Here is a 72,089-nt window from a genome sequence, read left to right as displayed (position 1 = left end):
GAAGGGTTGAGATCCGAACTGCAAGGTAATGTTTCGGTCACTTTCCTCAGAAATAAGAGAGGAGTGTCATTTATTATGGAGCCCCTCCCTTCACTTACGTCTCGGGAGAGAGCGGGTCCCCTTTAGGGGGCGATTCGGACGGGGTGTTCTCCGGTGCCGAACCCTCTGGTGAAGATTTCTTCCCCCGTTTTGAGGCCATCACCTCCGGGTCTTCAGAGGCAGTCCTTTTCTTTCCCTGGTCGGGGGAATTCTCGATTCTTCCCTTCCTAACAGCCTCCTTCGCGGAGGCAGTAGCTCCTTGGTTCCCCCCTTCGCCTTCCGCCAAAAGCACGACCTCTAGCATCCTGGTTAGCATGGGATTCGGCGCAGTCTCGGGCAGGGGGGCTAGACACCTGATAAGCTTTGCCTTCACTATCCACTGCTGTTCAAAGGACAACTCTGTTAAGGGTAATTTTATGATGAAAATACGGATGGTGTGTCCAAATACAGGGCTACTTACCTTAGCATCCGGGCGATTGCCGCTCAGACCTGCGTCCTCGGACAAATCCGGACACCTTGCTTGTGATCCGAAGAACAATTTTACATCTACACGGGTGTTGCACCCATGAAATGTTGGAGGACTCGCGGTCCCTCCAGATTAAATTCACACGGGCGGAGAGGTCGACGTTTGCAGGGCAGTGTGCGGCGAATCAACATGACTTGCGCCACTACGGTCAAATTGATATCTCTTTCTAGAAGATCTCGAATGCGGTCGTGCAGCAAGGGCACATCTTCGGGCGGCCCCCAGATAAGTCCTTCATTAACCCATGACGCTAGCCATGGTGGGGGACCCGAGCGAAAAGTAGGTGGCGCCACCCATGTGGTGCCCCTGGGGGCTGTGATGTAAAACCAGTCCCGTTGCCATAAGCCGAGCTCCTCTTGAAAAGAGCCTCCGGGCCATGGAGCGTCGTCCATCTTGCTTATTATAGCTCCTCCGCACTCAGCATGCTGCCCCTCGATCATCTTTGTTTCCACCTTGAAGGTTTTTAGCCACAATCCGAAGTGAGAAGTGATATGGAGGAAGGCCTCACACACGACAATGAATGATGAGATTTGGAGGATGGACTCCGGAGCTAAGTCGTGGAACTCCAGCCCGTAATAAAACATAAGCCCCCTCACGAAGGGATCAATCGGGAAGCCTAGCCCCCGAAGGAAGTGAGATGCGAACAGCATGCTCTCACCGGGCTGGGGATCGGGAATGGCCTGCCCTTGAGGAGGAAGCCTATGCGAGATTTCACCGGTTAGATACCTGGCATATCTCAGCTTTCGCACATCTTCTTCCATAATAGAGGAAGGCATCCACCGGCCTTGAAGGTCGGAGCCGGACATCATCGAAGATCTGAAACGCCTAAAACTAGAGCTTTGGGTGTTGGAACTCAAATCAAGGGGCGGATTCGATTGGATTGAGAAAAAGGGAGCCGAGCCTTGGTCCCTTTAGAAAGGAGTCAAATACCAAGATCCCTCCCCATAACCGTTTGAGACTCGCTTTCAATTAGGGAGTCATACCAAAGGCACGGTTGGGTTACCCATGCCCGTATTGACGAGAATCCCGGAATAAGGGGACATGATCTCTGCTTTGACAGGACATGCCAAGGAAACCGCCTCGCTAAACGCACTGAGGTGGAACTGTAAAACAATTCGAATAAAGGCCTGACCGTGACGTCACGCTACGGAATACGTCAGGAGATTAGATTTGTGCAGATATTATTCTCTCTACGGTGGCATGTGGAACTTATCTTTCAGAGCCGGACACTATCCTTGTGTTCAACATCATCTATGAAGTATTCAGAGAAGGAACCCGTCTTGCAATGCCGAAGACAATTTGCGTGTCGGACTCATCGTCATTGAAGCCTGGTTCAGGGGCTACTGAGGGAGTCCTGGATTAGGGGGTGTCCGGATGGCCGGACTATGACCTTTGGCCGGACTCCTGGACTATGAAGATACAAGATTGAAGACTCCGTCCCGTGTCTGGATGGGACTTTCCTTGGCGTGGAAGGCAAGCTTGGCGATACGATATGAAGATCTCCTCCCATTATAACCGACTCTGTGTAACCCTAGCCCTCTCCGGTGTCTATATAAACCAGAGTGTTTTAGTCCGTAGGACGAAGAACAATCATAACATAGGCTAGCTTCTAGGGTTTAGCCTCTCTGATCTCGTGGTAGATCCACTCTTGTACTACCCATATCATCAATATTAATCAAGAAGGAGTAGGGTTTTACCTCCATCGAGAGGGCCCGAACCTGGGTAAAAACATCGTGTCCCTTGTCTCCTGTTACCATCCGTCTAGACGCACAGTTCGGGACCCCCTACCCGAAATCTGCCGGTTTTGACACCGACAAAAGCCATGCCCCCCTACAAGGGGGAGAAAGAAGAGGATGGCCTCCATACGTCTGGAGGCCGAGGCGTCCAAGTAGGGGAAAGCTTCCCTTCCAGACAGCTCCACCGCGGCCATCGACAGTAGCTCGGTGTGGCAGCCCAGGGACAAGCACGTGGCCGAATCATGAGTACCCAGACATATTTATATATCCAGCCTCTCTACTTAATTGTTTTGACGTGTTGAATCATGTATTTGTAGTTCGGCTCGGTCCAACCTTGAGCGGTCCTTATCTTCAGAGGATTTGCTGGACCCGGACGTGATGGACAGCCGGACCCTTCCTATGGCCTCCTCTCCCAAGGATGTGGATGGCGCCGAGGCGCCGTCCCGAAGGATCCCAGGTCTGGGAGATATTTAGGAGGCCGTCAGGGAGGCGCCAAAGGGTGAAGCCTCGGCTGCCAAGCACATTGGGGAGCAAATCCCCTTGGATACTGATGATGGGGGCCGTATCTAGTTCGGCCCCCAGTCGAATATTGTTCCAGAGACCCATATGGATCCGGAATCAGGCTAGTCGCCTCTTTCGAAAGAAGGATGTGTGCCTATTCCACCGGTGACCTCTGTCCATCCAGAGCCACCGGATAATTTCTTCGAAGCGCTGCGAGGCACTTCCATTGTTGAGGAACACCGTACGCTTATGGGTATTGTGATTGAGAGGATTCAGCCCGCGAAGAGCGGACTGATCTAAGCCTGCACAAGCCTTCTAACAGACTTTGAGGTAAGCAACGCAATTATAAAAAGAATGTCACCGTATAAACAGTAGCCCCTAACACTTTGTCCGGTGTTCGGAAAGAAAAGCCGAACAGAGGATCAAATAATTTTCGCAGGAGACTAACCTTAAAGTCTATGTGAATAAGCAGGCATCGCAGCTAGCTGCGACCTCTCACACTGCTGAAGTCTCCAGGCTGAAGTAGAGTCTGGAGCGGACCGAGGAGGAGCTCGGCCGTGTGAAAAAGCAGTTGGAAGATAGTCAAGGTATGCAATAACCTTGTGTATATTTAGGGAGGATAAGTGATTTTTGCTGACTAGAATGTCATTTAATTTGTTAGGAGCAGAGACGAAGGTGGAGACCCTCAAGAAGGCGCTGGCCGTGGCCGAGGAGAAAGCAGCCAAGGAATAGGCCGCCCGTGAGAAGCACGAGGTCAGGATCAGTGAGGTCCAGCAAGAGCTCCAGGATGCCGCGAAGAAATATGAGTCCTTGGAGCACAAACTTGCGGATCAAGAGTCCGAACTGGACAAAGCTGGCCAAAACGCACACGATGACCGGGTTGAAGCCCAAGGTGCCCTCCAGGAAATCTAGGAGGCCAGGAAAATCACGGTGGGTAAGGCCTTTATTATGCAGAGCAAATATGTGAAGAAAAGGTTCCTCTTACTGACTCGGATTTGGAGTTCTCCAGGGGCATTTGCAGATCTGCCAGCAACATTTCAGATGCTGCAGAATTCTTCCGGGCCGAAGAGGGGAGCTCCACGGAGAAGCTGTTTTGGTCGCAATACCTTCCGCCAGAACATCCGATGCCCTTTAGAGATCAGCTAAAACAACTGGTCGAACTGCACAAGGCGGCCGAACTGGCCACAAGGAATTTAATAATCCGGCTATGGCCTGCCGAAGCCATCCCCAGTATCTACTTCGGGCTCGTGAAGCGGCTGGTTAATGCCTGCCCTTGGCTAGATGCCATCAAGCGGTCCGTCTGCTTCGAAGGTGCGCGAATGGCCTTTGCCCGGGTCAAGATGCATTGGGCGAAGATGGATGCCGCGAAGCTTATGACCGAGGGACCACCCGCGGGCAAGGAGCACCGCACCCATGAGCTGTATTTTGACAATGTCATGGAGGGGTCCGCCTTGTGGCTGAGCAATACGCTAAGGATGTAATCTTTCCATGAATATATTCATGTTGTCCTGTCCTATATTATGAAACAAGGTTGTTATGTAATATAATGTTTGTTATTTAAAATTTTACCTCCTGTGCGGCCATATTGTGAAATCTGAGAGTTGGCTAGTCGTCGGCTTCAGCCCCCACATATGTAGTACAGGGGTGTTTGGGATAAATCTAAACACTCTTTACTCCATAGTTTGGTCCTTAAAGGAGGTGTTTAGCGCAAAACAAGGCAATCGTACTATGTGGCTTTATCACCCTCACTTAGCCATAGGAGTTCGACAATTTAAATTTAGCCGTAGCCCCTAGTGTTCAAAAGTCCAAACTTGGGGTGCTGTAAACACCTGATCGTATAAAAACCGATTCATCGCACAATGCAGAAAAAAAATCGCTAAAGATTTGTTGACCTCTCAAACAGCTGACCGGCTCTCACCGCACCATGATAGTCAGTTTTCGGCTTTCTCTACTGAGGTTCTCATCCGGAAGAACCGGTACACAATCGTAGTAGTTGTCCCTTTACTACCTTAGCCGATATAGCGGAACGTAAGGTAGCAAGCACAGGAGCCGGGCAACACAACTATTGACCAAAGACATGATTCGGAGTCGATGCATATAATGCTATAAGTTCGGGTGAGGGAGTCCTGGATTAGGGGGTCCATGGACAGCAGGACTATATGCTTATGCCAGACTATTGGACTATGAAGATAAAGATTGAAGACTTCATCCCGTGTCCGGGTGGGACTTTCCTTTGCATGGAAGGCAAGCTTAGCAATTCGGATATGTAGATTCCCTTCTCTATAACCGACTCCGTGTAAACCTAACCCCCTTCAGTGTCTATATAAACCGGAGGGTTTAGTCCATAGGACAGGAACAATAATAATCATAGGCTAGATTCTGGGGTTTAGCCTCTACAATCTCCTGGTAGATTAACTCTTGTAATACTCATATCATCAAGATCAATCAAGCAGGAAGTAGGGTATTACCTCCATAGAGAGGGCCTGAACCTGGGTAAACATCGTGTCCCCCGCCTCCTGTTACCATTAGCCTTAGACGCACAGTTCGGGACCCCCTACCCGAGATCCACTGGTCTTGACACTGACATTGGTGCTTTCATTGAGAGTTCCACTGTGTCGTCACCATAAGGCTTGATGGCTCCTCCAATCATCTACAATGATGCGGTCTAGGGCGAGGTTTTCCTCCCCGGACAAATCTTCGTATTCGGCGGCTTCACACTGCGGGCCAACTCGCTTGGCCGTCTGGAGCAGATCGATAGCTACGCCCTTGGCCATCAGGTCAGGTTTGGAAGCATAAACTACGCTGCCGACACCCGCGAAGACTTCATCTTCGACGGATTTGAGCCCATGACAGGTGCACCCTACAGCCACGATGAGCATGACCTAGATCTACCATCGGGCGGTGTTCCGGAGATCTCACCTGTAGCTGCACTGGCTTTAGATCCAGTGCAGATCGTGCCATCCGAGGATGGGAGGATGGACCCCGCCACGGAAGCGGCACACTCAACGGCGATAGAGCCGAACACAGATTTCACATCCAATGAGGTACGTGTCATCGGACCCTCAGACTCGTCTTTGGCCATAGGCTCCAAACCGCATGTATCCGCGCCCATCGGATCTAACTCGGCACCGATCTCGGAGTTTAGCTCCACGGACATCTCTCAGCACTCGCCCTTAGGCAACGTGCTAAACTCATTAAAATCTCTCTCATTGTCGGGAGACTCTTGGCCGAACTATGTCCGGCTTGAGTGGGAAGCGGGCGACGAAGGAATTCGTTACCCACCCACCACCCACTTAATAGCCACTGTCGACAACTTAACCGACATGCTTGATTTCAACTCCTAAGACATCAGCGGTATGGACGACAATGCCGGAGAGGAACAGGAACCACCACCCACGGGGAGCTGGACAGCCACCTCATCATATGACATATATATGGTGGACACACCCAAAGAAAACAATGGCGAGGATCAAAAGGATGCAACGGAGGATAATCCTCCTAAAAACAGCCAAAGCGCCTACGTCGGCGGCGGCGCTCTAAACCACGCCAGGGTAGAAACAGCAATACCAGCACAAGAGACTAGAACTCCGGATGACGCCGACGACAAAAACAATGCCGCCCAGCCAAGCTTCGAACAGGCCGGACGGGAGGACGGGCAAGCTAGCCCCGATGAACAGGCCATGAATTTACCGTGCATGAGGATCCCGTTGAGCAGGAGCGCTTCAAGCGTCGGCTTATAGCCACTGCAAAGAGCCTGAAGAAAAAACAGTAGCAGCTTCAAGATGATCTAGATCTGCCAATTGATAGATGGACTGAGGTCCTGGCGGCCGAGGAATACGGACTCAAGCGCCCAACCAAAAGTTACCCGAGGCGTAGGTTGTTACCTCAATTTGAGGACAAGGCACTAGAGCCTATACTACCAGCGCAGGATGCGGCTGACCGACAACCTCGTGGCCGAGACAAAGCGGCGTATCAGTCCGAACACGAGCCCGCACCCCATCACCGAACAAATAGAAACACGAACGCCCAGGACTACATGCATGACCTGCAAGACGAATTGGAAAACAAAGCAGGACAGTCAAGATCGATCTACGAATCGTGGATGCACGCCCCAACACATGACGATGACCGCCATGCCAGATATACTAAATACAAATCCGTCCAGGCCGAATACAGAAGACCAGATTCATCCGAATTGCGTCGCGATGTAGCCCGGCATAGAGGCTTCGCACACCCCCTATGCTTCACTGATGAAGTAATGGAGCATGAATTCCTAGAAGGGTTTAAACCCATAAACATCGAACCATATGATGGGACAACAGACCCCGTGGTATGGATTGAAGATTTCCTTCTCCACATTCGCATGGCCCGTGGCGACGATCTCGATGCCATCAAGTATCTCTGACTAAAGCCCGTGACTGGCTAAATAGTCTGCCGAAAAACTCCATTGGCAGTTGGGAAAACCTGGAAGACGCATTCCTTAACAACTTTCAGGGCACTTATGTGCGACCACCGGACGCTGATGACTTAAGTCATATAACCCAACAGCCCGGAGAGTCAGCCAGGAAATCCTAGACTCGGTTCTTAACTAAAAAGAACCAAATCGTCAACTGTCCGGATGTCGAAGCCCTAGCGGCCTTTAATCATAACATCCAGGACGAGTGGCTCGCCCGACACCTTGGCCAAGAGAAGCCGAAGTCCATGGCAGCCCTCACGACACTCATGACCCACTTCTGTGCGGGAGAGGACAGCTGGCTAGCTCGTAGCAACAGCGCCTCAAGCAAGCCTGGTACTTCTGCATCCAGAGATAACAACGGCAAGCCCCGGCACAGCAAACACAAGCGTCGAAATAATGGCGACAACGCCGAAGACACCGTCGTCAATGTCGGATTCAGCGGCTCTAAGACTGGTCAAAGGAAGAAACAATTCAAACGAATCAGTCCGGGCACGTCCAGTCTGGACCGTATACTCGACCGTCCATGTCAAATTCACGACACCAAGGAACACCAGCCAATCATACCAACAGAGAATGTTGGGTCTTCAAACAGGCCAGCAAGTCAAGTGCCGAAATCAAGGAGAAGGGGTCACAAAGCGATGACGACGATGAGGAGCCCCGGCCACCGAACACAGGATGGCAAAAGAAGTTTTCCCTGCAAATTAAAACGGTGAATATGATACATGCCACCCATATTCCCAAACGGGAGTGGAGGCGCGCACTCAGGGACGTCTACGCAATGGAGCTAGTCGCCCCAAAATACAACGCATGGTCGTCCGGCTCGATCACCTTTGACCGCAAGGATCATCCGACCAATATCCGTCAGGGCAGTTCAGCCGCACTGGTCCTTGACCCAATAATTTACAGATTCCACCTCACGCGAGTCCTTATGGACGGAGGCAGCAGCTTGATCCTGCTTTATCAAGACACAGCGCGCAAGATGGGTATCGATCCTTCAGAGATCAAACCTACTAAAACCACCTTTAAAGGTGTCCTACCAGGTGTTGAGGCCCGCTGTACAGGCTCCATCACTTTGGAAGTAGTCTTCGGACCTCCGGATAATTCCCGCAACGAGGAGTTAATTTTGATATCGTACCTTTTCGTAGTAGCTATCACGCAATGCTCAAACGAACCGTGTTTGCTCGATTCAACGCGGTTCCACACTACGCTTATCTTAAGGTCAAGATGCCCGGTCCACACGGCGTCATAACAGTTAATGGCAAGGTTGAACGCTCCCTCCGTACCGAAAACCATACCACCACCTTAGTAGTAGAAGCACAGAGAAACCTTTCTCAATCGAACATTCATTCGACAGCCAGGCTCCCGGACACCGTCAAAAGAGTCTGAACTACTCCTCGACAGGATAGCCCAGCTCCTCGAGAGCTCAATTAACCACTTCGGTGATAGGCGGAGGCAAAGCCAGGTTATGCCCCACGAAGCGACTTAACCGCTCCATGGCACACAAACATTTCTTGCATTTTCTTTTCAGGTTCACTTTTCTCTATGCCATCACTGGGAACCTAGCGACCCGACCTATGAAGGGACGTACATACCAAGGAGAGAAATAGCTCAAACACATAAGGGAATCCTTGGATATTCCCCTTGATGATCGTCCAATTATTCCCCAGATCCACACACAGCCCCCTAGTCTCAGCAGGTTCCGAAGTCATATTTCTTTTTATCGCACTACTTGTATTCGTACGCCTTGACGTATTATTCAATTACAACATGCGGCTTTATATGACGCTTACTTGTTGTTCTTTCTTATTGATATTTTTTGTCAAGTGTCAGCCGTACACTACGGTACGCCTTAATATATCAGGGGCCTTGTTGTACCCATAATACGGCAACAAAGTCTGAACACCCTCACGGTCGTTCGACACCCCGAACTTATAGCATTATATGCATCGTCTCCGAATCATGTCTTGGGTCAATAGTTGGGTTGCCCGGCTCCTATGCTTGCTACCCTACGTTCCACTATATTGGCTAAGGTAGTAAAGGGAGAACTACTGCGATTGTGTCCCGGTTCTTCCGGACAAGCACCTCAGTAGAGAAAGCTGAAAACTGACTGTCATGATGCCGCAAGAGCTGGTCAGCTGTTCAAGAGGTTACAAAATCTTTAAGGATTTCTTCCGCATTATGCGATTACTAATGCAGCGTGTGATGGATCGGTTTTTTCGATCAGGTGCTTATTGAGCCCTAGTGCGGACTTCTGGACACCAGGGGCTGCGCCTACCTTTCTTTTGTCAAACTGCTATAGCTAAGTGAGGGTGATAAAGCCTTATAGTCCAGTTGCCTGGTTCGTTGCGCTGAACACCTCCTTCAAGGACCCAAAATTGGGGTAAAGAGTGTTCAAGTTTATCCGGAACACCCCCGTACTTACTACGTGGGGGCAGAAGCCGACGACTAGCCAACTCTCAGGATTAATATATAAAATGGCCGCACAAGAGGTAAAATTTTCCAAATAATAGGCATTACATTATATAAACGACCTTGTTTAACATTACAAAGGATAACATGAATGTATTCATGGGAATCTAATATCCTTGGCACATTGCTACGCTACAAGGCGGGATCCTTTCAGGACACTGTCATAATATAACTCGAGCTTGCGGTGCACCTTCCCCGCAGGCGGTCCTTCGGTCATCAGCTTTACGGCATCCATCTTCGCCCAGTGCACCTTTGCACGGGTGAAGGCCATTCGCGCACCTTCCACACAGACCGACCGCTTGATGACTTCAAGTCGAAGGCAGGTGAGGGAGTCCTGGATTAGGGGGTATCCGGACAGCCGGACTATATACTTTGGCCGGACTGTTGGACTATGAAGAGACAAGATTGAAGACTTCATCCCGTGTCCGGATGGGACTCTCCTTTGCGTGGAAGGCAAGCTTGGCGATTCGGATATGTAGATCTCCTTCTCTATAACCGACTCTGTGTAACCCTAGCCCCCTCCGGTGTCTATATAAATCGGAGGGTTTAGTCTGTAGGACAAGAACAATCATAATCATATGCTAGCTTCTAGGGTTTAGCCTCTACGGTCTCGTGGTAGATCAACTCTTGTAATACTCATACCATCAAGATCAATCAAGTAGGAAGTAGGGTATTACCTCCATCGAGAGGGCCCGAACCTGGGTAAACATCATGTCCCCAGCCTCCTGTTACCATTAGGATTAGACGCACAGTTCAGGACTCCCTACCCGAGATCCGCCAGTTTTGATACCGACAGAAGGCACTTACAAGCCGCTTCACGAGCCCGAAGTAGCTGCTGGGAATCACCTCGGTGGGCCATAGCCGGATAATCAAATCCTTCATTGGTAGTTCGGCCGCCCTATGCAGCTCGATCAGTTGTTTCAGTTGATCGACAAAGGGCACTGGATGCTCTGGCGCCAGATATTGCGACCATAACAGCTTCTCCGTACAGCTCCCTTCTTCGGCTTGGTAGAATAGTGCGGCATCAGATATGCTGCGCGGCAGTTTTGCAAACACCCCTGGAGAAATCCAAATTCGGATTAGTAACAGGAATTTCTTCCTTCAAATATTTGCTTTGCATAGAAAAAGCCTTACCCTTGTGTGCGGCTTGACGAGCCTTGATGAGTTCGGATTATTTCTCCATTAAACTCTTCTCCAAGGTCTCACACTTCTTCACGGCCTCTTGGAGCTCTTGCTGAACTTCAACAACCATGGCCTCGTGCTTTTCACGAAGGGGCTGCTCTTTGGCCGCCTTCTTCTCGGCCTCGGCCACTGCCTTCCTAAGAGCCTCGACTTCGGCCGTCGCTCCTAGAGCACAGCATGAAATTTTTTCGTCATACTCAATTATTCATTCGTAATGAATGCAAACAAGGTTTTTTGCATACCTTGGTTATCCTTCAACTGCTTGTTCACTTGGCCGAGCTCTTCTTCAGCCTGCTCCAGACTCTGCATCAGTCCGGAGACTTCCGCAGTATGAGAGGTGGCAGTCACTACAGACGCCTTCTTAGAAAAACAAAAGAGGGAGAGGTACTACAAGGTAAGTCTCCTGCGAACATATATTTGATCCTCTATCCGGCTTTTCCTTCCGAACACCAAACAGTGTATCAGGGGCTACTATCTATTCTATGACACTCTTTAAAACCTCACAACATACCTCAAAGCCCGTTATAAGGCTGATGCAGGCTTTAGTCAGCCCGCTTTCGGCAGACCGAATCTTCTCAATCATCGCGCCCATAAGGGCACGGTGTTCTTCAACGATGGAAGCGTTCTTCAGCGCTGTTGATAAGGTATCCGGCACCTCTGGTTGGGAAGAGGTTGCCGGTGCAACAAGCGCGGCCCCTTCTATCAAGGGAGGTTGCCCGCCTGATTCCGGAGCCGTGTGGGTCTCCAGAACTGTGTTCTGCTGGGGCTGAATTGAAGATAGCCCCCGTTGTCAGTATCAATGGGGGCCCTTTCCCCCGTGTGTCCGGCCGCCGAGGTTTGACCCTCTGGCGCCGCCTTGACGGTCTCCCCAGCCCCTCCTTGGCGTGGGTCCCTTTGGGACGATACCTCGGTGTCGTCCATGTGTTTTGGGGAGAAGGCCATCAGGGGAGTCCCGCTGTCCATAGCGTCCGAACCCAGGGAATCCTCCGGTGAGGATTGCTCGGCGTGGGACTTGGCTGGACAGCAAAAAAGACGTGACTCAATGCGTTAAATGCTATATGATAGTGAGTCTGGATATACAAACGTGTCCGGGTTTTATATACTCACGATTTAACCAGGGGCTGGACCCTGGGATCCCACTCTGGGATGCAGTCGGTGGCGATGGCGGATTCATCCGGAAAGGGGGGTTTTTCCCTTCTTAGGCAATTCAGCCTCCAAGTGTGCGGAGGTCGTCCTTTTCTTTCTCCCCCTCGCTAGGGGGATCAGCTTTCCTCCTCTTCCTCGCCCTCTTTGGAGGAAGAGCGGGCCTTGGAGTCTTCGGATACCATGTCCAAAGTACCCTGGCGATGAAGGCCGCCCCTGGTCTTCTTCATCGCCTTGTAAGGCGACGAGACCAGCATCTTCGTTAGAAGTGGGCCGACTTGTTCTTCTGGTAGCGAGGCCGGGCAGTAGATCCGCCCTACCTTCTTCATCCAGCCCTAGGAGAGTTGTTGGAAAATACGTTAAGCGTTTCCCTTGGATTATGCAAATAACGCATATGACTTGCCGACATACGAAGACTTACAGAACTCGTGGGTCGGGACAATTGGTACCCGCGGTCCTCGACTGAATCCGGCCACTATTTGCCGGACTTAAAGAACACCTTCCAGATGTCTTCATGCGATGAGTCGAAGAACCCTAGTAGGGTCTGGTGCTTGGCCGGGTCGAATTCCCATAAATTGCAAGCCCTGCATTGACAAGGGAGAGTCCGGCGAACAAACATCACCTGGACTATGTCAACAAGTTTGATATTCTTGTCTTCCATACCCTTGATACGCGCCTAGAGCATCGCCAACTCGTCTGGCGAAGACCAGTTCAGGCCCTTCTTGGGCCAGGACGTAAGTCGCAATGGAGCTCCGGATCGGAATTCGGGAGCCGCGGCCCATTTTGTGCCACGTGGCTCAGTGACATAGAACCACTGTTGTTGCCACCCTTTGATGGAATCATTGAAGGTACCTGATGGCCATGTGACGTTGGGCATCTTGCTCACCATGGTTCCTCTGCACTCGGCGTGCTTGCCGTTCACCACCTTGGGCTTCACAGTAAAAATCTTCAGCCATAATCCGAAGTGTGGAGAGATGCAGAGGAAGGCCTCACACACGACGATGAATGTCGAGATGTTGAGGAAGGAATTGGAGGATAGATCATGAAAATCGATCCCATAGTAATACATAAGGCCGCGAACGAATGGGTGGAGGGGAAACCCTAGCCCGCGGACAAAGTGAGGGAGGAATACAACCCTCTCGTGGTGTTCTGGAGTATGGACAATCCGTCCCGCCGTCGGAAGATGGTGGCCGATCTTCTTGGCCAGATACCCGGCCTCCCGAAGTTTCTTAATATCCTTCTCCTGGACGGTAGAGGCCATCCACTTACCTCCAGCTCCGGTTCCGGACATTTTCGGAATGCCTTTGTGGGCGGGGAAGGCGAATGCTTGGGCGCTGGAGCTCGAGCAAAAGAGAACAGGCGGAAGAAGAAGAAGGCGTGGGGTGAAAAAGGGGAATCCTTGTCTCTTTATAATGGCAGCAGAAATCATGCGCCTCCCCACTTGCCCTAGAAACTCGCTTATTCCCCAAGCACCGTGCTAATGGCATGGTTGGGTTACCCACACCCGTATTGATGAGAATCTTGTGATAAGGGGACACAATCTCTCCTTTTACAAGATGTGCCAATAGAACCACCTCGCAAGATGTGTAGTATCATGTTGAGAAAACGGTTCGAATAATGACCGGGCCACGGCGTGATGTCATGCTGTGGAAAAGTTGTCAGCAGATTAGACTCGTGGAATATTGTACTCTCTACGGTGGTATGTGGAATTTGTTTTGCAGAGCCGGATACAATTCTTGTGTTCAAGATCTACTTTGGAGTATTCGGAGAAGGAAACCGACTTGCAATGCCGAAGACAATCTGCGCGCCAGACTCATCATCATTGAAGCCTGGTTCAGGGGCTACTGAGGGAGTCCTGGATTAGGGGGTCCTCGGACAGCTGGACTATATGCTTATACCGGACTGTTGGACTATGAAGATACAAGATTGAAGGCTTCATTCCGTGTCTGGGTAGGACTCTCCTTTGCATGGAAGGCAAGCTTAGCAATTCAGATATGTAGATTCCCTTCTCTGTAACCGACTCTGTGTAACCCTATCCCCCTCCGGTGTCTATATAAACCAGATGGTTTAGTCTGTAGGACGGGAACAATAATAATCATAGGCTAGCTTCCAAGGTTTAGCCTCTATAATCTCGTGGTAGATCAACTCTTGTAATACTCATATCATCAAGATCAATCAAGCAGGAAGTAGGGTATTACCTCCATAGAGAGGGCCCGAACCTGGGTAAACATCGTGTCACCCGCCTCCTGTTACCATTAGCCTTAGACGCACAGTTCGGGACCCTCTACCCGAGATCTGCCGGTTTTGACACCGACATCAGGGTGCCAAACTATACTATAAAAAGTGTTCGGAGTTTGTTGCTGTATTATGGGTTGTGATGAAGCCCCTGGCGAATTAAGGCATACCATAGTGTACAGATGCAATTAATAAAAATATCCAAAAAGGAAAAATTAAGCAATAGGCTAATGCCACGAAAATTGAACCGCAAACTATTTTCCATTGTAATTTGATTAATACATCAAAGCGTATTTGTACAGGTAGTGCGATAAGCAATAGGTCTATCTAACATGCCACATCCAAGGGAGAGTTGTGTGCGGGTTCTTAAAACATGTATAACGATCGTTAGTAGAGACCACCTGGAAGTTCCCTTGTACGTCAAAGCTTCTTGCCATCTTGGTGTATCCGTCCCTCTATAGGTCCGTCGACCAGGTTACCAGGAAGGACCTGGGAAAGAAAAGAGACCTGAAAACAAAAAGAAAAAGTAAAAGTATGCGGGTCCACGAGCGATTGAGCCGTACTATGGACCACGATGTAGCTATGCCTCCGTCTATGCCCATGGTATTTTAAGTGTGTAGTTATGTATGCGCGGTTCGAATGTCGCTACTTGGTCGGGACTGGGACGGAGGCGGAATTGCTAGTCGAGCTCTTGACGAGCTGGATTGTCCTGTTGCAGGGTAGTTCGGACTCGTTTAACAGTTTCGGGGGAGCTTGGCCATCGAATTAAGGTTCTGCCAAAGAATTATGCTTTGTAGTTCTGCTGCGAGGGCAGCGGTGTGCTCCTCGGTATGGAGGGAGCGTTTCGTGTTTCCATTGACTGTTATGACACTGCATGGTCTGGACATCTTGAGCTTGAGATAATAATAGTGTGGCACCGCATTGAATCGAGCAAATGCGGTTCGTCCGAGCAGTGCGTGATAGCCGCTCCAAAAAGGGACGATATCGAAGATCAACTCTTCGCTTCAGAAATTGTCCGGGGATCCGAAGACCACTTCCAGTGTGATTGAGCCCGTGCAACGGGCCTCTACACCTGGTATGACACCTTTAAAGGTGGTTTTTGTGGGCTTGATCCTTGAGGGATCAATACCCATTTTGCGCACTATATCCTGATAAAGCAGGTTCAGGCTGCTGCCACCGTCCATGAGGACTCGCGTTAGATGGAACCCATCAATGATTGGGTCGAGGACCAGTGCGGCAACCGCCATGACGGATATTGGTCGGACGGTCCCTAAGATCAAAGGTGATCGGGCAGGAATACCATGGGTTGAACTTTGGGGTGACTGGCTCTATTGTGTAGACGTCCCTGAGCGTGCGCTTGTGCTCCCTCTTGGGGACATGTGTAGCATATATCATGTTCACCGTTTTGACTTGGGGGGAAACTTCTTCAGTCTCCCTATGTTTGGTGGCCGGGGCTTCTCATCCTCGTCCTCGCTTTGGGACCCCTTATCCTTGTGCTAGGCATTTAGTTTGCGGCGTGTTTAAAAACCCAACACTCTCTATTGGTATGATTCGCTGGTTTATCTGGAGCGCCGTGGATTTGACATGGACGATCGAGTATGCGGTCCAAACTGAAAGGCCCCAGATTGTTTCTTTTGAATGGCTTCTTCCGCTGACCGGACTTAGAGCCCCTGAATCCGGTGTTGACCGCCATGTCTTCGGTGTTGTCACTATTGTTTCGACGCTTGTGTCTATTGCGTCATGGCTTGCCGTTGCTATTTCAGGCCTCATAAGTGCCAGGTTCGCTTGCATGATTACTGCTACGGGCTAGCCAGCTATCCCCGCCCACACAAAAGCGGGTCATAAGTGTTGTGAGGGCTGCCGTGGACTTTGGGTTTTCTTGGCCGAGGTGTTAGGCGAGCCATTCATTGCGGATGCTATGCTTAAAGGCTGCTAGGGCTTCGACATCCGGACAGTCAACGATCTGGTTCTTTTTACTTAAGAACCTAGTCCAGAATTTCCTGGCTGACACTCTAGGCTATTAAACTATATGACTTAAGTCGTCGGCATCCGGAGGTCGGACATATGTTCCTTGAAAGTTGTCAAGAAAGGCATCTTCCAAGTCCTCCCAGCTGCCAATGGAGTTTTCGGGCAGACTGTTCAACCAGTGTCGAGCTGGTCCCTTGAGTTTTAGCGGGAGGTATTTGATGGCGTGAAGATCATCACCGTGGGCCTTATGAACAGGGAGAAGAAAATCCTCAATCCATACCGCCGGGTCTGTTGTCCCATCATATTATTCAATGTTCACGAGTTTAAACCCTTCTAGGAATTCATGTTCCATTACTTCATCAGTAAAGTAAAGGGGGTGTGCGGCGCCTCTATATCGAGCCAAGTCGTGACGTAGCTGGGAGGGATTTCGTCTACGGTTTTCGTCCCGGACATGGTTGTATTTGTCCCGTCCGGCCAGGTGGCCATCATCGCGCAGTGGGGCACGCCCCCGTGATCCGTAGATCGATCTAGTCTGACCTGCGCTATTTTCCTGGTCATGCCGCAGGTCATATATGTATCCCCGAGCTATTGTGTTTCTGTTTTTTTGGCGAGGTAGTGCGGGCTGTTGATCGGCTTGAGTTGCCGCTTTGTCCAGGCCACATGGTGGTCGGTCAGCCACATTATGCGTTGGTAGGACGGGCTCCAGCGCCTCGTCATCGAACTGGGGTAACAATTTGTGCTTCGTGTAACTCTTGGTTGGGCGCTCAAGGCCATATTCCTTGGCTGCCAGGACATCAGTCCATCTGTCATTGAGCAGATCTTGATCATCTTGAAGCTGCTGCTGCTTCTTTTTCAGTCTTCTTGAAGTGGCTATTAGCCGGCGCTTAAAGCACTCCTGTTCGACGCGCTCGTCAGGCATGATAAAGTCTTCGTCGCCGAGGCTCACCTCGTCCTCGAAGAGCGGAAGGTAGTTGCTATTCTCCAAGTCTTCATTCATGGCCTGTTCGTTGGGGCTGACTCGCCTATCTTCCCGTTCGTCCTGTTCGGAGGTTGGCTCAATGGGGTCTTCATTGTCTTTGGCATCATCCATAGTATTGTTTTCTCCTGTGAAGGTATTGCCGTTTTTTCCACAGCGTGGCTTAGAGCAGCGCCGCTGACGCCTACGCTTTGGCTGTATCTCAGGAGGCTTATTCTCGACTGGATTTTCATTGTCGCCGTTGTTCTCTTTAGGTGTATCCACCATGTATATGTCATCCAAGGAGGTGGTTGTCCAGCGCCCTGTAGGCGGTGGTTCCTGCTCCTCTCCAGCATCGTCGTCCATACCGTCGAGGTCTTTGGAGTCATAATCGAGCATGTCGGTTAAGTCATCGACAGTGGCTATAAAGTGGGTGGTGGGTGGGAAGATAAACTCATCAGCTTCCCGTTCAAGCCAGATATAGTTCGGCTGAGAGTTTCCTGACAAGTAAAGGGTTTTTAGTGAGCTTAGCACATTGCCCAAAGGTAAGTGTTGGAAGATGTCCACGGAGCTGAACTCGACGATCGGTGCCTAATCAGGTTCGATGGGCACAGATGCACGCGGTTCAGAACTTATGGCCGGAGACGAATCCGAGGTTCCGATGACACAAGCCCCGCTCGAGGTTGGACCTATGTGTGGCTCCATCGCCGCTGAGTTTATGGCTTCTGTGGCAAGGTTGAGCATCTCGTCCTCGGATGGCGCAATCTGCTCCGGATCTAGGAACATAGCGGTTGTAGGTGCTATCTCTTGAGCATGGTCCGATGACAGATTTAGTTCATGTTCATCGTGGTGGCAGGGAGCAGCCATCATGGGCTCGAATCCGTCGAAGATCAAGTCTCCACGGATATCGGCCACGTAATTCAAGCTTCCAAATCTAACCTGATGGCCAGGGGCGTAGCTTTCGATCTGCTCCAGATGGCCAAGTGAGTTGGCCAGCAGTACGAAACTATCGAATACGAAGATCTGTCCGGGGAGGAAACCCCCCTGGACTGCATCATTGTAGATGATTGATGGAGACATCAAACCGTTTGGTGACGACGTAGTGAAACTCTCAATGAAAGCACCAATGTCGGTGTCAAAACTGGCGGATCTCGGGGAGGGGGTCCCAAACTGTGCGTCTAAGGCTGATGGTAATAGGAGGCGGGGGACACGATGTTTACCCAGGTTCGAGCCCTCTCTATGGAGGTAATACCCTACTTCCTGCTTGATTGATCTTGATGAATATGAGTATTACAAGAGTTGATCTACCATGTGATTGTAATGGCTAAAACCCTAAAAGTCTAGCCTATGATTATGATTGTGATTGTTGCCTCTACGGACTAAACTCTCTGGTTTATATAAACACCGGAGGGGATTAGGGTTATACAAAGTCGGTTAAAGAGAAAGGGATCTACATATCCGAATCACCAAGCTTGCCATCCACGCAAAGGAGAGTCCCATCCGGACACGGGAAGAAGTCTTCTGTCTTGTATCTTCATAGCCCAATAGTCCAGCCCATGTTAATAGTCCGGCCGTCCGAGGACCCCTTAATCCAGGACTCCCTCACCTGCCATCCCCTCTTGTCCACATTCACACCCACACTAGCTCCTCCACGACTCTGCATGTCACCGCCTATGGCCACGACAACCACTTAGCTTAGTGCATGTCACTACCGCAGGCTGCCGGCAAAGCCCATCCCACTTTGCCACTACCGCTTGCCGCCGCCTATCGCAATCGACTTTCTCGACGTTGCTCGCCATCAACCCAGCTCCGCCCGATTGCGGAATCTGCGGTATTGCGGGGTTTTTTCTCATGCATAACAGGGTAACTAATTTACTAAAATATTATTTCATCTCTTATCCCTGACCGCCTGCCCCTTTTAATCACCCGGCCGAAATCGCCATGAATTCATTAGTCTTTGAGCTGATTTGAGGGTTTACTTTCATTCATAGAGTGTATAGTGCATGGACACATCAGGACTATGCGGGCTCAGCCAGACAGCCGTGGAGTTCCATCTCGCCGTACCAGATGACTTCATGAGTCACACGATATGTTCAATCTCACCCTACCTCAGTTGTCATGGCTTACTTTCCTGAACATATACTATATGTTGCTACCTTTGGATAAAAGGTCGCACATGCAGCATATATGTCAAAGGGAATTTTCTTCTTTCTATATTAGGCAAATGAATCCCAGTAAAAAATATATTAGGCAAATTAATGGTGTATTGTTCTTGAAAGCGCACGTTATCTCCTAGAGGGGGTGAATGGGAGATTTTTAGAAATTCATCAAACTCTGAAGAATTGACGAAGATCAGAGTGAAGAAATAGAAACACAAGGGAAACTCAGTCATCACAGAATCAGAGGATAGGCAAGCATCATACATAAGAGTGAAGAACATGCAATCATAAAGTCACACAAACATGAGGAAATGAAAGTTAGCATGATGAAATTCTTCGGTTCAAATTTGTCAGAGCATGGATCACATATTCTTTAGCAGCGGAATAATGTAAGAGAGGGTGAGGAATTTGAAACAAGGTTGGCTCGGTAAACACAATCAATTTGGTAGACCAGCTCTAGTTGCTACATCAACTGTACGTCTGGTTGAGGCGGCTGAGTCACAACTTAGAGGACACATAGTCCTCACTGTATTCCTCTTAAGGTAAGCCTGACAGACCTCGCCCAATCACTCGTGGTAAGTCTTCAAGGTAGACTTCCAAAACCATCACAGACTTGTTCACCGGTAGACCACAATGACTCTTCGTGTACTCAGAACTTGACATCTAACCGTTTGGAAGAATAAGAGTCATCAAAGGTAACAGGCGTGGGAACACACAGATCAATCTCTTCAGTGATGCTCAATCTCTTTGGCTCTGGGTTTTTCCTCACTTATGATTCTCTCAAAGTCGTCATAGGATGGGTTGCTCCCTAATGACAACTGTCAAGTTCTCTTGGAGCAGCCGACCAACAAGTGGTTGTGGTGGGGGGCTATTTATAGCCAGGGTGACCCGACATGAATTGTCATAAATGCCCTTATCTGAATCAACTATTGTCAGGATAAGGATCCACTCGACAGCTGTCAAGAGGCGCAGCAATGGTGAAAATTTGAACTCTCAAATTTGTTGGGGCACTCAAGTTCCTCACTTTTAGGTAGATCGCACTGGCGAACTCTTAACTCCTCGGCGTTACCAAATTCATCAGTGGCCAGATGAACTTCATCACTGTCACTAGCAAATGTGTCAGTTGTACTGGAGATCTCCAAAGGCTTCACTCGAAGCAGCTTTTGTGTATAGGTTTGAGTAAGTTTGAGCATCACTTTGGAAATGTGAAATATGTTTCACCTTGGTCCACTTTAACAGTACGGTTTTTCCTATGACTCAAATAAGAAGAAAAGAAACTACGAAACAAAAGCCTTCATGCTTCAGAGTCTTCATATCAATTTCTTCAAAGGCCGTACCAATTTCATCACCAAATTCTTATCCATTTTTAGGGGTCATCTTCCATGTGTGAAACCAAATCTTCTAGGACTCTGTCTCTTGTGTATACTCACAAACACATTAGTTCCTCAACCTATTTGTCTTGAATACTCCAAAACCACTAAGGGGGCATTTGATGTACTTATAATATCCCCCTTTTTGGTGATTGATCACAAATTGGTTAGGCTTTAAACGGGAGCAAACATAATTGAAGTGAAGATATAGAGCTTGAAGAAATTGGTTACAAGATATTGAGGAACTCCCCCTAAATATGTGCATATGAGGAATTTGCTTAGGATTGCAAATGCACATGGCAGGTTTAAATTGTGGAGATCTCCCCTATATCCTGGAATCCAATCATGCATGATCATAAGATATTTGGTGCCTGACGAAATTGTGCATGCATGAGCAGATTTATTCAAGATTGGAGCATGCACGTTAAATGGAGCAAAAGAGTAAGACGACCAACAGTTATTAAGTTACAAGTCATTAGAGAGCACACTGGAAAAGTTCAAGAGTTGCAACTTAAGCAAAAACGCATCCCATACAACGACCCGCTTGAAGACTAACTCGAACTTCTCCCACTTTGTTTATCAAATGACCAAAAGGTGAGGAATCTAAGGACTAGCGCCCCTAAAGAAAAAATCATAGAGAGGTCGGGGGAGCACCAACATTGTTGGGGTCGCGTGGTGAAGAAGGACCGACAGCAGTGTCTTCAATAGCTTCATTTTTGTCGGTGGAGCGCGATGAAGACTCAAAGCTCGGCATCAGAGGAGGAAGTTGGCTTTTCTTGAACTTATTCCTTGGCGGTTCAGCCTAGTCAAAGTTCAGTTGGAATTCCATAGTAGCAAGTTCATCATATGTTTTGAGGTGTGAGAGGATGGCCCATGATCTATCAAATATCTCATGAAGATAAGAGCGGTTTTTGCGCACCGCGTTATGCGTCATAGTCATGTTGGCTTGAACAGCAGCAAACTAACGCTTAACCCAACGATGATGCTTGTCAACTTTCTGATGAAGACTAATGATCAACTCACAGTCAATCATGACACGTGGTGCTTCACGTGAAGTGGATGGCCTTTAAGCTTTTGCTGCGGTATCCTGGCTAGCAGATTCATTAGTTATGAGATGGAGATAGGCTAACAAAATTGTCCATCAAGGGGATGCATTCCTTCATTAAGGATGCTCTTGCCTTTGCTAGGTACCGTGGACAGAGTACTTTCAAGAAATTCTACTTCAAGCAGAGAACTCAGGTGATTTTGATGATCAGCCTTGTAGTGGATTGAAGACCGGGATCTGATGAATCTCATAATCCATGGTGCATATGGCTTAAATTCAAAAGGAAATTGATCCACAGTGAGCAAAGTACTCAGGAAGAAATCATGAATGTTGATGGGAGTTCCATGAATGATGTGAAACAGTAAGTTCTTTATCACTCCCACAACTTCTTAAGCATTGGAATTGTGGCCTTTGATTGGACTGAGGGTCTTTGCCAGAATGTGATAGACAGTCTTCGGCACATACAATAAATCCTTCACTAGGAAGGTTGTCATTGGAGCATTTGCTTGCCATTGGCTTCATGAGTACTTGCATCAGATGATTTGGCAGCTCAGGTTCTTCATATATTTTGGGCTGGATCAACTGGCAGAGCACGGAGTAATCCATCAACTGGTGCCTTGTGGTGAGTATCCTCACTCATCCAGTCCAGAGCCAAGTTGTAGTGTCGTCAACATTGCCATAGAAATGTGCCGTTGCATAGAATTGAAGAATGAGTTCTTCATTCCAGTCGCAGAGGTCTGTGCAGAAGTCGAGTAGTCTGGCATCATGAATAACAGCCAAAACTGGCCGAAAATAGGGAATTGATTCCATATCCACATGAGGAATATGGCGATGCAGGAAAACTTTGTTCTTATCAAATAGTAGTGAGGCATAGAAATTCATCCATGTTCCTTTCCAGAACCTCAAACGCCTGAGTTTGGCAGAGTTGTAGGGTGACTCACTAATGAAGAAATTCTTCTCTTCGAGGAATTTGGCACTATCAAACTTTGGCCGCTTGAGGCCTTCGCCAATCTTGGGCATAGCTGGGATTGGTTGAAGATTTTGCCTCTTTGTCCTCACATCAAAGATAAGCCTGGGAGAGCCATTTGAATCATTTGGATTAGTGATTGCAAGAGATTTGGCAACTTCCTCAGCAGTGGCAGTTGGTACAATATCTGTATCTACTGAGGGGATAGGATCTGCACGCAGAGGTGTTGCATTGATGACATCAACATCCGGGTCATCATTAGTAATGTCATCAACTGCAGCAGCTGGAATTTTTTAGGAATACTTTGGAGTGAAGGTTGTTGTTCTTCAAAGCTAGTGGGTATTTCTTCAGTGCACACAGGCGACTGAGGTTCTCTGGTGAGGGGAGTGGTGAGTGGCGAATCCAGGTGAGTGATACGTCTCCAACGTATCTATCATTTTTGATTGGTCAATGCTTTTATATTATCATTCTTGTATGGTTTACAATCATTTTATAGCAACTTTATATCCTTTTTTGGGACTAACCTATTGACATAGTGCCCTGTGTCAGTTGCTATTTTTTTGCTTGTTCTTTACTTCGTAGAATATCAGTACCAAACGGAGTCCAAATGCAGTGAAACTTTTTGAAGAATTTTTATGGACCAAAAGACACAACATGGGCCAAAGAAGTACTAGATGGGGGCTCTAAAGGGAGCACAACCCACCTGGGCGTGCTTGGGGGGCCCAGGTGCGCCATAGTTGTTGTGCCCACCTCGGCTGCCTCCCGCACCGCCTCTTGGCTCTATAAATACTCCAATATTCCAAAAAACCTAGGGGAGTCGACGAAACAGAATTCCAGTTGCTGCAAGTGCCAGAACCACCAGATCCAATCTAGACACTGTCACGGGGGGGTTCATCATCTTCATTGGTGCCTCTCTGACGATGCGTGAGTAGTTCATCATATACCTAATCCATAGTTAGTAGCTAGATAGCTTCCTCTCTCTCTTTTGATTCTTAATACAATGGTCTATTGGAGATCTATTTGATGGAACTCTTTTTTGTGTTGTGTTTGTCGAGATCCGATGAACTTTGAGTTTATGATCAGATCTACATCCATGAATATTATTTGAGTTTCTTTGATCTCTTATATTCATGATTACTTATAGCCTAATATTTCTTCTTCGAATCTTTGGTTTAGTTAGGCCAACTAGATCGATTTTTCTTGCCATGGGAAGAGGTACTTTGTGATGGGTACGATCGAGCGATGGCCTTTCCTAGTGACAGAAGGGGCAGCAAGACACACATGCATCATTGCTATTAACGATAAAAAGATGGGGTCTATTCCTACATAGATCTTGTATACATCATATCATCATTCTTATTGCATTACTCTGTTTTTCCATGAACTTAATACACTAGATGCATGTTGGATAGCAGTCAATGTGTGGAGTAATAGTAGTAGATGCAGGCAGGAGTCGGTCTACTAATCTTGGACGTGATGCCTATATAATGATCATTTCCATGGATATCGTCATAATTATTCGATCTTCTATTAATTACCCAACAATAATATGTTTACCCACCGTATGCTATTTTTCTCGAGAGAAGCCACTAGTGAAATCTACGGCCCCCGGGTCTATTCTTTATCATATTTGCTTTTAGATCTATTTTTATTCGCTTTTGTTTTCATATCTATTATTCCAAAAACCCAAAAATACCTTGCTGCACTTTTTTATCATTTATTTTATACCATGTTTTATCGAGATGTATTTATCCGATCTACCACAAATTTATCTATCTTTTTACCATGGAGGGATTGACAACCTATCTTATGCATCGGGTTGCAAGTGTTTGTTCTTTGTGTGTAGGTACCGTTTACATAGTGTTGCTTGGTTCTCCTACTAGATCGATACCATGGTTTCACATTAATGCAGGAAATTGCTAATGCGGCACTATGATCAGAGACCCTTTGAAAAAACTGTGTGCGATACATTAATCGCAAACGGTGATGTAAAAAACTGTCAAAAAACATGCAAAACATTTGCGATGAATGATACATCAAACACAGTTCAGATTTTAGTTGTGTATGCAATGATGGGCATACGGTTGATCCATACGAACTCTTTGCGATGAGATAGAACAACAGAAATGGGCATCCAAATCAAGGTGTATGCTATATACGTCATATAGTTCGCTTCGATGAACCATTTGCGATGATCAATGTGAACACAAATGATTTGGCGTAACAAGATGTGTGTGATACCCGACAAACATGTTAGTAATCAGAATTGTTGTGCAGTCATTATAGACATGGTATTTTTTTGTGAATTGTGTGCTCGTCAGGGCACATAGTTCACCAAACCAACCTGCGGGCGAGAATGTAGAAGATCTCTATTGAATATGTATTACTAACCGTCTGCAATGAGATTGACAGGACAAACATAGATAACAAATTAATATGAGCAAACAGAAACAAAGATATATACAGTCTACTTAATTTAGTCCTTCTTCTTCTTCTTGTTCTTGTTGGATGGCCCTGCGCCATCATCTTGGCGAGGACGCTTCTTGCCGCTGACCGTTGGCTTTTCATCGTTGTCGTCATCGTCATTGTTGTCGTCATCCTCCTCCTCCTCGTTCGACCATTCCTCCTCATCATTATCGTTATCCTCTTCTTCGTCCTCCGACGGCTCCTCGTCCATCTGGTTGTCGACTGACGACTCTGGACGCGGCGTCCCATTCGTGATATGGATATAATCAAGGTCAGGGCTCGACGTCGTACTCACGGAAGACGAGTGGGATGATTCCGATGTTGTCCTATCATCGGGCGCTAGACTGCTGGCCGAACTATCATCCTTGTTGTCGCTCGACATGGCTACAGAGTGTGTGCCAGTGTGTAGTGTGGCCTGCCGAGGATGATGAAGATGGTGGACACTTAAGCGGGGTATGCAGAGAAGAGGAACTGCCAATTGAAGCGGGGGTTGGCATATTATCTAACCGCGATATAATCAACCGTAATTATTTGTACCCTGTCGCTCCAATTTCCCACGGTTGCACGGGACTCATATTGGCTACTTGGATGGTTTCTTTTTTCAGTACAAAAACAAGGAATGAGTTTTGGGATTATGCACCGGTACCGGTACAAACGGAGTAGGACAGCTGGCAAGCAATACATTGAGCTTTTCTTATAGATAAAGCCAGTTAAAATCAAATTACAAAGGAAAAAAAAATACAAAGGAAAATATCTGCATGAATCTTCGCGTAACGTCAATGGCATAGGACCTAGATGTGGATTACTTAGAGCACATCTAGATGTGCTTTAGCAATATTGTCGAACAAAACACCTAATCATCATTGCAAACAGCGCATAGAACATGGCTAATGCGACAACCACAACTACACATGCTAGTTCCTTCTTGTCTCTTGCTTTCATCTGTTGCCTGTGATTGATTCTTTCTTGCTTCATCGTACTGATTGTACATTCCAGATCAACTAGTTTCTTCTTCAGCTTTATGTTATCTTCTGCGAGCTTGGTGATAACACTCCGAGCCCTGCCATGCCATTCTTCATCCAGCTAGTTAACAAAGGCACAAGCCTCATATCCCTGGCAATGTTAAATTGTATTCAGGATGAGCGGTGGCATTAAATCGACTAAAATGATGAACTTAGCACTAACCTCTAAGGAGCAACTTAGAAACCGCCTGCCAATGTCGAATCCCTCCGTGCATACATGTCGAGCGGGAGTGTGCCCGTGCGCACAACTCAGCTTTTGGTACTTCTAGGTGGCGCAAAACTCAGAGTCAAACTTGTGTTGCGGGAGTCTGGAGTCATGCTCCGGATCCGGCGACAGATTGCTTTCCTGGGGGGGGGGGTTGTTCATTTAGAACGGATTCGGCAAGGAGCTACTTTGGACATGCTAAAAAAGATCAGGATAGATTGGAACCTGACAGGATGATTCTGATCCATAGTACACCTGCCTTCTAATGAACATAGGCAAGTGCTCGACAGGCAACCGCCGTCGTGGCGGCGATACGAGAAGGAGCAGCCGCACCGAAACCATCAGCACCACTCATCTGCATTCCCCCAATGTCAGCACCACACGAGGGGAATTTGGAGGCTATGTAGGGATTTGGGGGAAATGGGGAAACTGTGGGGATAAGCTAACAGTTGGGAACTACTTGTGGCACTATATGTTGTATATGGCACACTGTTTATACATGTCGTTTGTGTTAGGTATTACAATGTCACACACGATTTCCGCACCAAACCGTGTGAGAAGACAACGTAGGTGACACACGGTTGTCGTTACATAACCGTATGTGATGTACTACCATGTTCATATAATTGAGTTACAGTGATACCGTGTAAATAGCCGCTCTACGGATATCCGTAAAAAAACAGCCGCTCTGCATATAGAGATGGCGGCGAAGGCCTTGGCAGCGACTACCAGAGAAGAGGTCAATCCTCGGTTCGTGGGCGGTAGCGGCGTCATAGGAGGTCAATCCTCGCTCTACCGCGGGAGATAGGAGGAGCTCAACCATCGAGGTCAGAGGTGGCATGATTCGAGCACATCCATCGCGGTCGATGGTGGGATAGTGGAGGTCGAAATTCAGGCGGCAGCCGCACTAAGCTTTGCTCCTCGACCCTGCTGTCTCGATGTGCCGCCGCATCGCACTTCTATGTCTCCTGGGTTAAGGTCACCGCGCGGCTAATTAAATAAGGTATTCTCTTCGTGAGTGGCTTATTTAAGGTATTCAATTCTGAAGGGTAGTGTTGTACTAGTACTCTACGTGTAAATTGATTGGCCATAAATTTTTGTCATTGCACGTCTGGATAACAATATGGAGCGCCCTCAGTAATTATGAAAATAAAACATGGTGATGTATGCACGCATTTTTGGGTAGCAGTTAATCCGTGTATTCATGTTGTTGTATTGTTTTTAATTACCATTTGTGTGGTGCAGATGGAACGATCTCGATGGATGAATAATCAGAGAACCGCAGATTTTATATGTGGCGTGACAGAGTTCATGAATTTGGCTGAAAGTACAAAGAGGAGAATTGGTGATGCGGGTTCCATCCTGTGTCCATGTACTGATTGTGCCAATAGAGAGTTACATGTAGTTGCAGATGTCCAGTGGCATTTAGTCTCTCAGGGATTCATGGATGGATATACATGTTGGACCAGACACGGTGAAGAGGAGGTCATGGATGAAGATACCCAGGGCTGTGAAATGCCAAACACCGATGAGTGTCACATGGATGTTGAATCTAACATCGGGGCAGAGGTGTCAAGCTACCAATGGAACACCGGAAAGCTGAAACGCCCACTGGAAAACCAAGACGTCAATGCAGATGTCGACGATCTTGATATGCCAGATTTTGCTGCTATGATTACAGGTTTCGAGGGTCCAAACGAGGATATGATTGGGTACAAGGATCTGCCAACCATTGATGCGCACTACAAGAAAGAATTGTATCCAGGTTGCAAAAAGAAATATTCCAAGTTGAGTGCCACCCTGGCACTTCCAAGATTTAAAGTAGCAATCGGTCTATCAAACAAGGGCTTCACAAAGATGTTAGGTATTTTCAAAGAAATTCTTCTGGAAGATAATGTGCTCCCCAGAAGCACGAGTGAAGCGAAGAAAATTGTTTTCCCATTGGAACTTGAAGTACAGAAGATACACACTTGTGTGAATGATTGTATATTGTACCGTGGTGACTACAAAGATTTGTGTGCATCTCCCAAATGCAAGCATGCATGATAAAAGAGCAGGAGAGCAAAGGACAAGTACAAATTGGACGACGAGATCAAGACAGGAATCCCATTCAAGGTTGTTTGGTACTTGTCTTTAATTCCAAGGTTGAGGCGTTTGTTTGCAAACCTAGAGAGGCAAAGAGGTTGCGGTGGCATCATGATGAACGAATTGGGGATAAGTATATGATGCACCTGAAAGATGGGGCTCAGTGGGAATTTAGTCGACTACAAGTTTCAAGATTTTGCCAAGGATCCTAGAAGTATAAGGCTCGGGGAGTGTACTGACGGGATGAATCCTTTTGGCGATATGACCACTAATCACAGAACATATAACATAGCTCCTTGGTTGTGTATCAAGAAAAAAATACATTATGATGTCAATGATTATCCAAGGCCCGAAGCAACCTGGAAATGACATCGACATTTACTTTCAACTACTAGTAGAAGAACTAGTGACAGTGTAGAAAGATGCAACTGCTGTAAAATCTTATGATGCTTACAGAAAGGAGATTTTTGACATACATGCAATGCTGGTGCACACCATTCAAGATATGCTGGCATTAGGCAACACATCAGGGCAGAAAACAAAGGGAGATATAGGGTGTGTCACATGCATGGATAGAACAGCTAGCAGAAGACTTCCCAACTCGCGCAAAACTATGTATTTGGGTCATCATAGGTGAGGGAGTCCTGGATTAGGGGGTGTCCAGATGACCGGACTATAACCTTTGGCCGGACTTCTGGACTATGAAGATACAAGATTGAAGACTTCTTCCCGTGTCTGGATGGGACTTTCCTTGGCGTGGAAGGCAAGCTTGGTGATACGGATATGTAGATCTCCTCCCATTGTAACCAACTCTGTGTAACCCTAGCCCTCTCTGGTGTCCATATAAACCGGAGGGTTTTAGTCCGTAGGACGAACAGCAATCATACCATAGGTTAGCTTCTAGGGTTTAGCCTCTCTAATATCGTGCTAGATCTACTCTTGTATTACCCATAACATCAATTATAATCAACCAGGAGTAGGGTTTTACCTCCGTCGAGAGGGCCCGAACCTGGGTAAAAACATCGTGTCCCTTGTCTCCTGTTAGCATCCGCCTAGACGCATAGTTTGGGACCCGCTACCCGAGATCCGCCAGTTTTGACACCGACATTGGTGCTTTCATTGAGAGTTCCTCTGTGTCGTCATCTTTAGGACTGATGGCTCCTCCGATCATCAACAACAATGCGGTCCAGGGTGAGACTTTTCTCCCCGGACAGATCTTCGTATTCGGCGGCTTTGCACTGCGGGCCAATTTGCTTGGCCATCTGGAGCAGATCGAAAGCTACGCCCCTGGCCATCAGGTCAAATTTGGAAGTTTGAACTACACGGCTGACATCTGCGGAGACTTGATATTCGACGGGTTCGAGCCATAGCCGAGCGTGCCGCACTGTCACAATGGGCATGATCTAGCTCTGCCACCGAACAGTGCCCAGGAGGCCGCCCCAGTGTCCGCTCCGACCCTTAGCTCGGAGCCGACTGCGCCAATCAAGGACGGGTGGCTGGACACATCCTCGGGGGCTGCAATCTCTATGGCGATCGAGCCGAACACTAGCCTTTTCCTTTGCGAAGCTCATGACTCCAAGGTGCCGGACTCCTCTCCGGAATCTGAACCTTCCGCGCCCCTGCCGATCGAACCCGATTCGGCGCTGATCATGGAGTTCGCCGCCGCGGACATCTTTCAGCACTCGCCCTTCGGCGACATTCCTAATTCACTAAAGTCTCTCTCTTTATCAGGAGAGCCTTGGCTGGACTATGGTCAGCAAGGTTGGGATGTGGACGACAAAGAAATTCAAAGCCCACCCACCACCCACTTCGTAGCCACTGTCAATGATTTAACCGACATGCTCGACTTCGACTCTGAAGACATCAACGGTATGGACGCCGATACAGGAGACGACCAAGAGCCAGCGCCTATAGGGCACTGGAGGGCCACCTTGTCATACGACATATACATGGTGGACACCCCAAAAGAAGGGAATGGCAATGGAACAACGGAGGATGACCCCTCCAAGAAGCAGCCTAAGCGCCGGCGTCAGCGGCGCCGCTCTAAATCCCGCCAAAGAAAAAACGGCGATTCCGACACGGGAGATAATAACACCCCGGACAGTGCCGAAGACAACCCCCTCCAGCAGGATTCAGCACAGGAGGATGGAGAAGCCATCCCTCATGAGAGAGCGGCAGACAGAGAGGTAGAGGACGATAATTACATGCCTCCCTCCGAAGACGAGGCAAGCCTCGACGACGACGAATTTGTCGTTCCTGAGGATCCCGTCGAACAAGAGCGTTTCAAACGCAGGCTTATGGCCACGGCGAGAAGCCTCAAGACAAAACTGCAGCAGCTTAGAGCTGACCAAGACTTGCTAGCCGACATATGGACTGAAGTCCTTGCGGCCGAAGAGTACGAACTCGAACGCCCCTTCAAGAGCTACCCAAAGCGCAGGCTGCTACCCCGATTAGAGGAGAAAGCACCTAAACCTATATAACCAGCGCACGACATGGCCGACCGGTCACCTCGTCACCGCGACAGAGAGGCCTCTCGGGCATCCACTCAAGCCGCACCCCGGCATCGCTCAAAAAATACCAAGGCACGGGGAAATGCGCCAGACCTGTGAGACATATTGGAGGACAAGGCAAGGCAAACAAGATCGATCTACGGATCGCGTGGGTGCCCCACGACAAGTGACGATAACCGTCATGCCGGATATGGCAAATACGGCCAGGCCGAACACAGCAGACAAAGCTCATTTGAGCTACGTTGTGAGATAGCCCAGTACAGAGGCGCCACACACCCACTATGCTTCACAGATGAAGTAATGGATCATCAAATCCCCGAGGGTTTTAAGCCCGTAAACATTGAATCATACGATGGCACAATAGATCCTACAGTATGGATCGAGGATTATCTCCTTCATATCCACATGGCCCGCGGTGATGATCTACACGCTATCAAATACCTCCCACTCAAGCTTAAAGGACCATCTCGGCATTGGCTTAGCATCTTGCCAGCAGAATCAATTGGTTGCTGGGAGGACCTGGAAGCCGCATTCGTCGAGAATTTCCAGGGCACCTATGTGCGACCACCAGACACCGATGACCTAAGCCACAAAATTCAGCAGCCAGAGGAATCGGCCAGACAATTCTGGACACGGTTCCTAACCAAGAAAAATCAAATAGTCGACTGTCCGGACGCAGAGGCCCTCGCAGCCTTCAAACATCACATCCATGACGAATGGCTTGCCCGGCACCTAGGACAGGAAAAGCCGAAATCCATGGCAGCCCTCACAACACTCATGACCCACTTTTGCACGGGAGAAGACATCTGGCTAGCTCGTAGTAATAACATGACCAAGAGCCCTGGTAATTCGGATACCAAGGACAACAATGGCAGGTCGCGTCGCAACAAGCACAAGCGCCGCATTAACGGCGACAATGCTGAGGATATGGCAGTTAATGCCGGATTCAGAGGCTGTAAACCCGGTCAGCGGAAAAAGCCATTCAAACGAAATACTCCGGGCCCGTCCAGTTTGGATCGAATACTCGATCGCTCGTGCCAGATACACGGTACCCCCCAAAAACCAGTCAATCACACCAACAGGGATTGTTGGGTGTTCAAGCAGGCAGGCAAGTTAAGTGCCGAAAATAGAGACAAGGGGCTGCATAGCGATGACGAGGAGGAGCCCCGGCCGCCGAACAATAGGGGACAGAAGGGCTTTCCCCCACAAGTGCGGACGGTGAACATGATATACGCAACCCACATCCCCAAAAGGGAGCGAAAGCGTGCACTCAGGGACGTATATGCGTTGGAGCCAGTCGCCCCAAAGTTCAACCCGTTGTCCTCCTGCCCGATCACTTTTGATAGAAGGGACCACCCCACTAGCATCCGCCACGGCGGATTTGCCGCATTGGTTCTAGACCCAATCATTGACGGATTTCACCTCACTAGAGTCCTTATGGACGGCGGCAGCAGCCTGAACCTAATTTATCAGGATATAGTTTGAAAAATGGGCATAGATACCTCAAGGATTAAACCCACAAAGACGACCTTTAAAGGCGTCATACCAGGTGTAGAGGCCAACTGTACAGGCTCAGTTACACTCGAACTGGTTTTCGGATCCCCGGATAATTTTCAAAGCGAGGAGTTAATCTTCGACATAGTCCCGTTCTGCAGTGGCTATCACGCACTGCTCGGACGAACCGCATTTGCAAAGTTTAATGTGGTGCCGCACCACGCATACCTCAAGCTCAAGATGCCAGGCCCTCGAGGAGTCATTACGGTCAATGGAAACACCGAACGCTCTCTCTGAACGGAGGAGCATACGGCGGCCCTTGCGGCGGAAGTACAAAGTAGCCTCTCAAGGCAATTCTCCAGTCCGGCTATTAAACGTCCAGACACCGTCAAGCGCACCCGGAGTAACCTACAACAAGACCGCCTGGCACGTTCTGAGCAAGCGTAGCAGTGCGGCCCCAACCCCAGCCCTCGCGAATGTCAGGACCCCGACTTGATGCCACATCGATCTAGCATGTAACACCTCATATCACTTTGCGGCCTCACGCACGGTATTCCCACGGGTGTCGCCTTACCTTTGCCCGAGACCGTTTGCGCCTTTTGGCACACGTATATGATAGTGTCGCTAGCATCCATATGGTAAGGAGCCCGGGCTGACATGGCTAGTCGTAAACACAAAGTGGCACAGACTTACAGGGACAGGCATCCATGACCCAGCATCGAACGTGTCGGTCATCGGCAAGTGAATCCGGGTTGTAGCATTGGGCTAGCAGGACTCCGGTAAACCAGTCTGTAGCGACTAACAGGACTCCGGTATTCATCGCGTGACATTCCCCGAAGGGACAGACACGGGAACGAAGAAGGACACATGCCGGCCAGCCTAAGTGTTCCGGAGCAGTAGCAAGCTACCATGGCTCAATGGAAGCACTAGGAGACATTTCCCGGTAAGAGAGGCTACTAAGAATAAACAACTAGATAGTCAGATCCCACACATACCAAGCATTTCAATCATACACACAATATGCTCGATATGTGCAAATACAACAAGGCATCACAACATGACTCTACAACACAAGTACTTTATTTAAAGGCTCAGAGAGCCATACATAGCATACACACAAGTACGGGTCACACGACCCACATTCAAGTCATACAAGCATGCAAGCCAACAGCGGAAGTAATTTGTCTGAGTACAGACAACTAGTAAAATAAAAGAGGATTGGTTAAGCCTAGCTATACTACATGGTCCTTCACAAGCTCAGGATCACCACCTGGGCCTCAGTCTACTCATCGATGTCAACGTCTACGAAGAACCCGTCAGAAGGGTTTGTAGCATCTTCTGTAAAATGTAAATTAAAGCAACATGAGTACAAAGGTACTCGGCAAGACTTACATCAGATCCTACATACATGCACATTATCAAGAAGGGTTGGTGGGGTTATTGCAGCAAGCCAGCTTTGACTCTTGGCTAAGCTATCCTACGAGACTCCAACTTGAAATGGTTTTGCGCACACGAGTCCACTACTCACCACTTCAATACACTACCGAGGATCCACCTCCGTCTTCCTACGGAAGAGCCATCCTCGGCACTCATGCTTATCTTGAGGCTTTTAGTAGTATCCATTTACTTGTCTATGAACTGTATAGGCAACCAAGTAGTCCTTTACCACTGACGCGGCTATTCGAATAGATGATGTTAACCATGCAGGGGTGTACTTCTTCATACATGTTTCCACCACTTAGCGTCTGCACATGACATGTGCTCGGTAGACTTCAAGCGAAAGCCGACGTGGGTGTAGACCACGACCTACCTAAACACCTAAGTCTCTAGTCTAGTTTTATCGCCTGTTCAGGTTCCATCCGCAGGGAGTCCGGCCGAGGTTTCCACATATGGCCCCGAACAATGTGTACAGGGTTCTGAGACACCTAACGGGTGCCCGGTGTACCCGGCCACTTACCTACCGCATCACAGCCCACCCCGCGGGTCAGCGCTGTCCACGGCCTCCAGTAAGCTACAAACACCAGAAACTACTTGCAACTCCTGGACAGAGGACTAGGGTGGATAAGAAGTCGAGCAGGGTCATATTTCAGGGCCCAATGCGTGGTAGTAGCTGAATCTTAAATCACACATACAGATCTCAGTGCTTAAGGACGGCTTCAATGAAACAACCCACCATGTACTCCTACATGGCCTCTCATCGATACCTTTACCAAATCGTGTTCAACACATTACTCTCATACCCACATGATCATTTCACTCTAGCCCATCACCCAGATGAACCAGACCTGACACGACTCTAAGCATAGCAGGCATAGCAAGGTAGGAACAACACATTCATATGGCTCAATCAACTCCTACACATGCTAGTGGGTTTCATCTAGTTACTGTGGCAATGATAGGTCATGTAGAGGAAGTGGGTTCAACTACCGCAACACACATCAGTTTGGATCGCGTTGTCTTAATGCAGTAAAAGAGAGCAGAAGCGAGAACATGGGATTGTATCGATATGATCAAATGGTTGGTTGCTTGCCTGATGGGTCGGTGCACTGATATTGTTCTTTGTTGGGGTAATCACGGTACTCCTCGGGGACAGAACCTGCCGCAGAGAGCACCGATGCACAAACATCACCAAACAATATGCAACAATATGATGCATGCATGAGACATGGCAAAATGAGTGTATTGGGCTAATGCAACTAAGACTAGATGGGTTTGAACTATTTTGAACCAAAGATTCAAGTTTCAAACTCATAAGTGGCCCTTTTAAGTGCTTTATCTTATCCTGTACTAAACAGCAGGTTAACTTGTTTAAACATGCATGAAACCAGTACAGATGGATAGATTGGATTTTTCTGATCATTTTTCATATATAACACTTTGCATTTGGAGCTACAGATTAATTTCTATGATTTTTTGAAGTTTGTGGTATTTTCTGGAATTTCTTGTGTAATAATAATTCCAGTAAATAACGTACTGCGTCAGCATTACGTCAGGATGACGTCAGTGGTCAACGGAACTGGTCTAGGTCAAACTGGCCAGTGGGTCCTACGTGTCAGTAGTTATTAAAACTAAATAAATTTAGTTAGTGCTAATCTAAGTTTGTTAGCAGAGCGGGCCCCACTTGTCATAGACTCAGGGGGAGTCAACCTGGGCCCACCCAGTGAAGTCAACGGGGTCAAACCCATCGGCGTTTAGCCGCCGGTGAGGCCAGACGCAGCGGAGAGAGTGCATTAGTGCGTTCCGGCGACCAAATGAACGGCGGAGGGCGTCTACGCGTAGCTGGAAGCAAGCTGCAGCTCTTGGTGGTGGTGGTTGAGCTCGGGGTGGCCGGAAACATCGTCGACGACGACTTTGGCGGTTGCCGGAGTTCGGGTGAGGATGAACCCGAGGCTACGGGACACGGCGAGGCTAGTGGTGAGGTGCGTTGGGCTCCTGGGGATGTCGTGAGTGTGTTGGACACGGTGGTGTGGCCGGTGGTTGGCCAAAGACACGTCGACGACGAGCTCGGCGGCGGCGCGTGCGATGAAGCTTCGTGTGCTCTCTATGGTGCACGAGAGCGACAAAGGAAAGGGGGAGAATGTAGCTGGGCTCACGGAGGTCTCGAGGGAGCAGACGACGCGGTCGGGGACGAGCTGGTGCGGCAGCGACGGTGAAAGGGATCTCCGGCGATGGTGGGGTCGGACGAGGTTGGTGCAGAGGCCTCGAGGCAAGCGAGCGCTCGGGGCTCAGCTAGCTCGAAGTAGAGGAGGGCGGCGGAGCTCCTGGACACGGTGGCGCGGCGCAGGGATGACGGAGAGCACGAGCTTCATGGTGGCGCGGGCGCGGCAGCGCCGGCCATGGAATGGGAGAGCAAGGGAGAGAGGCAGGGGGCGAATGGATGTGTCCACGGGGTTCGGGGCACGACATGGAGGTCGTCCAGGCCAGCAAGGCGGCGAGGGGAGGAAGCAGGGCGGCGAACAGCTGCGTGGCGCGCGCTGGAGTCGCCGCCGAGCACCTGCCTGCCTGCCTGGCCAAGCCAAGCAGCTCGCTGGAGCGGTTGCTGGGCTGGGCCGGCTAGGTGGGCCGTCTGGTGGGCTTCCAGGTTAGTTCCCTCTCTCTCTTTTTATTTCTGTTTTCTATTATTTTCTGTAACCTTGTGGAATTACTAAAAATACCTAAACAACTCCAAAAATCCCCAAACTGCTCATGCCCACTGTTTAGAATATAAACAACATGGAACATTTTAGTTTAGGATTATTTGGACATTTAAAATATTTTATAGATTTTAAATTTCCAAATTCAAATACTTATGATTTAATTCAAAGACCTTAGGATGACCTAGAAAATTGTGCACCACTTTTGGCAGAGGTTCTGAACCAAGACAAAAATGATGGACATTTTAGAAGGGCATTTCACGTTCATTGAAAATATTTTTAGTAAACCCTATTTGGATTCAAAGGGGGCTGGGGGGTCTGTCATCCCCATTTCAAGTTTTTGTTGAAAGGAATAGACATGATGCAACACTCTAATGCATGAACTAGCTAGGGTGTGACAACTCACCCCCACTCAAAAGAATCTCGTCCCGAGATTTAGGTTCCTCTGGGAAGAAGGCGGGATACTCAAGTCGAAGACGATCCTCCCTTTCCCAAGTTGCTTCCTTCTCAGAATGGTGCGACCATTGAACCTTGAGAAACTTGATATTATGACGTTGAGTGGTACGCTCGGCTTGATCGAGGATACGAACGGGGTACTCTCAATACGTGAGGTTATCTTGAAGGTCAAGCGTTTCGTGGTCCACTCCACGCATAGGATCCGAGAAGCAACGCCTAAGTTGAGAAAAGTGGAAGACATCATGGACTCTGGAGAGATGCGGAGGTAGTTCCATTTGGTAGGCAACTTCTCCTCATTTAGCAAGAATGCGAAAAGGTCCAATGTAGCGGGGAGCCAATTTGCCTTTGATACCAAAACGATGGGTTCCCTTCAGAGGAGTAACCCGAAGGTAAACCTTCTCGTCAACCTCAAAAGTCATAGCCTTATGTTTTCGGTCATATTGACTCTTTTGACGAGATTGGGCTGTTTTCAACTTTTCACGAACGATGTGAACTTGCTCTTCTGCTTCCTGGATCATATCCGGGCCAAAGAATTCTCTTTTCCCGGTTTTTGACCAGTTAAGAGGCGTTCGACACCTTCGTCCATAGAGAACTTCAAAAGGGGCTTTACCCAAGCTAGATTGATAGCTGTTGTTATAAGCAAATTTGGCAAATGGAAGGCATTTCTCCCAATCCATTCCGAATGAGATAACAGAAGCTCGAAGCATGTCTTCTAGAATTTGGTTGACGCATTCTACTTCACCACTTGATTGAGGGTGAAAGGCAGTGCTAAAGGAAAGGCGGGTTCCTATAGCATTTTGGAAACTTTCCCAAAATCGAGAGGTGAAGAGACTTCCTCGATCCAAGTTAATTTCCAGTGGAACACCATGGAGGGATACTATTCGGGAGATGTACAAGTCTGCTAGCTGACTAGCGGTTACACTCTCGCGAACGGGTAGGAAATGGGTTACTTTGGAAAGACGATAGACAACGACGAAGATAGCGTTATTCCCTCTCTTGGTCCTAGGAAAACCGGTGACGAAATCCATACCAATTTTATCCCATTTCCATTCACGAATAGCTATGGGTTGAAGGGTGCCAGCAGGCCGTTGATGCTCTACTTTTACACGATGACAGACGTCGCAATTAGCAACAAACTGAGCAATGTCTCTCTTCATCCTAGTCCACCAGAAACTCTGGCGTAGGTCCTAATACATCTTAGTGCTACCCGGATGAATGGTGAGAGGAGATTCATGAGCTTCCTTAAGGATCAACTGCCGTAAATGTTGGTTTTTGGGAACCACTAGACGGTTCTCAAAGTACACAACACCATGATCATTTGTAGAGAAACATTTATCATCTCCGCTAGCAATGTTCTCCTTGATCCTAGATATTCCTTTATCTCGTTTTTGGGCAGTGATGATTTGATCCGTAAGAGTAGGTTTCGCCACCAAGGTGGAAAGGAATCCTTGAGGAACGATGTGAAGGTTAAGCTTCCAAAATTCCTCATGGAGAAGCGGTTGACTTTGTTGTAACATCAAATTGTTACAATAAGATTTACGACTTAGTGCATTAGCCATGACATTGGCTTTTCCTGGGATGTAATTTATCCCTAAGTCGAAATCTGTGATCAACTCGACCCAACGTCTTTGCCTGAGATTCAAATCCGGTTGGGTGAATATGTACTTCAGACTTTGGTGATCAGTGAAGATTTCACAATGATTACCGAGGAGGTAATGTCACCAGGTTTTGAGTGCATGGACTACAGCTGCAAGCTCTAGATCATGAGTAGGGTAGTTTTCCTCATGTGGGTGTAATTGCCGTGAAGCATAAGCAATTACTGACGATCTTGCATGAGAATGCAACCTAGTCCTTGTCGCGAGGCGTCGCAATAGATAACAAACTCCCTGGAGAAGTCTGGTGGTACCAGTACGGGAGCAGATGTCAGGCGTCTTTTCAGTTCCTGAAAACTGTGCTCACATTGTCGAGTCCACTCGAACTTTTTATCTTTCTTGAGGAGTTCAGTTAGAGGTTTAGCAACTTTGGAGAAATTCTCGACAAAGCGACAACAATAGCTTGCTTAGCCCAGGAAACTCCGAACTTGCTTGACCGATTCAGGTGGAGTCCAATTAAGGACGGCTTGAACTCGCTCGGGATTGACAGCAATACCTTTACCAGAGATTACATGTCCTAGATAGGTCACTGCTGGCAACCAAAATTCACATTTAGAGAACTTGGCATAAAGGCGATGCTCTCGAAGTTTCATCAACACTAGTCTTAGATGCTCGGCATGTTCTTCCTCATTCTTGGAGTAGATGAGTATATCATTGAGGTAAACCACGATGAATTTATCCAAATACTTCATGAAGATTGAGTTCAATAACCGAGAGAAAGTGGCTGGAGCGTTGGTTAAACCGAAGGACATGACGGTGTACTCGTATTGGCCATAACGAGTAACAAAGGCCGTTTTAGGAATGTCCCCGTTCCTGATTTTGATTTGATGGTAGCCCAACCTCAAATCCATCTTAGAGAAGACTGAGGATCCAACGAGCTTATCATACAGATCGTTGATCCTGGGGAGCGGATACTTGTTCTTGATTGTGACCAGGTTGACTGGTCGATAATCTACAACCATTCGGTCCGTACCATCCTTCTTCTTGACGAAGAGGATGGGGCAAGCCCATGGAGATGGACTAGGACGGATGAAACCTTTTTTCAACGACTCATCGAGTTGTTTCTTAAGCTCGGCTAGTTCTAGTGGTGCCATCTTATAGGGTCTTCTAGAAATTGGGACAGTTCCTAGAATGAGATCTATCACGAACTCGACATCTCTGTTAGGTGGAACACCTGGCAATTCTTCTGGAAAGACATCCGGAAAGTCACAGACTACCGGAACATCTTCGATGTCTGGCAAAGGACTGGCAATAAGGGAATATAGCTGTCGCTTGGCTACTCGGGTCAAGACATTGACTATCTTTCCCGAAGGATGTGTGAGTTGAACAGTCCTAGAGAAACAATCAATCTTGGAATGATGGGCTGACATCCAGTCCATACCCAAGATGATATTAATATCTGAAGATTTGAGTGCTATCAATGATGCAAGGAAAACAAGTCTGTCGACTTGAATTTCATTCCCATGGCTTACTCTAGAGGTTTGCCATCTAGAGCCAGGAGTAGAAATTTCCATGGTGGAAGGCATGTCACAGAATGGGGTGTTATGCAAACGAGCATAATTTCGGATATGAATGAATGAGATGCTCCAGTATCGAAAAGAACAGATGCTGGGTGGCAGTTAACAAGGAGCGTACCGAGTACGACGTTGAGATCCTCTTCAGCCTCTTCAGCAGAGATACAGTTGACATGGCCACGTGCAGCGGTGGCCAGCTTGGCGTAGAACACTTTCCCTGTTGGCTTGCCACGGCCAACAGCTTTTCCAGACTGGTTGGGGTTGATCTGGGGACACTCGCGCAAGTAGTGGCCCGATTCCCCACACTTGAAGCACGTCACGGAGCTGGTGCGTGGAGGAGCATTGTTGGCTAGCCCACCATAGGGCTTAGCTGGTGCATACTATTGAGCTGGACGAGGCGCCTGATAGGATGGCCTCGGTGTGAACCTGGGTGGCAGGGCAGTGTTAGGCACCCACACCCGGTGCTTCTGTGGTCCAGCACCGGATGAGGAACCCATGTCACGGCCATGCTTGCGTGTTGCTTCGAAATCAGCCTGACCAGACTCAGCACTGATGGCCTTGTTTACAAGCTTCTGAAAAGATGTGCACTCATGCAGACGGAGGTCACGGCGAAGCTCAGGGCTAAGTCCCTTGCGGAACCTTGCCTGCTTCTTGGCATCGGTAGAAACTTCGTCAGTTGCATAACGTGCTAGGCTACCGAACTCCCTGCTGTAAGCATCCACAGAGAGTCTACCTTGAGTGAAACTGCAGAACTCCTCACGTTTACGGTCCATGAGACCCTCCGGAATGTGATGTTCACGGAAAGCCTCACTAAATTCAGCCCAAGTAGTGACCTGGCCCGCTGGGCGCATAGCTTCATAATTCTCCCACCAGAGACCGGCGGGGCCTTCGAGATGATATGCAGCAAATGTGACCTTATCAGCCTCAGCTATGAGTGCAGAGCGTAGCTTGTGAGTAATACTACGAAGCCAGTCATTGGCGTCGAGAGGCTCGACAGAGTGGTGGAAGGTGGGTGGATGTAACTTGATGAAGTCGCTGAGCGACACCAAGTTATTCCTCTGATGGTGTGCTATGTTCTTCTCGATGCGCTCCAACAAACGGTTGGTCTCCCACTTGTTTCTCTCGGCTTCCAGCATAACCTCGGCTAGCAAAGGAGGGTGAGGCAGGTTTTTTCCCTAACTCTGCTGCCTTCGGCCTGCTTTGGGGGAGCAGGGTTGTTGCGGGTGTATACCATCCTAGGAAAAGAAGACAATGGTTTAGTCCAGGATGATAAGATTCTGACATAGAAATGTAGAATGTAATGGATAACTTGGAATGTAAGATGATCATCCGTATGACATGGTAGATACAAAAACTGCTTCTTTTATTCCATCGTCATACACACCATACAAGGTTTAGTACAAAACCAAACAAAGTACTACTACGGTGAAAGGAAGATTACATCTCATCAGAGGCATTCCAAGCTCCTATACATTATTTTTGTACACCTCCGGAAAGTGGTACACACTAAGTCATATCCCACAGATCACGCAGGACGGTGGAAATACAACTATTACAAGACTAGTGAAACTACTACTAACTCAGACAGCTCCGTAGTAGTCCTCATAGAAGTCATCCCCATAGCCTGGAAGCTCAACATGACCATCCGGAAACATACGGTCCTGAGGGGCTTGTGGACCATAGGGGCTAGGATGAGGTCTTGGACCAACAAATGGTGGCCTGCGGGGACCACGGGGTGGGGTGATGCCTCCCACATCACGCCAATCCACCATGTCTGGCAGAGCAGATCTCACAGGATACAGATCCCTTGTATCCATACATCCAGCTTGCACAGCCGATGCAAACCGAGTCAAGGTGGCCCAATGATCAGCACGAGTGTTGAATAGCTCCAATCTCAAGGCCCGATTCTCTCGGTCCTTATCCTCGAGCATCTCGGCAGTGGTGCGAGTTAGTGAGTCCTCCTGAGTGGAGTCAGCATAGATAGCCTGGAGATACCCTTGTGCTCCCGGGAGTGAAGCTGGCATATATCGGAAGTCGGTGTTCCGAAGTAGGCCAGTCCTGACTCGCATGATGGTCATCATAGAATAGGCAGCATCCTGCACAGCCATCTCAATAGTAACCCCGAGTCCATAGGAACAGTGGGGGGTCTCGGTAGATCCAGGATAAGAGGGAAATATCCTGACAGTGCAGAGATATTGGGTTTGATTAAAGTCTCAGAACTGCTCTTCGACGGTGTATTCGGGATACCAACGGTAACCCGTTTCGATCATTACCCGGACTAAAATAGCCGTATGACCGGGCACATCGAGGCATCGAGTCAGGCGAACCACTTGATTCTGAGGGCGGGAAGCCATCTCAAACATGATATAATACAAAGGCATTAGAATTTCTAGCAGAATTTGGACAGCATAACGGTTGTAAATGCTCAAAAAGGATTTTGAGACATTTTGCAAATAATTGCATAGACGCTCAACAACATCATATCAAGGTTCTGGGTCCATCTTAGCACATAATGGGGTAGTAGAACTGAACTAGGCTTGTATCCATCAAACCTATAAGGTACTACTGATTAGTAACACGTGAACCTGATAGAGAGAAGAGATCCTAATCCTTAACCCCCAGTGGAAGAATGGACTGACTCAGATCAGAATGCCATGAGGTAAAGAAGTAAAAAGAGCCTTATGAACCATCCCACAATCAATTCCCCTACATATAACTAAAGCATTTCTAGACTTAACATCGACCAGTTTGGCTTGGAGAACCTAGAGGCAGTCCGGCTCTGATGCCAACGCTGTCAGGACCCCGACTCGATGCCACATCGATCTAGCATGAAACACCTCATATCACTTTGCGGCCTCATGCACGGTATTCCCGCGGGTGTCGCCTTACCTTTGCCCGAGACCGTTTGCGCCTTTTGGAACACGTATATGATAGTGTCGCTAGCATCCATATGGTAAGGAGCCCGGGCTGACATGGCTAGTCGTAAACCCAGAGTGGCACAGACTTACAGGGACATGCATCCATGACCCAGCATCGAACGTGTCGGTCATCAGCAAGTGAATCCGGGCTGTAGCACTGGGCTAGCAGGACTCCGGTAAACCGGGCTGTAGCGGCTAACAGGACTCTGGTATTCATCGCGTGACATTTCCCCGAAGGGACAAACACACGAACGAAGAAGGACACATGCCGGCCAGCCTAAGTGTTCCGGAGCAGTAGCAAGCTACCATGGCTCAATGGAAGCACTAGGAGACATTTCCCGGTAAGAGAGGCTACTAAGAATAAACAACTAGATAGTCATATCCCACACATACCAAGCATTTCAATCATACACACAATATGCTCGATATGTGCAAATACAACAAGGCATCACAACATGACTCTACAACACAAGTACTTTATTTAAAGGCTCAGAGAGCCATACATAGCATACACACAAGTATGGGTCACACGACCCACATTCAAGTCATACAAGCATACAAGCCAATAGCGGAAGTAATTTGTCTGAGTACAGACAACTAGTAAAATAAAAGAGGCTTGGTTAAGCCTAGCTATACTACATGGTCCTTCACAAGCTCAGGATCACCACCTGGGCCTTAGTCTACTCATCGATGTCAACGTCTATGAAGAACCCGTCGGAAGGGTTTGTAGCATCTTTTGTAAAATGTAAATTAAAGCAACATGAGTACAAAGGTACTCAGCAAGACTTACATCAGATCCTACATACATGCACATTATCAAGAAGGGTTGGTGGGGTTATTGCATCAAGCCAGCTTTGACTCTTGGCTAAGCTATCCTACGAGACTCCAACTTGGAATGGTTTTGCACACACGAGTCCACTACTCACCACTTCAATACACTACCGAGGATCCACCTCCGTCTTCCTACGGAAGAGCCATCCTCGGCACTCACCCTTATCTTGAGGCTTTTAGTAGTATCCATTTACTTGTCTATGAACTGTATAGGCAACCAAGTAGTCCTTTACCACGGACGCGGCTATTCAAATAGATGATGTTAACCATGGAGGGGTGTACTTCTTCATACATGTTTCCACCACTTAGCGTCTGCACACGACATGTGCTCGGCAGACTTCAAGCGAAAGCCGACGTGGGTGTAGACCATGACCTACCTAAACACCTAAGTCTCTAGTCTAGTTTTATCGCCAATTCAGGTTCCATCCGTAGGGAGTCCGGCCGAGGTTTCCACATATGGCCCTGAACGATGTGTACAGGGTTCTGAGACACCTAACGGGTGCCCGGTGTACCCGGCCACGTACCTACCGCATCACAGCCCACCCCGCGGGTCAGCGCTGTCCACGGCCTCTAGTAAGCTACAAACACCAGAAACTACTTGCAACTCCTGGACAGAGGACTAGGGTGGATAAGAAGTCGAGCGGGGTCATATTTCAGGGCCCAATGCATGGTAGTAGCTGAATCTTAAATCACACATACATATCTCAGTGCTTAAGGACGGCTTCAATGAAACAACCCACCATGTACTCCTACATGGCCTCTCATCGATACCTTTACCAAATCGTGTTCAACACATTACTCTCATACCCACATGATCATTTCACTCTAGCCCATCACCCAGATGAACCAGACCTGACATGACTCTAAGCATAGCAGGCATAGCAAGGTAGGACCAACACATTCATATGGCTCAATCAACTCCTACACATGCTAGTGGGTTTCATCTAGTTACTGTGGCAATGATAGGTCATGCAGAGGAAGTGGGTTCAACTACCGCAACACACATCAGTTTGGATCGCGTTGTCTTAATGCAGTAAAAGAGAGCAGAAGTGAGAACATGGGATTGTATCGATATGATCAAATGGTTGGTTGCTTGCCTGATGGGTCATTGCACTGATATTGTTCTTTGTTGGGGTAATCACGGTACTCCTCGGGGACAGAACCTGCCGCAGAGAGCACCGATACACAAACATCACCAAACAATATGCAACAATATGATGCATGCACGAGACATGGCAAAATGAGTGTATTGGGCTAATGCAACTAAGACCAGATGGGTTTGAACTATTTTGAACCAAAGATTCAAGTTTCAAACTCATAAGTGGCCCTTTTAAGTGCTTTATCTTATTCTGCAGTAAACAACAGGTTATCTTGTTTAAACATGCATGAAACCAGTACAGATGGATAGATTGGATTTTTTTGATCATTTTTCATATATAACACTTTGCATTTGGAGCTACAGATTAATTTCTATGATTTTTTGAAGTTTGTGGTATTTTTTGGAATTTCCTGTGTAATAATATTTCCAGTAAATAACTTACTGCGTCAGCATTACGTCAGGATGACGTCAGTGGTCAACGGAACTGGTCCAGGTCAAACTGACCAGTGGATCCTGCGTGTCAGTAGTTATTAAAACTAACTAAATGTAGTTAGTGCTAATCTAAGTTAGTTAGCAGGGCGAGCCCCACTTGTCATAGACTCAGGGGGAGTCAACCTGGGCCCACCCAGTCAAGTCAACGGGGTCAAACCCGTCGGCGTTTAGCCGCCGGTGAGGTCAGACGCGGCGGAGAGAGTGCATTAGTGCGTTCCAGCGACCAAATGAACGGCGGAGGGCGTCTACGCGTAGCTGGAAGCACGCCGCGGCTCTTGGTGGTGGTGGTTGAGCTCGGGGTGGCCGGAAATGTCGCCGGCGACGACTTTGGCGGTCGCCGAAGTTCGGGTGAGGATGAACCCGAGGCTACGGGACACGATGAGGCTAGTGGTGAGGTGCGTTGGGCTCCTGGGGATGCCGTGAGTGTGTTGGACACGGTGGTGTGGCCGGTGGTTGGCCGGAGACACGTCAACGACGAGCTCGGCGGCGGCGCGTGCGATGAAGCTTTTTGTGCTTGCTGTGGTGCACGAGAGCGAGAAAGGAAAGGGGGAGAAGGTAGATGGGCTCACGGAGGTCTCGAGGGAGCAGACAACGCGGTCGGGGACGAGCTGGTGCGGCAGCGACGGTGAAAGGGATCTCCGGCGATTGTGGGGTCGGATGAGGTTTGTGCAGAGGCCTCGAGGCAAGCGAGCGCTCGGGGCTCGGCTAGCTCGAAGTAGAGGAGGGCGGCGGAGCTCCTGGACACGGTAGCGTGACGCAGGGACGACGGAGAGCGCGAGCTTCACTGTGGCGCGGGCGCGGCAGCGTCGACCATGGAACGGGAGAGCGAGGGAGAGAGGCAGGGGCGAATGGATGTGTCCACGGGGTTCGGGGCGCGACGTGAAGGTCGTCCAGGCCAGCAGGGCGGCGAGGGGAGGAAGCAGGGCGGCGAGCAGCTGCGTGGCGTGCGCTGGAGTCGCCGCCGAGCACCTGCCTGCCTGCCTGGCCAAGCCAAGCAGCTCGCTGGAGCGGTTGCTGGGCAGGGCCGGCTGGTGGGCTGCCAGGTTAGTTCCCTCTCTCTCTTTTTATTTATGTTTTCTATTATTTTCTGTAACTTTGTGGAATTACTAAAAATACCTAAACAACTCCAAAAATCCCCAAACTGCTCATGCCCACTGTTTAGAATATAGACGACATGTAACATTTTAGTTTAGGATTATTTGGACATTTAAAATATTTTATAGATTTTAAATGTCCAAATTCAAATACTTGTGATTTAATTCAAAGACCTTAGGATGACCTAGAAAATTGTGCACCACTTTTGGCAGAGGTTCTGAACCAAGACAAAAATGATGGACATTTTAGAAGGGCATTTTCAGGTTCATTGAAAATATTTTTAGTGAACCCTAGTTGGATTCAGAGGGGGCTGGGGGTTCTGTAATTCCCATTTCAAGTTTCTGTTGAAAGGAATAGACATGATGCAACACTCTAATGCATGAACTAGGTAGGGTGTGACAGCAAAATTGCGAAACCAGTACTACGTGTACATAATTACACTCTGGAAATACCATGGGCATAAGGGGAGGGGCACAACCACGGCACGCCCAAAATGCGGCTCAACCACACTAGGGGCTCCCGATTTTGTCATTTCTTTTTTCTTACTTTCAGGACTCCACTCTCTGGAAGGCCTGTCCGGCAGTACAATTGCCGAACACACAATGCAACAGCCAGGGAGGCAGCAAGCTACGTTGAATGTACAGGTGGTCTCTATAACGAGCTAAATACCTGTCTTACATAAAGTCTCGTAGCTTGCCCCTGGAAGGGACATGTCAAATAATCCCATCTCTTGCTTATCGCACTATTTGTATCGTTCTGCTTTCACAGCAGCCTTTTAATAAACAATACATAGCTCTTGTCTATTATTGCATTCATTTTTTGTGTACATATGTTCAGTTATGACATTATGCAACCGTACACTTTGGTACGGCCAATACACCAGGGGCTGAAGTACCCCAGAATATGGTGTGAGAAGTCCAAACACTCGCAGGAGTGCGGCACCCCGAACTTATAGCATTATATGCATGGGCTCCGAATCATGTCTTGGGTTAATAGTTGGGTTTCCCGGCTCCCATGTTTTGGTACCTTACGTTCCGTTATATCGGTTAAGGTAGCGCTGGGAGAACTACTGCGATTGTGCCCCGGTTGAGCTGGGTTAAGCACCTCAGTAGAGAAAGCTAAAACTGACCGTCATGATAGGGCGAGAGCCGATCGTTGTTCGAGAGGTTTCGAGTCCCTAAAGACTTATGCCGCTTAGAGCGAGGAGCTGGCTTTGTCCGGCCTAGGCATGGATAGCGCCCTGAACTCGGTCTTCTGAATACTAGGGGCTTCGCCGAAATTTAAAATTATAGAATTCTATGGCTAAGTGAGAGTGATAAAGCATTATAGTCCGATTGCCTTGTTCGTTGTGCTGAGCACCTCCCTCGGAGGACCCAAGAATGGGAACAAGAGCGCTCAGGTTTATCCCAAACACCCCAACACTCGTGGCATGGGGGTAGAAGCCGACGACTCGCCATCTCTCAGATTTAATAAACGGCCGCACAGAAGGTAATATTTTAAATTCAAAAAGCGTTGCTTAGCGCATATGAACAAGTTTTCCGCGCAGAGGATAACACGAGCGAGTTTACTCAAAAATTACATCCTTGGAACACTCATCCGCCACAAGGCAGGCACCCTTCAGGATGCCCTCATAATACATCTCGGGCTTGCGATGCTCCTTCCCCTCCGGTGGCCCATCTGACACCAGCTTCTCAGCATCCATCTTGCCCCAGTGTACATTAACACGGGCAAGGGCCCTACGGGCGCCTTCGATGCATACAGAGCGCTTGATGACTTCAAGACGTGGACAGGCATCCGCCAGCCGCCTCACCAGCCCAAAGTAGCTCCCAGGCATGACCTCCCCAGGCCATAGCCGGACTATAAGGCCCTTCATGGCCTATTCGGCTACCTTATGGAGCTCGACCAGCTGCTTCAGCTGGTCGCTCAAGGGCACCGGATGTCCGGCCTCAACATACTGGGACCAGAACACCTTCTCCGTCAAGCTCCCTTCCTCGGCTCGGTAGAATGCTGCAGCGTCGGACACACTGCGAGGTAGATCTGCGAATGCTCCTGGAGAGCTCCGGATTCGTGTAAGTAACATGTAATTCACTTTCACGTGCTTGCTTTGCATAAAGAATGCCTTACCCGCCGCTATCTTCTTCATCGCCTCAATTTCCTGGAGGGCCTTTTGGGCTTCAGTCTTGGAAGATTTGGCGCTCTCAAGGGCCGAGGCAAGCTCGGACTCTCGAGTCTTCGAGTCAAGCTCCAAACTCTCGTGTTTTTTCACAAGAGCATGGAGCTCTTGCTGCACCTCCGCCACCCGCGCCTCCTGCTTTTCTCGCTCGGTGCGCTCCATGGCCGCATTGTCTTCGGCCTTGGACAACGCTTCCTTCACGGTCGCCACCTCGGTTGTGGCCCCTGTAATACTCACGTTGGTCCTGTCATTATTTGCAACCAGATCTTTTTGTATACTTACATAAGGTATTACTCTCCTTCCTTCTCCTCGAGCTGCTTCTTGGCAAGGCCGAGCTCGTTCTCGGACCGCTCGAGACTCTGCTTCAATGCATCGACCTCCGCAGTCAGTGTGGCAGAGGTCAGCAGCACAACCTTCATTCCCATATCGACATACTTATGTTAGACTCCTGCGTATATCTTTTTAGATCCTCAGTTCGGCTTTTCTTTCCGAACACCAAACTGAGCTTCAGGGGCTACTATCTATGCGGTAATATTTTTACATATCTTAAATACATACCTCAAAGCCTGTTGGAAGGCTGGCACAGGCTTCCTCAGCCCGCTCTTGGCGGATTGAACCTTCTGGATCACAGCACTCATAATAGTGCGGTGCTCAGCGTTGATGGAGGCGCCGTTGAGCACCTCCAGCAAATTATCCGGTGCCTCCGGTTGGACGGAGGTCACCGGTGTCGTAGGCTTGCCCTTCTTACTAGGGGGCCACCTGCCGGACTCCGGAACCACTGAAGGTTCCGGTGCGGTGTCCGGCCCAGGGCCAGACTTAGAGCCCTTTGGGGTTTTTCCCCTTTGCGCCTGGACTCCGGGAGGTCACCTTGCGGCGCCTCCAGGACCACCTCCTCCTGGCTTGGCCCCTTTTGGGACTCCACCTCGGCATCGTCCGTAGGGCGAGGGGAGGTAGCAGTCGGGAGTGAAAAGACTATTCATATCCTACGAATCCAGGGAGCCGCTTGACGAAGCGTCGAGCCGGGCCTTGGGCGGAAAGCATGATTATATTCGGTGTTAGAAGATATTGTGCAATAAAGGACGCCATGAGGTATTCTGGTATCCGGATACTTATGATTTTTCCAGGGGCTTGGCCCTAGATGGCCACTCCTCTTCGCCGTTGTCGGTGTCGGTGGAGTAGTCCGAAGGAAGGGTCCTTCCCTTCTTGGACCCTCTGGCCCCCCTAGTTGGGGTGGCCTTCCTTTTCTTTCCTCCCCCTGCTGGAGGGGGAGAGGCCTCTTCTTCCTCCTCACCCCGCTGGAGGGGGAGAGGCCTCTTCTTCCTCCTCCTCGTCTTCATGGGAGGAGTGCGCTTTGGAGTCATCGGAGGATGAATCCGACACCACCGGGCGTCAGGCACTCTTTTGAGTTCCCGTGGCCTTCTTCTTGGCCTTCTTCTCTGGCACCACGTAAGGTGCCGGGATCAGCAGCTTCGCCAGGCGGGCATCTGCTGGGCCTTCGGGCAAAGGAGCCAGACAGTCGATCTGTCCGGACTTCTTCTGCCAGTCTTGTCAAAGGAATGGGAGCTTAGATCCCTCATAGAGTCAAACTATGAAAAACAAGTATCCCATAAAGGGTAAAACAAGCTTACTATGCTGGATTGGCGCTTCGCGCAGAATCCGCAATCCTCGGTAATGGGAGGGGGAACCTCGGCGCCCTTGAATAGCACCTTCCAGGCATCCTTGTGCATTGTGTCAAAGAGCCTGGTCAAATTTGGTGCTGGACCGGGTCGAACTCCCACAAGTTAAAAGCCCGTCGTTGACACAGGAGGATCCGGTGGAGGAGCAAGACCTGGACTACATTGACAAGTTTAACCTTCTTGTCCACCAGGTTTTGGATGCAGGTTTGGAGTCCGGTCAGCTCTCCCGAATTACCCCACGACAGGCCCTTCTCTTTCCAGGAGGTGAGCCGTGTGGGAATGCCAGATTGGAATTCAGGGGCCGCTGCCCATTCAGGGTCACGCGGCTCGGTGATGTAGAACCACCCCCATTGCCACCCTTTGATGGTTTCCACGAAGGAGCCCTCGGGCCATATAACATTGGGCATCTTGCCCACCATGGCGCCTCTGCACTCCGCTTGCTGGCTACCCACTACCTTCGGCTTGACATTGAAGGTCTTCAGCCATAAGCCGAAGTGGGGCTTGATGCGGAGGAAGGCCTCTCACACGACGATAACCGCCGAGATGTTGAGGATGAAGTTCGGGGCCAGATCATGGAAATCAATGCCGTAGTAGAACATGAGCCCCCGGACAAATGGGTGGAGTGGGAAGCCCAGTCCACGGAGGAAACGGGGGAGGAACACCACCCTCTCATGGGGCCTGGGGGTGGGGATGAGCTGCCCCTCATTTGGAAGCCGGTGCGCAATGTCGTTGGACAAGTATCCGGCTTTCCTCAACTTTTTGATGTGCCCCTCCGTGACGGAGGAGGCCATCCACCTGCCTCCGGCTCCGGACATGGCTGGAGAAGGTTCAGGTGGGAAGTGCGGACTTGGGCGCTGGATCTCGAGTGCGCGGAAATGGATAAGCGAAGGAGGAAGAAGGCGTAGATGGAAAAGGTGGATCCTTATCCCCTTATATGGGCGGACGAAACTATGTGCCCCCACCAGCCTGGTAAAACTCGCTTATCTCCCAAACATTGTGATTAATGGCACGGTTGGGTTACCCACGCCCGTATTGATGAGAATCCCGGAATAAGGGGACACGATCTCTGCTTCGACAAGACGTGCCAAGGAAACCACCTCGCTAAACGCGCTGAGGTGGGACAGTAAAATGATTCGAATAAAGCCTTGGTCAGCAGATAAGATTTGTGCAAATATTATTCTCTCTATGGTGGTATGTGAAACTTATTTTGCAGAGCCAGACACTATCCTTGTGTTCAAAATCTTCTATGAAGTATTCGGAGGAGGAACCCGCTTTGCAATGCCAAAAACAATCTGCGCACCGGACTCGTCGTCATTGAAGCCTGGTTCAGGGGCTACTGAGGGAGTCCTGGATTAGGGGGTGTCCGGATGACCAGACTATAACCTTTGGCCGGACTCCTGGACTATGAAGATACAAGATTGAAGACTTCGTCCCGTGTCCGGATGGGACTTTCCTTGGCGTGGAAGGCAAGCTTGGCGATACGGATATGTAGATCTCCTCCCATTGTAACCGACTCTGTGTAACCCTAGCCCTCACCGGTGTCTATATAAACCGGAGGGTTTTAGTCTGTAGGACAAACAACAATCATAACATAGCCTAGCTTCTAGGGTTTACCCTCTCTAATCTCGTGGTAGATCTACTCTTGTACTACCCATATCATCAATATTAATCAAGTAGGAGTAGGGTTTTACCTCCGTCGAGAGGGACCGAACCTGGGTAAAAACATCGTGTCCCTTGTCTCCTGTTACCATCCGCCTAGACGCACAGTTCGGGACCCCCTACCCGAGATCCGCCATTTTTGACACTGACAGTATGTTCTTATGGAAAATCACCCATAGCGAAAGACGAGAGCTGGATTTGATTGTACAACAGATAGGTGTGGGCCCAAGATCCTATGATGGGGAGGTGGTCCACAACATGGCTAAACAAATTAATGTTGTGCTTGGCAAGAATCACGCTTTGACGGTGAAACACACACCCAAGGGTCTTGTGTTGAAGAAGAAATCGGTGTTCTAGAAATTACCTTACTGGGAGATTCTACGTGTATGTCACTGCATTGATGTCATGCACATAGAGAAGAATGTATGTGAAAGCATCCTTGGTACACTGCTCAAGATTAAAGGTAAAATAAAGGATGGTGAGGGTTCACGACTCGATATGCTTGCTAATCAATCAAAAGGCAAGAGTGAAGCAGAAGATGATGACAAATTCATCAAAGCTCGCCAGAGTTACAATTTCAGTACAAAAGATGCAACCCAGTTCTTCACCTATTTGTTGTCAGTTAAGACACCCTCTTCCTACTCAGCAAACATCAGAAGTCTCCTGGATGTTAGCTCAGGTAAAATGAAATTGGGGCACATGCAGTCACATGATTGCCACGTAATGTTGAATCAAATCCTCCCGGTGGCCATCAGGAATCTGATGGATAAAGATATAAGAAACACACTCATTGAGCTCTGTGATTTCTTCAACCAACTATGGCAGAAAGTTGTAGATCCTCAGGAGTTGGATCATATGCAAGACTATATTGAAAGATTATTGTCCAACCTAGAGATGTTTTTCCCACCGTCATCCTTTGATGTCATGGTCCATCTCACTGTGCACCCTGTCAAAGAGATAAAGTATTGTGTTCCTGTGTTTCTTCGTAACATGTATCCCTTCAAGCAGTTCATGGGAATACTGAAGCGCTTTTGTTGGAACTAAAACCATCCAGAGGCAAGCATCCTACAAGGTTATACCACGGAGGAGGTGGTTGAGTTTTGCACCGAATACATGAAACAAAGACCTACATGTTTGCCCCTCTCTCGCCATGAGGGAAGGCTGAATGGTAAGCTAGTCTTTGTTGGCACGCAAATGGCTACACCCGGAGAATTGGCAGAGAAAGCCTATTTGACGGTACTTCTTAACAACCCAGTTCTCAGTGCTTATGCCGATGAACACTTGGCGGAGATACGCCAAAGCTTCTTACTAGTGGTGCCTTCATCAGATGTGGAGATGAAGGAGCACTCTAAGAACTACGCCGAATGGCTGAAGAATCGTTTGGCACAAGGTTCCATCAATGACATTGCTATGTGGTTGGCACAAAAGCCATCACCTACGGTGTTGATGTACCAAGCATATGGCATAAATTGATACATGTTCTACACTGAGGAATGTGATGAGAAGGCCTCATATCAGAACAGCTCTGTTCGAACAGAATGCATGACGGTAGATGAAGCTGATAAAAGGGTATACAATGGAACCATCAAAGAGATTTGGGAGCTTGACTATGTGAAAGTTAAGGTGGCCTTATTCAGGTGCGCATGGATCCCTCTTGGTCATGTAAAGGTTGATGATTACAGGAAGACCAGTGCTAATAGGACAACGATGGTATATCACGCGGACCAATTCATTCTTGCCAGCGATGCTACCCAGATTTTCTTTGTGGAAGACCCCTTGCGTAAGAACTTCCATGTAGTGATGCATGGGAAGAGGAGGGTACTGGGTGTCGACGATGTTGCCCATGAGGATGAGGATGATGAATTTGTTGAGTTACCCGCCAAGGGATCACGCACCCGTGTAACAGAGTAGCATAAAATCATCAGAAACCCAAGTTCATCCGGGGTTAACATAATGATCCCAATTCCCCCATGTACACGGGAATTAAGCCATAAGACTAGTCTTTATGCCCACCCTGCAACTTAATTCTTTCAATTTAGAACTGTCACGTGTAATGAATTTGTGAGTTATGCTTGGTTTTCTGTTGATGTAAGAACCATTAATATGTTGACCTTGATATGTTGTCAGCTCAAGCAATGAATATGAACTTTTTTTGTTATTATTATTATATCATAGAGGTAGCACACTTAGTTTATCTCACTAAAGTATGTATGGACAAAAATATGCAATCTGGTTTGCGAATAGCACACGGTTCATTGATGAAATCTGTGTGCCGACCAAACCCCGCCCGCATTTGAGTCGTGCTTTTTGATTGGCCAGAACCCAAACCCCACGGATCATACGTCTGCACCGTTGGATGCTCCCAGATCGAACAGCAATCCTCATCCCTTTTGACAGCACAAGTAGTTCCAATTGTAATTTTATATTTATGCACAAAATGCATGTTAAACTAAAAAAATGTCTTAAATATAGCTAACAATACTTGAAATGCACCAGAAAATCAAACCCGTGGTATAATGGTGATTGCGTACCATGGAAATTTTTATGAGGCCAAACGATGAAGTCACCGGTCGCTGGAGTTTGAATTGACACGTCTCCTTTTGGAAACCATGATCCTTCATGTGAGACGCTCCGGTTTGTAAGGAGCAATCATCAAAACTTGTGCCAAACTTTACCAATTTTTCCCATGGGGTTGTGAGAGCACGCCACGGCACACATCGATATTGATGATGTCCGGACTCCATCTAAAATTCCTGTACTTAAAATACCAACTAGGCCTACGCTAGTGGCCTAACCACGCGGCCGAAATGTTTGAAACCTCTCCCCGCTTCTCGAACAAATGGATGAAAACTTGCAAAGCGACACACAAATAATTTGTACACATTCTTTGCTAGGCTGATCATAATGGGAGTATCATAGCTACTATCATGCATGCCAACTAGGCAATTTTCATGAGCTATTATAGAATTAAATGAAGAAAGAGAGGGTTAAGTATCATATCATGATATCGTATCATAATATATGCTATGCTACTATCTGTCATGCATGACAATAAATAAAGTACTACATGATACTACTCTATGATACTATGCATTAGTGAGGTAGTATCATAGACTGGTATCATATATATGCATGATACTAGTATATGATACTAGCTCCGTAATGCGTGCATAGTATCATAAGTTATTATGTTAGGTTGCCTTATTAATTCTCATGCATGACATAGTGTAGTACAACATTTAATATGATACAGTACCATGATATGATACGGTATCATGATATGATACCACACACTCTCTTTCCTCCTTAACAGTGTGCCACATCATCCAAAAAGTCTAGTTGGCATGCATGATACCGCTTATGATACTCCCATTATGACCAACCTTAGGGCGGCCATAATTGGTGTATCATAGCTGGTATCATGCACTCGGGAATAGCAAATATGATGATGTGGCAAAGAAGTAACATAGGTAGATACCGTAACATAATAAATGCTATACTACTTTGTGTCATGCATGACCATAAATACGGTCATCTATGATACTACTGTAACATCGCAATTTTCAAATTGGATGTTATTTATAGATCATTCATATGCATCCATGATTTCAGCATTTTGTTTCTTTTGTTTTGTTTGAATTTTGATCCAAGAGACCTTAAGCAATTCAAGGACCAGATTGAGAGAGTTGGATGTTTCCCAAGAGTGAATTTCTGATTTATCAAAATTTGGAAAATTGGCTCAAATTGTTATTCAAAATTCTTTTCCAATTCTTTTTGCAAATAAATAAAATAAAGAGAGAAGATAAAAGGACTTCTTCAAAAACAACAAAGAAATATTGGAAATTGAATTTTGAATTTTTGATTATTTTATTTGATTTTATTTGCAAGTTTATTTATTTTATTGCGGAGTAATTAGTACTAAAATATTTGTTTTTAGTTTAGGCATTTAGGCCCAACAATTGTTCACTAGGTCATTAATAAGGCCATATTAATATGGGAATTTTTTGGTATTTTTAGATATTTATTTTTATTAGTTTTACGTGTTTTTCTTCTCTCGAAAAATTGTTTTTTTTAAAACCTCCGCCGAACTGGGCCGGCCCAGCTAGTCGCCAGGTTGCGGCCCAGCCAGCCCAGCCGCCCCGACCGACTCCGATCTGGAGTCCGGTCGGCGCCTGACTCGCCGCCGCCGCCGTGTCCGATCAGAGATGCCCGCCGACACCTTGCCCCTCCTCCAAGCCGGCCCGCCCCGACCCCTTTATATATCGGACCCCCGACTCCCTCTCTCCTCCCAACTCACCACCGCCGTCGCAGCCGCCGCCATCCCAGCAGCCGCCGCAAGTCGCCGCCGCCATCTGCCCCAACCGCCGACCCCGCCGCCACACTCCACCGTCCCCGCCGCCTCGCCCGGAGTTGTCCGCTACCGCCCGACCGCCTCGCCACCGACGACCCCGCCGCTGCAGTAAGCGCCACCACCCTTGCCCGTCTAATCTAGATCCAACAATCCAGATCGCGCTTGTTTTTTTTGAATCATTTTGTTTCATTTAGCGAGTGTTCGCTCATTAGTCTTCGGTAGCGAACGGTTTTTGTTTGTTTAGCTTCTGTAGTGAATGTTTGTTCATTAGATTTTTCTTTTTTCTTTTATTTTTCTACCAGGGACCTATTCACTAGTTTTTATTTATAGTTTAGCCCCTATGTTTCAAACTAGCACAATTTATTGATCGTTTGTCCAAATTCGATGAAACCAGCGCCAAAACTTCAGAGCAACCTCATATATCCAGTAAACCAACTTAAACATGTTTTTGAAAGCTTAAAATTTGAATTAGTTCAGATTTGAATTTGATCTTCTGTTGATCGTACACTACTAGGAAAAACCTTATACACAGAATCTTAGCAGCAACGAGGTTTAAAAACAAACGCTACTGCTAATTAGTAGTAGCGAGCTTGACGAAAGCTCGCTACTAATAACGTGGTATCCATAGCGCTCTAGGTGAAACAAGCGCTACTACCATAATTGCCACGGCGTTGCCTCCAGGCCAGATATAGTAGTAGCGCCCTTCCCTGGATGCGCTACTGCTAAAGTACATAGTAGCAGCGTTTTTCTTCAAAAGTCGCTGCTGCTAAGTACTGCACCTAATTAAGTTTAATTAGTCCCATACTGCTAAGCGAACAAGGTGTTTACCACCTTAAATATGTTACTTCTCAAACTATCGAGCACTTGGTCTTCATTGAACTATATGTGTAGGATTTGTGGCTGCAATATGAATCTTCACCAGTGCCTATATAGGTAATGTGAGGATTCATGTTGACTATTTAGATTCTACACAAAAAGTTCAATGATGACCAATGTATATTTTTGAGGCGTGCTTAGACTTATCAGTAGTGTTTTTATGTAAAACGCGCTATTGCTATGTTATCTATAGCGCGTTTGCTAAAGTGCGCTACTGCTAGTTCGACTTAACCACCCGCGGGCTCAAAATTTTGCTACGTCCTCCTTCCCTCCCCCCCTGTTCCCCTACTCTGTCGCCACCACCCGAGCCTGCCCTCACAGCCGCCGCTCGAGGCTGCCCTCAACCTCACCGCCGCCGCCCGCCGCCGCTCTATACCTCACTGCCGCCACCCTCGACCTCACCACCGCCGCCCTCGACCTCACTGCCGCCGCCCGAGCCTGCCCAGCACCGCCGCCTCCCGATCCTGAGCCCGCCCTTGCCGCCCCTACCTCTCCGTCACCGAGCACCTCCCTGCCACCGTCTCTCCCCTCTCTGTAAGCCCCCACCCGTCCCCCACCCCCTTTGTCTCTGCTTAGTTAGTACTAGATGTTTTTTAGTAGTAGTAGATGTTAATTTAGGGTTCATAGATAATGATTTTTAGTAGTACTAGATGTTTTTTAGTAGTAGTAGATGTTAATTTAGGGTTCATATATAATGATTTTTAGTAGTAGTAGATGTTAATTAGTAGTAGTGATGGTTTAGTAAGTGTCTAAAATAATTAGTAAGTAAATTATTAAACTAGTTGAACTAGTTTAGTTTTAGTTGAACAAGTTTAATAAGTAAAATAATAAACTAGTTGGACTAGTTGAATTAATAGAACTAATGTATTTTTAGTAAGATAATTAATATATCTGGTTGAACTACTTTATTTTTAGAAAGAACTAGTTTTTTTCGATTTATAGTAAGTTTACATTTAGTGAGAACTAGTTGAATTAATAGAACTAGTTGAACATGTCATATTTGTTTTTTTTGGTTTAAGCAATTATTCGGGATGTATTAGTGATAACTTATAGGGTTTTTGCTTTTGCAGAAATCAAGGAGCCCCTCCATCATCCCCGCCGTCGTCCCCGCCACCGTCCCCCTCCGACCTCGGGGTGAGACCAGCCAAATCTCCATGTACATCTTGTGTTGCTCAAATAGGATATGTGGTTGCCCAAGTGGCTGGTCATGTTCAGGTTACACCTCCGAGTGGCCTATGTTTTGCCGGAGTGTTGATTAATTTCCGTTCCGGCAAATTTTAGGCGCTCGATATGTCCTTTCTTAGCAAAGGTCATGCCGTATTTTTCCATGAATTCTGGCATGACTTGTGCTAGAGTATGTAGGAAATATCGAGTGGCCTTGATTTTCTCGAAAAATAATGATCTAATTTAGGTTTTGTTGTACATATATTTAATTGTACAAGTTTAATCTTTGAATTATGAACATAGGAAATGTCATACTCGGAGTGCAGCTGGTGCCACGACGATCGAGGTCAGCGCGACAGGTTCCTTCAGCTGGACGAAGATCGGTGCTTCAGCATTAAGCTCGAGGAGACCTTCGATGTTGACATGGTACACAATGACGACAATTATTTTTTTTCATAATTAAGCACGACTTCAAGTATTTCAACGTCTAATTTTCATCTTTTACAATTCGACTAGCTTATCCCATGCCATGCAAGACGCTATGTCTTAAAGAGCATGGGTTTTGAAGACCATGAAAATTTTGAAACAAAGAAAATACACCTAAGTACCCATCATGATATGGATTTTGAAGTAAATCTGTACAATTCTCGGAGCGTAACCCATTTTGGTTGCCAAAATTGGGAAGCACTTTGCAAAATGTATGTTTTTTATGAGGGTATGATTGTCACCATGGATCATGGTGATCCTGACATCGAGCAAGACAATATGGACATTTGGGTCCTTGTTGATACGCTTCCGATTCTACCGCTATGTGAGTTTCTCAAACATAGTTATTAACTAATTTATATTTTTTATTTCAAAATAGTTGTCAGCTTATTTCCATTGACAACTTATTTTCATTCTTCAAAGAATGTGCAGAAGATGGTATACAAAACCCACTACACCGTTGGCTCCAAATTAACTTATAAGGAAAAAAAATCATCTGATCACATTTTGTACTTATCTTGAGAATTCAATACCTATTATCGAACTCCTCCAAATTATGCTGAATACGTGCCACTAGTGCACGTGTTGAACCACAGTAACTTCTATGAAGATACCCTAGTAAGATTTGTTACTATTACGACATCCGTGCATCTTTTGCATACTTCTAAAACTAGTACATCATTGCTAACTACGAAGTTATTACTATGTTTTTAACAGAAAATCCCGATGGATTGTGTGCCTCATCCGATGTATCAGAATGGTCGCCTTGCAGTTCTGAACATACAGCCAGGTCAACCTACAGATCACACATGTGCATATCGGATTTCTAAAACCGTTGAACACATGATAATCAAAGAATGGAAAAAATGTTTGGAAATTCGTAAGGAGGTTCTTGGAAGTAACATTAAGCGAAAGGCTAGAATTGGAGACAGGATAATCTCCATTCTCCATAATGGAGAGTTAGGGGCTATCTTATTCTTTGCTATTTTACCATAGAGAATATAGTAGGTCCTAAGAGAATGTAGTAGGTCCTATGAGGTACAATATGTTTATTATGTGGTACAATGTGTTAGAGTTGATGATGAGGAGTAGTTATGATTATGACTAGTGACCAATTTGCTATGTGTGTCTCATTGATGAAAAAGATGATCTCGAGGAGGTGTTATATGACAATGATGTATTATGATGATAAGTTGTTAATGATATGATATGATGATGATGATATTTATTATATAATTGGGTGAAAGAACCGCGGATTAGTTTCAAGTGGATGGACATCCACTTGAAACTAGTCCACAGTTCTTTCACCCCGTGATGTAATAACTCATTATGATGTAAAAACAATCTCTAAATTCCCGTTGAATGAAAACTTGTGTAAAGGTGTATGAGTACAACATGAAATAAAAAAGAAATAAAATACGAAATAATAGTAGTTGCGCGGGCAGGGAGAAGCGCTACTACAAATTACCAATAGCGCTCCTCTGGGAAAGCGCTACTACTAAGTCAATATAGCTGTAGCGTGGGCTAAGGCACGCTACTGCTAACCTTTAGCTGTAGCGCCGTACCAGTAGCGCTCCAGCCCGCGCTACTGATAGGCCTAAAACCCGCGCTGCTGCTAGGCTTTTCCCTAGTAGTGGTAACCTGAGTTTCATAGCTCCATTTTAGTTTATGCTTTTTGCAAATGGAAGCTCATCACATGTACCTTCTGTTAAGATCTAATCCACATGATTATGGTACTGTTAAAAATTGTTTTGTGTTTACAGTAGTTATTTAATGTTTTGAGTTTTTTGAATATTTTCTTTGTTTTCTCTTTGAATCTTTGTTTGAGTGCTTATTTATGTTATTGTTTGTTTATAATAGATTTTCCGGAGTGCAAAGCTTGTTACTACAAATCTCTAGAGTTTTCCGATCGTCGGCAAGGCAAGTTACACTTTGATCATATCTTTCAATACCTAGTTTTTACTATGCATTAGTTTCACCCTCAAAGATTGCATGAATAGGATTGGGAACATGTGCATTTTTATCTAGTTCATGAGGTAGGAACATATTTTCTTTGATCACCCCGGGATCACACGCTATGCTCATACATTGCTTAGCCATGCTCATAGACAGGGATTTGTTTGTGAGATTCATGGAAGTTGTGAGAGATAATAATTTTGGACAACATAAGGTGGCAACTTTAAAAAACATCGGGGTGGATTGTTTGGGGCACCTGGAGAAACCAGTGCTTGCCCAAGGGAATCCTGAAGTACTCGTGTGATTACCCTAGGTCCGCCACCCAGGCTCAAAGGGATCAGATGACATTGCATGCCTAGAAACTTCCGTGTGCAGCCACAAGCCATTATGGGCTCTGGCATAGTTGAGTAAGTTGTGTGACCTCCTCAGCGATAGACTAGCAGATGTAGGGGAAAGTAGGTGTATTGGTTTACCCAGAGTAAAGAGATAATGCTTCAGAAAGACTATGTCTTGAGTTAATGGATGGGGTCGAGTCTTGTGGGGAAAAGTGCCCAAACCTCTACAGTGTGTATAAACTAATCATGGTTAGCCGTGTCCCTGGTTATGGACAATTTGAGTATCTGGAAGTGAATATTTTGTTGATCCCATCACTCTATTTAATTAATGTATTCGGATTAATATTTTATACTTGGTAATTTTGGGATTGAGTTGGAGGAACTTTCTCAATAATGGCATAAACTTGGTAGTAAATAAAATGTATTCCTTTGTTTTAGGGAAAATTAGCTTTATGCAAATAAATAAACTTAGAGCATCCACCAGCCAAATATGCATATAGTAGTAGTCTCTTTCATTCATTGCTCTATTGTGTGACTTTGCCAGCATATTCCATGTGCTGACCTACACGGCTACGACATCTCATGTTGCAGAGTTTTCCGACGAAGAATAAGGTGCACTAGGTCATTGTCATGCACTCAGTTTTGCCATGGAGTTGATGGACTCATTTATCTTCGAAGCTTCCACAGTTATTTTTATTTAGATGGCCTTCAACCATATTTTTGCAATAAATACTCTTTATTAGGGCCTCGATGTAATAAGTGTGTGATTGAACTCTGTTATAATTCCCCTAGTACTGTGTGTGTCTGCATACCGATCCAGGGATGACAGTTAAGCACAGAGACTTTGATCCATTGGGATCGGGTCCCTACAAGATGGTATCAGAGCACACGCTGACTGTAGGACACGCACACTAGGAAAAAGCCACAGGATACTCTTCTCTACTCATTTCTAATCCTCCTCTATTTCTACTCTATAGATGTCGGACCCCAGGAACAAGTTCACTCAGCCGGATGATGACACCCCTTTCGGACGACACTTGAAGGAAGTCACAAAGTACCTGCACATTGGTCTACCAAGTTTCACCGGAACCTTCACTATAAGTTTACCAGAAGAGGAGCGTTGGAGAATCAAAGTTCGTATACCTGGAAGGACTTGTGCACCAAGTACCGATCCCATCGAGTTTACCTTGGATGCACCAACTTGGAGCTTAGGAAAGGGCATGGCAGCTCACATCACTTTTGGACGCATTTGTGAGGTGTACCACAAGGATCTTGAAGACATCGTCTACCAGATATGTGGACACTGGGATGAGTAATGGGAGATGATTCGCACCAGGAAGGATGGATCTATTGTATCATACATTCAGGAGATGTATCAACATATTTGTCGATACGAGAATCGTATATGTGCTATCATGAAAAAGACCAAGAAGGTGATGACCAAGAATATCGAGCTATAAGAGGAACTCAAGGCAACCCCTGATGGATACGAAGAGGAAATTGTCGTTCTACTTGAGAAAAATGACGACCTGAAGAGAAGGCTAGGAATACCCGAGGTGAAACAAGAATGTGAAGTGCATATTCATGAGGATGACTACACCATACTCGATGACTCAGACACTGATGAAGACGAAGACAGTGATGAGGATGAAGACAGTGATGATGATGCTAGGGATCATGATTATGAGCCCATGGAGTCTTCCGCCAAGCAAAACTTCTAGACGACCAACATATTACTATTAGAGTTCGTCCAAGTAGTTAGAAATCATTCATGAGATCTTTGTAATAGTAGCTTAGATCGATTGTGTGAATCTTATTTGAATTTGAGTGGTGTGAATTGAATGTATTTGTCTCATATGCATATGGGAAGTGAAATCTCTCATTAGACCTTATCATATTCTGTTTTCTCACCCCTCTAATCCATCAGATGCCTCCTAGACGTGACCCCAGATTCACTTTCCCGCTGGAGCTCACCCAGTTGATCCAACAGCAGAACGCCTTGATTCAGATGAAGATCCAGAACCAAGACAACAACAACAACCCACCGCCACCACCCCCAGCTGAAAACCTAGCCCGTTTCCTAAGGTTGAATTCGTCGGTGTTCTCTGGCAGCACCGAGCCGATTGTTGCTGATGATTGGCTCTGCAAGATCGCGAGGGAGCTAACAACAGCTAGATGCACGGATGCGGAGAGAGTTCACTTTGCCGCACATCAGCTTGATGGACCCGCAACCTCTTGGATAGAGAATTTCACCGCCACCTATCCCATTGCTACAGTTACAAGGGATTAGTTTCGGCAGGCCTTCCACAACGTACATGTCTCAGCTGGATCCATGAGTTTGAAGAAGCGTGAGTTCCGCAACTTACTCTAGGGAAGTCGTACGGCGGGGCAGTATGTGGATGAGTTCAGCAAGTTAGTACGCTATGCCCTAGATGATGTGGCCACAGATGCCGCGAAGTAGGACAAATTTCTTGAGGGACTCAATGATGAGCTGAGTATGCAGTTGATGGTGGCAACCTTCAATAACTACCAGGATCGGGTAGAGAAGGCCCTCATGACTGAAGGCAAGCAGTAGCAGATAGATAACCGCGAGCGGAAATATGGACAGGGGAAGTACAACTCTGAAGCACAGCAGAAGCCTCGTTATTCCCTGTACTCGGGAGGACACACTCATCATACCCATGGAGGACATAACCATGGTGGCCATTCGCACAATGGAGGAAGTTCACACAACCATAGTGGCCCTAAGAATGGTAATGGGAATGGAGGAAGCAACAGACAGAGCCGTTCCAGCCCCGCGACACCCGCAAAGAAGGATCTGAGTCACATTACCTGTTTCAAGTGCGGGAAGACCGGACACTACATCATTGAATGTCCTGAGGCAAAGCATGTAAATGGCAATGGAAGCTCTGGAAAGAATCCAACTCTTTCACCAGAGGTCAGGTGAATCACGTCAGTGTGGAGGAAATTGAGGAGCAGCCCGACATAGTTGTCGGTAAGTTTTTGATAAATGCTTTTACATCCCTTGTTCTTTTTGACACTCATGCATCGCATTCATTCATATCAAGGGGATTCGTGGACAAGTTTAAGTTGCCAACCGTAGCCCTTAAGTCACCTATGTTAGTGAGATCCCCAGGAGTAGAGTACATGGCTAGTTGGGGATGTTATCAGTTGCCATTAACCATAGGTAGACATGTTTTTCCCACGGACCTCATTATCCTGGAGTCACAAGGATTGGATGTGATCCTAGGAATGGATTGGCTATCCAAATACGAAGGAAACATCGATTGTGCCAGTAAATCAATTCTTCTCACCACCCCAGAGGGAAAACAGATCAAGTATGTGTCTAGGCATGAGCAAAGGAGGACTCGGGTGAATTCCCTTTCGGGAGTTGTTCAGGAGGAAGTACCAGTTGTGAAGTATTATCCCAATGTATTCCCGGAGGAATTACCAGGCATGCCACCAGACCAAGACATTGAGTTTCTGATCGAGTTGTTGCCAGGTACCAGACCAATATCCAAGAGACCGTATCTGATGCCCGCCAATGATCTGGAGGAAATTAAGAAGCAGATTAAGGAATTATTGGAGAAAGGTTATATTCGACCAAGTTCATCACCTTGGGGAGCCCCAGTGCTTCTAGTTGAGAAGAAGGATGGATCCTTGAGCATGGTTGTTGATTCTCGTGCGTTGAATGAGGTGACGATCAAGAACAAATACCCTCTACCGATGATCAATGATTTGTTTGACCAGCTGCAGGGAGCTAAAGCTTTCTCGAAGATCCATCTTCGGCAAGGTTATCACCAACTGAAGATCCGAGGGCAGGATATACCTAAGATAGCTTTTACCACAAGGTATGGGCTTTATGAGTACACAGTTATGTCATTTGGTTTGACTAATGCGCCTGCCTATTTTATGGGTATGATGAACAAGGTGTTCACGGAGTTCTTGGACAAGTTCATCGTGGTGTTCATCGACGATATATTGGTCTATTTGAAGAATGAAGAAGAACACAAGGAACATTTGCGCTTGGTTCTAGAGAAGCTTAGGGAACATCAGTTATATGCCAACTTCAGCAAACGTGAGTTTTGGTTCAAGGAAGTTGGATTTCTCGGACATGTTATATCAGGAGAAGGAATAGCGGTAGACCCTACCAAGGTTGCAGCCATCACCGAATGGTTGGCACCCACCTCTGTTGGAGAGATACGCAGTTTCCTTGGACTCACAGGTTATTATCGGAGATTTATTGAGAATTTCTCCAAGATCGCGAAGTCCATGACGGATTTATTAAAGAAAGACACCAATTTCAAATGGACCGAGGATTGTGAGGCCAGTTTTCAGGAGTTGAAGAAACGTTTGGTTACAGCCCAGTGATAATTCTTTCGAATATACTCAAGGATTTCCAAGTATATTGCGACGCTTCTCGTCAGGGACTTGGAGGTGTTCTTATGCAGGAAGGAAGAGTTTTTTCATATGCCTCATGCCAGCTTCGACCTCATGAGTTGAATTATGCCACGCATGATTTGGAGTTAGCAGCCGTAGTGCATGCGCTCAAGACCTGGAGGCACTTTTTTATCGGAAACCATTGTGATGTTTAAACGGATCATAAGAGTTTGGATTATATCTTCACGCAGAAGGAGTTGAACCTCAAGGAGAGGAGATGGTTGGAGCTCATAAAGGATTATGACATGAGATTGCATTATCACCCAGGAAAGGCCAATGTTGTGGCTGATGCTTTGAGTCGCAAGAGTCATGTTAACACTCTCATAACCAGAGGATTACCCCAGGAGTTAGCCGATGATCTACGAGAACTTCGCTTGGAGATAGTTCCGAGAGGTTTTGTTGCGGCATTGGAAATTCAGTCCACCTTGCTGGGAAAGATATGAGAAGCCAAGAAGACGGACAAGGAGATTGCATAGATAAAAGAAAGGATGAGTAAAGGAAAGGCTAAAGGTTTTCGTGAGGGTGAGCATGAAACTTTATGGTTTGAGGATCGTATCTATGTGCCCAATGACCCCAGGATCAGAAAATTAATTCTTCAGGAGGCTCATGATTTGCCTTACTCGATTCTCCCAGGCAATACCAAGATGTATCTGGACTTGAAAGAGAGTTTTTGGTGGACATCAATGAAGAAGGATATTGCCGAGTATGCAACAGTATGCGACATATGTCAGAGAGTTAAGGGAGAACATCAGAAACCATCAGGGTTACTTCAGCCTATGCCGATACCCGAATGGAAGTGGGATAAACTTGGCATGGATTTCATCACCGGATTGCCCAGGACTTACGTTATGACTCCATCTAGGTTGTGGTTGATCGCTTGACCAAGGTAGCCCATTTCATCCCCATGAAAACCGCTTATACGAGTGCAAAGTTGGCCAAGATATACATGACCAGGATCGTATGTCTGCATGGAGTTCCGAGGACCATCATATCACATAGAGTAACATAGTTTACCTCGAAGTTTTGGAATAATTTGCACGAAACTTTGGGTACCAGGATAGTTCAATATAGCCTTTCATCCGTAGACAGATGGGTAGACCGAGAGAGTCAACCAGATTCTGGAGGACATGTTGAGAGCTTGTGCGCTAGATTATGGGTCTAGTTGGGCTGATAATTTACCTTATGCAAAGTTCTCATGAGACAACAATTATCAAGCCAGTTTGAAGATGGCCCCTTTCGAAGCATTGTACGGAAGGAGGTGCAGGACACCATTGATGTGGGATGAAGTTGGAGATCGGCAGTTGTTCGGACCAGATTTAATCAGAGATTTTGAGGAGAAGGTCAAGTTGATCCGTGATAGACTCAAGATATCCCAGTCCAGGAAGAAGAGTTATGCGGATACTAAATGCAAGGAGGTAACCTATGAAGTTAGAGATAGAGCATATCTTCGTGTGTCCCCACTTCGAGGAGTTAAACGATTTTGAGTCAAAGGAAAGTTAGCACCACGATTTGTGGGACCATATGGAGTCTAGGAACGTATGGGTGAAGTTGCCTACAAGTTGGAATTACATGAAGGTTTGTCAGGAGTTCATGATGTGTTTCACGTTTCCCAGTTGAAAAAGTGCCATGCAGAGATGACGGATATTGCTCTGAGAGATATAGTGCCTCTGGAAGCGATTCAGTAGGAGAGTGACCTGACTTATGAGGAGTAACCTGTTAAGATTCTCGAGTTTGCTAGCCGAGTTACTTGCAGCAAGCTCATCAAATTTTGCAAGGTTCAGTGGAGTCACCATACTGAGGAGGAAGCTACGTGGGAGCGCGAAGAAGACCTCCGCAAGGACCACCCACACCTATTTGCTAGCCAACCCGAATCTCGAGGGCGAGATTCATCTTAGGGTGGGGGTAGGTTTTTAACATCCCAATTTTCAAATTGGATGTTATTTATTACATATGCATCCATGATTTATGCATTTTGTTTCTTCTGTTTTGTTTGAATTTTGATCCAAGAGACCTTAAGCAACTCAAGGACCAAACTGAGAGAGTTGGAGGTTTCCCAAAAGTCTATTTTTGATTTATCAAAATTTGGAAAATTGGATCAAATTGTTATTCAAAATTCTTTTCCAATTATTTTTGCAAATATATAAAATAAAAAGAGAAGATAAAAGGACTTCTTCAAAAACAGTAAAGAAATATTGGAAATTGAATTTTGAATTTTTATGATTTTATTTGCAAGTTTATTTATTTTATTGCGGAGTAATTAGTACTAAAATGTTTGTTTTTAGTTTACGCATGTAGGCCCAGAAAATTGTTCACTGGGTCATTCATAAGGCCATATTAATAAGTGATTTTTTCTGGTATTTTTAGATGTTTATTTTTATTAGTTTTTTGTGATTTTCTTCTTTCGGAAAATTGTTTTAAAAAAATTCTCCGTCGAACTCGCCCGGCCCGGCTAGTCGCCAGGCCGCAGCCGAGCCAGCCCAGCCGCCACGACCGACTCCGACCTGGAGTCCGGGCGGCGTGCGACTCCGCCGCCGTTGTCGTGTCCGAGCGGGACACGCCCCCCGCCGCCTTGTCCCTCCTCCAGGCCGCCCCGCCCTAGCCCCTTTATATACCGGACCCCCAACCCCCTCTCTCCTTCCAACTCGCCACCGCCGTGGCAGCCGCCGCCGTCCATGCCGCCACCACATTCCACCCTCGCTGCCGCCCCGCCCGGAGCCGTACGACGCCACCGACCGCCTCGCCGCTGATGGCCCTGCCGCCGCCCTTGCCCGTCCGATCTGGATCCAACGATCCAGATCGCGCCTGTTTTCTTTTGAATCATTTTGTTTTATTTAGCTAGTGTTCGCTCGTTAGTCTTCGGTAGCGAACGGATTTTGTTCGTTTAGCTTCTGTAGCGAACGTTGGTTCGTTAGATTTTTTCCTTTTTCTTTTATTTTTCTTCTAGGGACCTATTCGCTAGTTTTAATTTACAGTTTAGCCCCTATGTTTCAAACTAGCACAATTTTTTGCTCGTTTGTCCGAATTTGATGATACCAACGCCAAAATCTTCACAGCAACCTCATCTATCCATTAAACCAACTTAAACATGTTTTTGAAAGTTTAAAATTTGGATTAGTTCATATTTGAATTTGATCTTCTTTTGATCGTAACTTGTGTTTCGTAGCTCCGATTTAGTTTATTCTTTTTGCAAATTGAAGCTCATCAGATGTACCTTCTGTTAAGATCTAATCCACATAATTAAGGTAGTATTAAAAATTATTTTCTGTTTAGAGTAGTTATTTGATGTTTTGAGTTTTTCGAATATTTTCTTTGTTTTCTCTTTGCATCTTTGTTTGAGTGCTTATGTATGCTATTATTTGTTTACGATAGATTTTCCAGAGTGCGAAGCTTGTTACTACGAATCTCTAGAGTTTTCCAATCATCAGCAAGGCAATTTACACTTTGATCACACTCTTTCAATACCCAGTTTTTACTATGCATTAGTTTCACCCTCAAAGATTGCATGAGTAGGATTGGGAACATGTGGATTTGTTATGTAGTTCATGAGGTAGGAACCTATTACCTTTGATCACCTCGGGATTACATGTTTTGCTCATACATTTCTTAGCCATGCTTGTAGACGGGGATTGGTTTGTGAGATTCATGCAAGTTCCGAGAGATAATAATTTTTGACAACATAAGGTTGCAACATTAATACACATCCGGGTGGATTGTTTGGGGCACCTAGAGAAACCAGTGCTTGCCCAAGGGAATCCAGGAGTACCCGTGTGATTACCCTAGGTCTGCCACCCAGGCTCAAAGGGATCATATGATGTTTCATGCCTAGAAACTTTCGTGTGCAGCACAAGCCATTATTGGCTCTGGCATAGTTGAGTAAGTAGTGTGACCTCTTTCAGTGGTAGACTAGCAGATGTAGGGGAAAGTAGGTGTATCGGTCTAGCCAGAGTAAAGAGTTAATGCTTCAGAAAGACTATGTCTTGATCTTTCAATCATGGATGCGGTCGAGTCTTGTGGGGAAAAGTGCGCAAACCTCTATAGTGTATAAAATAATCATGCTTAGTCGTACCCCAGTTATGGACAATTTGAGTATCTGGAAGTGAATATTTTGTTGATCTCATCACTCTAGTTAATTAATGTATTGGATTTATTATGTTATACTTGGTAATTTTGGGACTGAGTTGGAGGAACCTTCTCACTAATGGCATAAACTTAGTAGTAAATAAAATTTATTCCTTTGTTTTAGGGAAAATTAGCTTTATGCAAATAAATAAACTTAGAGCATCCACCAGCCAAATATGCATATAGTAGTAGTCTCTTTCATTCATTGCTCTATAGTGTGACTTTGCCAGCATATTCCATGTGCTAACCTACATGGCTGCAACATCTCATGTTGCAGAGTTTTCCGATGAATAATAAGGTGCACTAGGTTGTTGTCATGCACTCAGTTTTGCCGTGGAGTTGATGGACTCATTTATCTTCGAAGCTTCCGCAGTTATTTTTATTTAGATGGCCTTCAGCCATATTTTTGTAATAAATACTCTTTATGAGGGCCTCGATGTAATAAGTGTGTGATTGAAGTCTGTTATAATTCCTCTAGTACCGTGTGTGTCTGCATACCGATCTAGGAATGACACTTAATCATAGAGACTTCGATCCATTGGGATCAGGTCGCTACAACTACTCTATGATACTATGCACTATGAAGGTATACATAGTATCATACACTAGTATCATATGCATGATACTATAGTGTATGATACTCCCATCTGTGAGGCTAGCCAGAGTGGTGGTATCATAGCCGATATTGTGCACTTAGAAATAGCAAGTATCATAGTGTGGCAAAGAACTAAAGAAGATAGAGAGGGTTAGAGTAACATATAGGTAGATACCGTATCATGTTAAATGTGATGCTAATTTGTGTCATGCATGGCAATAAATATGATCATCTATGATACTACTCTATTATACTATGCACTATAATTAAAGGTAGTATCATACACTAGTATCATATATATATGCATGATACTAGTATATGACACTCTCTGCTATGAGTAGCCTAAGTATAGCCTCACTAAAACACCCCCATGTAGTTCTAGTGGGTTTTTGACTTTATATGCACTAAAATGCAAGGTAAGTGCAAAAAAATGACTTAAACATAGCAGACGAGACCTGAAAATGGGCCAGAATATCAAACCAAGGGTATATCCGCGATTGTTTACCATGATTTTTTTTCGAGGCGGAACGATGTAGTAACTGACGATTTGGAGTCTGAATTGCCATATCTCCTTTTGGAAACTATGATCCTTCTTGTGAGATGCTCCGATATGGAAGGTGCAAGCACCAAAACTTGTGCCAAACTTTACCAAATTTTTCCCATGCGATCGTGAGAGCACGCCACAGTGGCACAATGATTTTTGTTATTTTACGGACTCTATATGCATTTTTTAAAATTAAAATACCAACAAGGCCTACGCCTCTAGCCGCACCCTGGGGCCGAACTGTTTGAATTTTTCCCGTTTCTTGGACAATGAATGAAAACTCGCAAAGCGACAAAAAAATGATCTTGCTAACACCCACGTGTAGTTGCGACTATATATATATACAAATTAGATCTCTTTTTTGCATATTCAAAGTTTGAGATTGCTATCCAGGCCTGCCGCCTGGTAAAATGTACCAGAAAATCGAATCATAGGGTACAATCGTGATTTCTTACCACGGAAAAAGATTGGAGGCGAAACAATGAACTCATGTTTTTATTCAAACAAAAATATGTTCTTAGTTAATGTAAATGTTTTCAAATAGCACACGGTTCACTCATGAAAACCGTGACCGATGCCCCCTGCCACGCGCACGATCTGAGTCGTGCGTTCTGATTGGCCAGAACCCAAACCCCACGGATCGTACGTCTGCATCGTTGCATTCTCCTTGATCTAACGGCGATCCTCGTCCCTTTCAACAACACATACAGTTCCGGTTGTGATTTTATTTATATCAACAAATTGCATGTTAAATTCGAAAGTATCTTAAATATAAAAAATGATACCTGAAATGAGTTAGAAAATCAAACTCCTGGTATAATGGTGATTGCATACCATGGAAATTTTTATGAGGCCAAACGGTGAAGTCACCGACCACTCGAGTTTGAATTGCATGTCTCCTTTTCGAAACCATGGTCCTTCATGTGAGATGGTCCGGTTTGGAAGGAGCGATCATCAAAACTTGTGCCAAACTTTACCAAAAAAATTCCCCAGGG

This window comes from Triticum aestivum, chromosome 5B, assembly GCF_018294505.1.
Source record: "Triticum aestivum cultivar Chinese Spring chromosome 5B, IWGSC CS RefSeq v2.1, whole genome shotgun sequence".
In the NCBI taxonomy this organism is placed as follows: domain Eukaryota; kingdom Viridiplantae; phylum Streptophyta; class Magnoliopsida; order Poales; family Poaceae; genus Triticum; species Triticum aestivum.
Note: the sequence above shows the minus strand (reverse complement) of the source record.